This window comes from Crocuta crocuta, unplaced genomic scaffold (genome assembly GCF_008692635.1).
Source record: "Crocuta crocuta isolate KB4526 unplaced genomic scaffold, BGI_CrCroc_1.0 scaffold243, whole genome shotgun sequence".
Classification (NCBI taxonomy): Eukaryota; Metazoa; Chordata; class Mammalia; order Carnivora; family Hyaenidae; genus Crocuta; species Crocuta crocuta.
This window is the reverse complement of record NW_027529596.1, coordinates 6,534,996-6,606,350: the sequence shown is the minus strand read 5'-3', so window position 1 is coordinate 6,606,350 and position 71,355 is coordinate 6,534,996. Positions and strand designations below refer to the sequence as shown.

At 43.6% G+C, this 71,355-nt stretch overlaps 2 protein-coding genes across 3 annotated transcripts in view; one reads left to right on the top strand and one right to left on the bottom strand.

Moving 5' to 3' along the window:
- ADSS2 (adenylosuccinate synthase 2) overlaps nt 1-24,606 on the top strand; it is a 34,344-nt gene extending 9,738 nt beyond the window's left edge. Inside the window, exons 2-14 of one of the 2 annotated variants that reach the window (XR_013334576.1) lie at nt 2,765-2,867; nt 3,669-3,737; nt 4,462-4,512; nt 11,370-11,436; nt 11,694-11,801; nt 12,811-12,892; nt 15,036-15,162; nt 16,403-16,557; nt 18,055-18,179; nt 19,392-19,489; nt 22,214-22,363; nt 22,858-23,060; nt 23,473-23,534. Coding sequence is in view for 1 of the 2 variants with exons in the window: in XM_077761825.1 (XP_077617951.1) it covers nt 2,765-2,867; nt 3,669-3,737; nt 4,462-4,512; nt 11,370-11,436; nt 11,694-11,801; nt 12,811-12,892; nt 15,036-15,162; nt 16,403-16,557; nt 18,055-18,179; nt 19,392-19,489; nt 22,214-22,363; nt 23,473-23,525 (1,188 nt within the window). In the remaining variant the exon portion in view is untranslated. Of the gene's footprint in view, nt 1-2,764; nt 2,868-3,668; nt 3,738-4,461; nt 4,513-11,369; nt 11,437-11,693; nt 11,802-12,810; nt 12,893-15,035; nt 15,163-16,402; nt 16,558-18,054; nt 18,180-19,391; nt 19,490-22,213; nt 22,364-22,857; nt 23,061-23,472 lie in introns of both variants that reach the window. The other variant, XM_077761825.1, reaches the window with a different exon arrangement.
- A 5,043-nt stretch (nt 24,607-29,649) lies between these two features.
- SPMIP3 (sperm microtubule inner protein 3) lies at nt 29,650-60,853 on the bottom strand. The gene is made up of 5 exons (XM_077761757.1): nt 60,771-60,853; nt 52,421-52,489; nt 46,528-46,623; nt 39,439-39,611; nt 29,650-31,038 (listed from the first exon to the last, which is right to left on the bottom strand). The coding sequence occupies exons 2-5, from the start codon at nt 52,474-52,476 to the stop codon at nt 30,947-30,949; spliced, it is 417 nt and encodes a 138-aa protein (XP_077617883.1). The 5' UTR covers nt 52,477-52,489; nt 60,771-60,853; the 3' UTR covers nt 29,650-30,946.
- Nucleotides 60,854-71,355: the final 10,502 nt, after the last annotated feature.

The window sequence follows — 71,355 nt, the reverse complement described above, 5'->3', positions numbered from 1 at the left end:
GGAAGAACGTAACGAATTACACCAGTCTGTCCCCCAAGCTTCATCTCTCACAACCCGTGACAGACAATCCGCTTTATTAGGTTACTGCCACCGTCACAGCCTATCTGGGTAAAATATTATCTACGAGAGTAGGGTTTGGTTACACAGTAAGAACGTGAGTGGGCAGCACCGAGTTAATAATTGTTTCACTGAATGATTCTATTAGTGCATCTGTAAAAGTAGTTTTGTGTAAATCAGGAGACTGACCTTAGAGGTTTACTTCAAAAATTGTGGTGTAGTTTTTGTATCTTAGGCAAATGGTGGACTGAAAAAATAACCGATTTTGCAGAAGTAATAACGCTTTACTGGTTTTGTTGTCATAAAGTCACTCATACTTTATAACAGTTGCAGACAATTTATTAGATTTAGCGGTTTATAACAATTCAGAATTAATAACAACTGAGTGTCTTCATAGCATCTCCAGAAATTTTAATGAGCTTTGTATTCCACAAAGATTTCTCCTGAAAGTTTGGGGGAGGTTTCCTAAATCGTAAAAAGTCACGATCAAAAAAGCTAATGTTGGCATGAGGGATGGGAGTGGAAGAAAAGCTATAAACACCAAGTAAGAATTGTCCTGGGAGTTATTTTTATTTTAGGACTCTATCAGAATTGGTGGCAAACTCGCAGAAGTGTGAAGTCATGATAAAGTATGCACCAGGAAGTGTTACTGTGACATTGTCTCTGAGGACAAGAGGTTGGAAACACCCCGGACGCCTCTCATGGGAAACGAATTATGCATGTGACCCTATAAAAAGCTGTACAGTAGGACCTTGAAGAGAATGAGGTGGTTCAGTTTGCAAGGTATGGAATGCGTGCTCAGATTTGCTAAGTAAAAACAAGCTGCCCAAGAGTATACAGTTCGCTGCCATTTGGATGTGTGCAATAAAACAGTATACAGACACCTGTTTGCTTATGCAAATTACCTCCGGAGGTTACACCAGAACCTGGTGGTGACAGTGACGGGTAAGGAGGGGCTGGTGGGCGCATCCTTCAGAGCCTCTTATCATATGCAGATGTTTCTTATTACAATAGTGAAGAAATACACACGTGTCCCCTCGGTGTATTGAGCGAGGGAAGTGTTGCAAGTCACTCTTCCTGCTTCTGTCTGTCCCCATGTCCTGCTCCCGGCCTGTTGTCTTCCAGACTGAAGGCCCCCACTGTCCAGGCTTTTTCTGTATTGTTTTAAACCTACCTGACACAGGCAGATGCTAGTCTTAACGCAGGCAATTCTTGGTGTTTGTGGAGAACAGTATAAATAGGCATTTCCTTTTTTCTTTCTTTGCAAGACCTATTTTCTGGCAGGTTTTGTGAATTCGTGATTAGTGATGATTTGGTAAAAAGTAAATAACATTCATTTCGTCAAAAATAGCCTTGGGATAATGTTAAACTAGTCGTTCTCAGGACATAGAGTTTTGATTGGAATTTTTTTTTAGTGTCCAGCAAGGATGTTGTTAAAGTATCTATTTGTTGCAAATATATTCCCAGTTTGTTTACTTAAAACTTTTTGTTAATATTATGTAGAAGTTTAAACATATCAGTTGATTTGTGGGGTTTTTTTTTTAATGCTTTTTAAGCTTAGAAATTGGAAGAATTGGGCACCTGGGTGATTCAGTTGGTTCAGCATCCAACTGTTGATTTTGGCTCAGGTTGTGATCTGTTGGTTTGTGAGTTCAAGCCCCAGGTCAGGCTCTGTGCTGATGGTGCAGAGCTGGCTTGGGATTCTCTGTCTCTGTCTCCCTTTCTCAAGATAAATGAATAAACTTAAAAAAAAAAAAAGAAATAGAAAAATTATCTGGTCACTTAATAATCAGTCTCCTATGTACCTAATTTTTGTAATCTGACCTCATATTTTGCTTTGTGTTGACTATTTTAGGCACCTGCTTCACAGAGTGGAGATTTCACTGTGGGGTTATAGTGTGTTCCTCAGCTTTAAAGATTCCTTGACCCAGTGTATTACTTTCTCCAGATATGAGCGGATTCGGGGTTGTACTAAACGAACTCACAAGACGGACTTACACATTTAAGAACTGGAGGCTCAAGTTTCGGATTTTGTGTCTCTCCCCCCCTCTGACCCTCCCATGCTCACGCTGTCTCTCCCTCTCTCAGAAATAAATAAAACGTTAAAAAAAAAAAAAGAAAAAAGAACTGGAGGCTCCGGATAGCCAGTATTTGAAGGAGTTACTTGGAGATTTCCTAGCTGATAAGTCCCTGTAAGAATACAAATTTCAGGTCACAGAGCTGCCTGACACCATCTTAGTACAGTGGGAATTACATGAATGTTTATGCCAAGTTAGGGCAACTGGAATGATTACTCTTCTGATCTAGGGATTTTTCTGTGTTTGGATAAAATATCACAGATAATGAATTAGATCGCTGCGTATCCTCTATAGTGCCCAAACCAGAATAACTAATTGTTCCCTGTATCTTTTCTCACATTTTTCCTCTTTTAAGAGGGGGAGATGTCTTTCTACCTTCTAGAAACCTGAATTTACTAGTTTTCTAGATCCTGTCAGGAAAAACCACACCAGGGTACTGTGGTGGGGAAAGGGGATAGCTGAACTATTGTAAAGCCTCTAAAGAATAAGTGTTTGTGGCAAATGTGTACTTGGGTTTTCTTCAGTTATACTGACATTTTAAAAGAAATTACTAATTCACTTTGGAAGGGAGATGTATTATTTGTCATATTTATCGTCTGGGTCAATTGTCCCCTGTCTTATATTTTCAGGGAGGAAATAATGCCGGCCATACGGTTGTTGTAGATTCTGTGGAATATGATTTTCATCTTTTACCCAGTGGAATAATTAATCCAAATGTGACCGCATTCATTGGTGAGTGTATAAACTGAACTGTTTGGGGTTTTTTCCCTCAGTTGATAATGGTGTTCATTTTTCATTATCCAAGTTGATTTCATCTCTCACTGCTCAAATAATCACTGATCCTTTATTAATCTTGACCTTCGTACCTTCTGGAGTATACCTAACTTTGGCTATTTTACAACTCTGTCTTGTAGCACTAATACTTTTTGGAATAATTTGCATTTAACTGTGGTCATTGGCAACCTTAATTTGATAAAGTAGTATTAGATCATCAAATCAGCTTTCCAAACACTGATGCACAGTCAGAAACACAAGAGGTGTTCCATGGATTGATTCTGAACCCTTATAACAATGATGATGCAGTCTGAAGTTTTTTATCCTAGTCTTTTTATCTTTAAAAATGCTAATCACAACCCACTAAATTGATTTTACGGCCACCAAGAGGGTATGATTCCCCAATTTTAAAGACATCGATTTAGCGTCATAACCTGGCGCGGTTTGCCTAGACCGACCTAACCAGGTTCTTTCAAAACAAGTTTCACTTTGTTTCAAAGAGATTTCAAATTATATTGAATGTAATTTTAGTGTTGTGTATTCTGTGTGTATTTACATTACGCTCCTGTTAAAAACTTGGAATCATTTCTGTGGTAACTCCCTGATAAATCAGATAGTCTATTTGTTTAGTCCTTCATATATCTGCTGCTCCAAATGAGGATTATCATAGATGTCTGTATTTTAGTATCCTTATGTATATCTGTATTATAAGTACAGATATTTAAGGTTTTTTGTTTTTGTTTTTCTGCTTTCCTTTAGGAAATGGTGTGGTAATTCATCTACCCGGATTATTTGAGGAAGCAGAGAAAAATGTCCAAAAAGGAAAAGGTATGAATGACTGACCGCTTTGCCTGGTAACTGGTTTGTTTATTGTAAAGTTTGTTGGAAAATCTCATGCCGGACAACTTAACGTTTTGTCTTATACTTTAATTTTTTTTAATGTTTATTTTTGAGAGAGAGAGCGAGAGCGAGCGAGTGAGCATGAGAGGGGGAGGGGCAGAGAAACAGAGAGAGAATCTGAAGCAGGCTCCAGGCTCTGAACTGTCAGCACAGAGCCCGACTGGGGCTTGAACTCAAATGAAGATCATGACCTGAGCTGAAATCTGACACTTAACTGACTGAGCCACCCAGACACCCTTAATCCCAGTCTTTTGGGAAAGGGTGCCATTCCCCAGAGTAACGCCCTTTTCTTTTTTCTTTTCTTTTCTCCTGCTCTGCAACTAATTCCCCCTCCCCTGCTTCTAACAAAAACATTTCCCCACCATTTGCTTTTGGATTCTTAGAGAAGTATTTTATGTGGCTCTGAGTGACTTGAGTTTAAAGCGCTTTAGAGTTAAACATTCAGAAAGATAGAATTTGTGCGTAAGCTTATCTGTAATGAATGACAGATCAGAACATTCCTGTTAAGTATGTATCCTATACAGAAGACAAGATGTATAAGTGAGTACTTCCGTGAAAAAACACTTTGAAACATTGTATCTCTAAAGAAATTAAGGTTTAAAAATTATACAAAATGTTCAGTTAACTGTATCTTTTTTCTCCTTCCCTTTAGGTCTGGAAGGCTGGGAAAAAAGGCTTATCATATCTGACAGAGCTCATATTGGTAAGGGGCACATCAGGCATTTTCTTATAACTGCCTTATTCTCAGAAAGTTATCACATTTGGTAGCCTTTTTTTTTGTTAATTTTACTGAAAACTAAGTAGGATGGATTATAATAATTCGGCTCCAGCGACATGAAATGTTAGTAATTTTTTTTTCTCTTTTGATAAAGGACTAAGCTAAAATTTACCTACGTCTGAAGAAAGAATTAGCTAACCAAGTGAATAACATAAGCGGCATTTCATGAGACATTTCTAATTCTGTTATAAAATAAAGTGTTTTAGGGACACGTGGCTCACTCAGTTCGTTAAGCATCTCACTCTTGATCTCAGCTTAGGTCTTGATCTCCAGGTTGGAAGTTCAGGCCCCGCACTGGGTGTGAAGTCTACCGAAAATAATAACATAAAATAAACCATATCAAATATGAAGAGCATTTATTTGCACATTAATACTCCTGTAAAAGCAGGCCTTCTGTCCGGCAAAAATATTTAGAGTGACTCTTTGTGTGTAAAATGTACCAGTGTGGCTTTTTCAGTGGTTCAGACTTTAGTCAGTGTAGCCCCCTCATCCACTGTTAGAGCAAACTGGATTCTAAAATTCATTTCGACTAGCTGGCAGTAAGTTTGAAGTTTGTCTCCGCGTTACTGTTCTGCCTTTGAGGTGATAGAATTGTTAATTATCGGTAACTTGATTTTGAGACACTAACAGGGAAGCAACAGAACGGACTGATGCAAACTCTTAAATTGTATTTAAATACAAATGTCTCCCATAAGAGCAGCCCCATCAAGGTTCTTAAGTATCAGCCAAGTAAGGGAGCCTCCAAATTACCATCAGAGGCTTGAAGCCTATGGGTAACCTTACTAACCCAATAAAATGATATCTCTGAAGTAAACTGTGCTGGACTGACATACTTTGGGGGTTGAATTTGCTCGCTTCTTCTAGAAGCTTATTAGATCATTGACGTTAGACCTTTCTTTTCTAATAAAAGCATTTAAAGCTGTAAATGTGTCTCTAATACTACTTTAGCTACATTCTACAAATAGTGACATTTTGTACATTTATTCCCATTCAGTTGAAAATACTTTGTAACTTTTTGGTGATTTCTATTTTTGACCCATGAGTTATTGAGAAATACGTTTAAATTTGTAAATATTGGATGATTTTTCTGATTTCCCTTATTTATTCCTGACTTTGTTGTAGACAGAGAATATACTCAGTGTGTTGTGTTCTCAGTCATTTTAAATTTGTTGAGACTTGTTTTGTGGCCTAGCATAGGGCCCGTTTTGGTTAATGTTCCACATGTACTAAGAATATGTGTTCTGTTGAGAGTGGAGTGTTCTTTAAAAGTTTTTTTAATGTTTATACATTTTTGAGAGACAGACAGAGACAGAGAGTGAGCAGGGGAGGGTCAGAGAGAAAGGGAGACACAGAATCCGAAGCAGGCTCCTGGCTCCGTGCTGTCAGCACAGAGCCCGACGTGGGGCTCGAACTCACAAACTGTGAGATCATGACCTGAGCCGAAGTCGGATGCTCAACCGACTGAGCCCCCCAGGCGCCCCTGGAGTGTTCTTTAAGTGTCAGTTAAACAGTGTTCATGTCTTCTGTGTCCTCGCTGCTTCTGTCTACTTGCTGTCAGTCATGTAGGGGCACCTTGAAACCTCCAACAATAACTGGGTTTGTTGGTTTTCTTGTCAGCTCTTGTCAGTTTCTGCTTTGTGTGCTTCAAAGCTCAGGTGGACGGTGTGTCTACTTAAATTTACATTTTTGGTGAATTAACTTTCATTGTGATGAAATGTCCGCATGTATATTGATACTCACAGGCATGCACTGTGGTAATATTCCTCAGTGAGAGAGCCAGCAGACCTTTCTTAAGATCGGCGTTTGCATGACGTACCTTTTTCGATCTAATCACCCTTAACATGTATATTTTTATATTTGCAGGGCATTTATTATAGACAAAATATAGGGTCTTGCTTTTTATTCATTGTGGCAATGCTGCTTTTAATTGGAGTTTTTAGATCATTTATTTTTATTTTTATTTATTTTTTAATTTTTTTAATTTTTTTTTTTTTAATTTATTTCTGAGAGAGAGAGAGAGACAGCATGAGCAGGGGAGGGTCAGACAGAGAGAGACACAGAATCTGAAACAGGCTCCAGGCTCTGAGCTGTCAGCACAGAGCCTGACGCGGGGCTCAAACCCATGAACCGCAAGATCAAGACCTGAGCCGAAGTCCGACACTTAACCAACTGAGCCACCCAGGCGCCCCTAGATCATTTATTTTCAAATACAGTTAATTAACATTATGGTTGAATTTATATCTGCTTTTTGTTTTCTATTTGTTCCTTCCATTGTCTTTTTTCCCTCATTTCCTGATTCTTTTTGATTTAATATTTTAAATATTATCTGCGCTATTTATTGATTGATTAATTATACCTCCTGTTTTGTGAATTTTGGTAGTTGCTCTGGAATTTATAATATGCAGCTTTAAATCATCATTATCCGCCTTAACATGATACCACATTTAACCCAAGACTTGTACAAGGCAATGTTTATATGCCCCTTCTCCAGTCCTTTGTGTTATTACTGCCCTACGTTTCATGTTTTCGTTGTTAGAAGCGCTACAATGCATTCTTAAATTTTTGCTTTAAACAGCTAATTTTTTTTTAAGGAAATGTTTAAGTGAGTCCGTTGTTGGCCAGTTTTTTACATTAGCATACTTAGGCATTCAGGGAACCACTACAGTATAATTGCACTCTGTCACATTGAAACTCCTAAGAAAATTTATAATGTAAGAGGTGCTTATTGATGGAAAGAGACCTGAGAAATGGCTCAGACTTTACATTTCTTGAAACATTTGAAATCCAGGTTGTTTGGTGTCTGTGCTTTGATTCAGCGACTATCTGTTGAGTGGCTGCCGTGTGCCAGGCGTAGTGGTGGGCACTGAGGTGTGGCAGGTAGGGCAGACAGATGGCAGACAAGGCACATATGGAATAAACGCCCCATGGCATGTAGTGATGCGTTCTGAGGAGAGAAGGGAGCCGGGGGTCGCGTCTGGCAGTTTGGAGAAGGTGGGTAGCGATTTATAATTTCCGATAAAGTGGCTTGTCACTGCCAAGATGACGTTCGTGTCGTCTCCCGAGGGAGGTGACCAATGAATAAGTTCTAGAGACCTCCTGTATGACGCTGAGGCTGTAGGCAGCAGTGTTAATCTTGTGACTTAAACATCTCTTAAGAGGGTAGATCTCATAGTAAGTGGCCACAATGAAAAAAACCCAAAACACAACTTAGAGGAAAGAAGAGCCGAGAAAATAGAGGAGAAGCAAGCAAAGTGGGTGTGATGGATACTGAGGCTCACGTGGACACATTAATATGGTGTAACATTAATCGTGTTTATAACACTTAACTATAATAATAAAAGATGGTGTTAATAAAACTTATCTAGTGAGAATGCATAATTATCTTTTATTTTAAAAATTGGACTGAGTCCCCAAGGCAGCATTTTTTGTTTTCAGTATGTAGGCTATAGACGTTGGAAGAGATGTTCACAGCAACCTCACACAAAGACTGTTCTTTCAAAAACAGTATTAGTGGGGGTATTAAAGCTCCGTGCCACAACGAAGCCTTAGGAAAGTAATTATTCTGATTTCACTAATAGCTCCCCGGGGCCTAGGAAAATCTAAGAAAACATTAGCTCAGTGGCAAGGTACTAAATCCAATTTCTGAAAAATATGGTTTGCCTGCTTTCCATCAGCCATTTATTTGTGGTTTGCAAGTTGCCTCTGTAACTAATTTGGGCATAGAACATACAGCAAATATTTAAATGCAAAATGTTTTTTTATTCAAAAGAAATAGCTTCCTCCAACATCTCGCTTTTTTGCAAAGTCTGAGTTTTAATGAAACCACTGCTAAAGAACTCTTCTGGCCCCTAAAGTAAATTAGAATGGTTATTGGCCGTACATGGTAATAAACTAATCCCTAATAGTGTATGATAGCTATTATTAGATGTAAGTAATCATTTTAACCTACCACACACTACAGCAAAATGCACAGAAATTGTACGCATATTTTACCCCTCTAATCACCGTCTACCTTGTTAAACAAAGCCTTTCTAGTGCCCTGAGAAGCTACTCTGCTAGCCAAGCATGTAAAAGACCCGTACACTGATCTTGATGAAAGAAATTAAAGCAGACATGAATAACTGGATTGGAAGAATCCATATTGTGAAAATGTCTGTCCTCCCCAAAGCACTCGACAGATTCGGTGCAGTCCCCGTCATATTTTTCACAGAAATAGAACAAACAGTCCAAAACACCTGTGGAAGTACAAGAACCAGAACCGTCAAAGCAGTTCTGAGAAGGAAACACCCCAAGCCTCACAAACTTCAAAGACCCCTTGGTAGTTGCTGGGGGCAGGCGGCTGGGCGGTGTGCCAGATTGGCGAGGGTGGTCAGAGTTACACACCTCCAGTTACAAACGTAAATCATGGAGCTGTAACGTGCAGACGGTGGCTGTAGTTGATTCTGCTGTGTGGCACGTTTGAAAGTTGCTAAGATCTTAGAAGTTCTCATCACAAAAGACATGTGGCTCTTTATGGTGAAGGATGTTAACTGTGGCAGACATTTCGTGATACATACAAATATCGAATCTTTATGTTGTACACCTGAAAGGCATGTTCGAGGTTAGTATATTCCAGTTAAACAAAATTACTCTAATGGCCTTTCCTAGTGCTTATCTACTCCCTCTCACCAAGGGTAACTACTGTTCCCTCACTGTAGAGTGGCTTTGTGTCGTTTGAATTTCATGTAAATTACACATTTATCTAATCTGTTGCGTCTGCTTCCACTCAACAGTGTGCCCGTGAGATTCATCCTTATTGTTAAATGAAGCAATATTTTATACTTTTTTTCATGGCTGAATAGTATCCCTTTGTATGAATATGCCACAATTTATCCATTGTACATTAATGAAACTTTGACTCATTTTCAGTATTGAGTTACTACAAATAATATTGCCCAGAACATTCCCATAGAGACCTTTGGGTGTGCAGGATGCCGGTGTAGTTTAAGGATGCCGTTGCTACCGGGTTCTGTGGCACTAAAACAGATGGTGATCTACGGGATAATTTTATATCACCCAATAACAATGTAGTTTCTGTATTGTAATCACCTAGTGTAAGAAGTGTCAAAACGCCCATTCGAGACCACTAGGGAAATCTGTTAACCACACACAGCTGGGTTGAGGACTGCCTTGATAATGTTGTAGCCTCTCGGAAGAGGAAATTAGGGCAGAAGAAGGTTGTGGGGTCTCAAGTTAATCAGAGGGGAGGTTAAATTAAGGTCAGGTTTCCTAGAATTTTTCTAGTTTCAACATCTGTAATTACAATAGTAGACTTCTTTTTTAAAATTTTTTAAATGGTTATTCATTTTTGAGAGAGACACACACAGAGAGCATGAGTGGGGGAGGAGCAGAGAGAGAGACACAGAATTCAAAGCAGGCTCCAGGCTCTGAACTGTCAGCACAGAGCCTGATGTGAAGCTCGAACTCTTGAACTGTGAGATCATGACCTGAGCTGAAGTCAGACACTCAACTGACTGAGCCACTCAGGCTCCCCAGTAGTAGCTTTCTGATACTGCCAAATAGTTCTTTTACCCAAGCCACCATTGCTTCTAGGAAGCTTACATCGATCTTTCTGTGTAAAATGTATACATTTCAACTTACTTATTTGGAAGCAATAACATTAGGGAAAGGAAGCCATCGTTTCATGTATGGAAAGTAATTAAACTGCACGCTGCAAGCAGGTGAATTTTATGGTGTGTAAATTATATTCCTGCCCGGCTTTTTAGAAACAAAAGCCTTGGTTAAAAGTTCTAAGACAAAATTCTAGGCCTGCCTGTTCCATCAATTAGCTGTTTATTCAGTCGGTAAATATTTGAGAACTTGTAGACACAGGAAACCAGCTGGTGAGCTGACACGGTCCTGAGACTCCTAAAGCCCTGGTGGGAAGGCGCGCGGGTGTGAGTGTGCACGCAGGCGTGGAGGGGACACATTCACACACCAGCGTCCGCCAGTTGCCATCAACGTAAAGGAATGCCCGTGCGACCCAAAGGCAGAAAGGGACCAGAGCACACGGCTCCAGAAGAGAGGCCACCTAACAGAGTTCTGTCTTTTTCTTTTGAGCAACAGAAAGCCATTGAGTTTTTCAAGGCTTCAAGTTTTTCAAGGTAGTTACATCATATTTGTGTCTTGGAAAGATGGTTTTGCTGCCTTAAGAGTTACGAGTTAGAGACATTCTGAATTTCCAAGAGTGGAAATACGCACACTCATTAGGAGGCCACAGTTGTGAGAGCCGATTGGCGTTTGGGACTGGTGAGGGAGGGGAGCTGTCAGAATAACGCACAGATGCCTGGAGGGTAGAACTTGAAGAAGAGAGGGTGTCCTAGAAGATGGGGCTTCGTGGAATTGTATGGCAGGCTCCAAAGTTACCCTCTTACTGACCAGTTTTATTTATTTTTATTTATTTANGGGGCTCAAACCCACGAACCTTGAGATCATGACCTGAGCCGAAGCTGGACGCCCAACCGACTGAGCCACCCAGGTGCCCCCTGACCAGTTTTAAATAGTACAGTTTGCAATTATTAATAGGAATGAACGATTGGTCATATTTTCGTATTAGTATACCTGTTGGCGCTGAAACTTAACTCCCACCATTACTGCTGCTTTTTAAAATGCATCCATTTGATTCGTCATGATGAAATTAGGCCAAAGGGATTTATAACTTAAGTCATTTAAAATGCACTATGTTTTGCTCCTCCCATGTGATCTCTGTTTCAACAACTGTGATTTGGTGTTTCTTTCGTCAGTATTTGATTTTCATCAAGCGGCTGATGGTATCCAGGAACAGCAGAGACAAGAGCAAGCGGGAAAAAAGTATGTGTTTCTGTTTTTGGTGCAGGTTAAGCAAGCAGACCCCGACCCTTATGTTTAACTTCTGGGCCAGAGGTTTAAGAAAGACCATTAGCATATCTGTTTAGATTTCAGAGAAAATCCATAGGAACGTGACAGTAAACTTAGGGAAAATAGCATACACAGGAAATAGTCGAAGTAACTTCATTCTTTGCAATGATCCGACCGCAAGAAGTGCATCTTTCTTGTCTAACTCAAAGCTCGTTTGGATTTATTTTAAGCTTGGGCACCACAAAAAAGGGCATCGGCCCAGTTTATTCTTCCAAAGCTGCTCGGAGTGGACTGCGGATGTGTGATCTTGTTTCTGACTTTGAGGGATTCTCTGAGAGGTAACTAACTTGCGTTTCCGAATAGAAAGAGCAAATGTGATTTTGGGAATTGGTCCTATCCAGGATGCAAATTGGTAAAATCAGAAGTCTGGTTGCATAGTGGTGGTTGGCTCTTTTGTTTTGTTTGGAATATTAAAGTTATTTTTTATTACTTTATTTCAAATTAACTTCATGAAAAGTAGCACCTTGGTGATATCGTAGCAGTACCCCAACGAGACAAAGCCAGAATTACACATAGGGGCTGGGGTTTGGTACAGTTTGCTAAGAAATGGATTCCGGGGGGTGTGGTGGTACTGTGGCCGGGTTACCATCCCCTGGAGTCTTGACCCCTCAGGTTTTCAGTTCCAGAGGGAGACTCCCCCAGCCTAGACATGATTAGGCTCTTAGGTACTGGTGAACAATTGTGTACCAAGCTCACCTTAAAAAATAGGAATTGCCTCATGGATGCTCATGCACTAGCAAAATCTCCATGAGAAACCTCATAATCATCAAAGCTGTATGGTGACTTGGCAACAGGGAGTTAATTGCTTGTGTTTAATAAGAGGTAGCATCCTAGATCCAGCGGCTGTATCCATTTTCAGGCCATGGTTTGTCTGTGCCGACAGGGCACCGCTACTGAAAATAAATACTAGAGATCAGTTGCTAAATTCTGCCTCTGTCTCTTTAAAATGCATTGTGTAGCCTGTCCCCTTTTGTTTCTCACACAGTGTAATCTAATTTATACTAATATAAATTACACAGATGTAAGATCTTAGTCCGTCCCCTTCCCTCCCCACACATCACCCTAATTATATGATTGGTATTCCTGAATTGAATAAAAAATATCTTGAGTGTATCACTTACTCATATGACTGATCTCCTGTTTAGATTTTATATCTTAGAATGTAGCTTCAGTTTGGGATTGATTTGTTGCAAAAACCACTTATCTACAGAAACCATTTGAGTCAAGTGATAGTATTCAGACTATTTTTAAACAGAGCTAACGTCTCGATTTATCCGTATTTCTTAGGTTCAAAGTTCTGGCTAACCAGTACAAATCTATATACCCCACTTTGGAAATCGACATCGAAGGGGAATTACAAAAACTCAAGGTAATGCTTTCTGGCCTCTTTAATGTCCTTTTAAAAAGTCGTTTGCCAGACCGACCTCTAAGATGGTCCATTCTTTCGGGCATTGTGTTAGGAATTGCAAACATAAGAATGAAGAGTGTACAGTCTCTAATTCCCTTTATGGAAGTCACACTGTGGTTGGGAAGATGTACATTAAATAATTTGTAATATAATCAGTGCCACACAGAAACGCATCACATACTGGAAATAAGAACTTTTTACGTCTAAAAGCATATGGGCCTACCGGAAAGGTCAGGGCCTGTTTGAGGCACCTCGCGTGAAGTGGCTGGAATGGAATAGTGAGGGAGGGAGCAGGAGCCCACAGGTCTTCTGTCGGTCTTCTGTCCAGCGGTAGCAAGTTTCGCTCTTATCCTGGAGTTAAGGAAGAGCTATTGAGTAATTCTGAGCAGAGAAAAGACTCGATTTGGATTATGTAAAAAAATCCCTCCTAGCAGTGTGGAACAGAGAGCGACCGTGGGACAGCAGGGGATGCTGACTCGTAAAGCTGGCCAGCACCTTCTGGAAGGAGGCCCCAGGGGGCCAGTCTCTTTAGCACCAGACTCTTCCGAGACCAAGGTGACTGGCAAAGGTTGGGCCCACGTTTGGCAGCTGTTAGGTGTCGGGGGGCCTGAGTTAGTAGAAGAACCTCCTATCCTCTCCACCTTCTATTCCTCCCTGATCTTTGGTGAGTTTCAAGCTGCTTCACATGTGTCTGATTGTTACTCCTCTTCCCTAAATCTGTGTGAACATCAACTGCAGAACTGAATAGGAATTTACAAACCTCCTATGTTACTCTAGAATGATTGTAGACTTTAGGCCTGTCTCCTCACTAAATTCCTTAAAAAAAAAAAAAAAAGACCTCCAAGGAAGAGTCTGAATGTTGAGTATTTAGATTTCAGTATACTGGTCATTGCTCAGGATATGCTGCCATCTTTTTTTTTTTTTTTCATTCTGTCATACAGCAAATTGATTGCCAGCAACTTGGAAACATTTATGTGAGAAGTATGGTTATGGCTTTTGACATGTTTCATGTGAATGTGAAGTAGTGATTAATAATGAACAGAATTGGGTAAGAAGATTCTTAATCGGTGAACCAGTTATCACCCACCATTTATCAGTGGGTGTAACATACCCTGCTGAGTTCATGAGTGGACCTTGGATTTCCATACTAGTCTGGCTAAATATTGAAACACAGTTGAAACTAGAGGTTTGCTTGCTTGTTTGTTTTTGAGAGAGGGAGAGAGGGTGTGTGCACATGTGCATTCATGCGAGGGTGGGGGGCAGAGAGAGAGGGAGAGAATCTTAAGCAGACTCCCTTTCTAGCTCGGAGCACGACTGTGAGATCATGACCTGAACCAAAATCAATAGTCAGACGCTTACTTGACTGAGCCACCTACGTGCCCCGAAACTAGGTTTTATTGTATTTATACTTTAGACCTTGGGGGAACTCTTGTTTATATTACATTTTTAATTGAATTTGAAAATTAAGCAGTATTATTAATTCTTTTAATATGTTTTGTGAACATTTTACAGTGCTCACGTGTAAAATAGTATTCGATATTACCCACTAGAAATACTGCTGAGCTATTGCTATAATGGAATACAATGGCAAAAGAGTGTTAACAGTCAGATATCAATATTTGCATGCCTGGCAATGACACGTGTGACCCGCACCAACATTTTGACAATCACCCTGATGCAAGTTTCAAAACTTGTGGTTACAAATGGATTATAAATGGGGCTTTTTCAAGACTTCACAGAATACAGAAGCACAATGTAATGTACTCAGTACTTTTATTTTCCTGAAAGCTGGTTGATGAAGAACGAGTCTTGGCCATGAGGAACATTGGCATCATACCTTGCAGTAAGGTTAATGTGGAACCTCTGAACTTGACTGTTTCTCTACTTCCCTTGAGTTAGGGTCTCCTTTCTGGTTCTGGAGAACCAGGACAAGAGACCAGAGCTAGCCCCGATGTCCAGTAGACTGAGTACTGTCGCCCTCCCTCCTATTTTGCGTTAGTTAAGTCTTCACGGTCATAGAGTCTTACAGGTAAATCTTACTGGTACTGATCATATTGTACACTTTTTATTCCACACTGGAATTGATTTTTGTCTTTGCCTATAGGGTTATATGGAAAGGATTAAACCAATGGTGAGAGACGGAGTTTATTTCCTCTATGAGGCACTCCATGGGCCACCGAAGAAAATCTTGGTAGAAGGTGCGAATGCAGCCCTACTAGATATTGATTTTGGTGAGTGAGCTAGGACTCATGGGAGCTCAACCGAGCCCTGAAGTTCTTACGGTATAAATAGTTAACATTCGCCTTACAGGATTTTAAAGCCCAGCTTGTATATTCAGTAATGATGGGAGTTCGTCATCTGCTACTCATCTGTCCTTTGAAAGGAATACTGTGGAAAATACACGTGTTAAGTTTTGTAGTTTGTGCGAAAAATGAAATCAGTCTTTGGGCCAGTGGGTCTGGGATTCTGTAAACCGATTTTCATTGTTTGGTTCATGCTCCATTTGAGGATGAGAGGAAGCCTATGGAAAGCTCTTTACTTTTAATTCAGCCTTTCTTTAAATATAAGAACTAATAGACACTGTCCTCAAACACTCTGAGGCCTGTGGAAATCTGTTTAACTCCTTAAGTGTGAGATTCTGAACGGATTAGGGCATTTCTTCCGTCTTGGAAAAGTGAGCAAGTTAGTACCTTCCAGCTCCTGCCCCATTAGGTTGTTGGCTCTCCGTGTGAGCCTCATTTCTCAGCATAAGTCTGAGTGTTCTCGGTTCTTACTGACCTTTCTTGGCTTTTGACTCGCAAGTAACCCAGTTAAAGAAAAAGTGTATTTCTATTACGGTAGATCATGTATTTTTGACTCCATAATATCCCTGTGCAATCTGGAAGGCAGAGTGTCCGATGAGCTCAGTGAGTAGTTTAAGTGCTCACAGGATTTTTGGGGCTGGAGGAGTATACCTCTCTTAGTGTCCCTTGTCACTGTGGGGACTCTTCCCTGAACAGAGAGCAGAGGGTAGGATACTGAAGACCACAGGCTTCTTCATGTGCTGCTGTCGCTCTAGGTTGCTGCTGTGTCTTAAAAATCTGTATCAAGGGAATAAAACAAATTTGTTCTCGAACTAACAGGAGAGTGTTAGAAGTACATAGATTGTAAGTCCACTTAGTGGACGAGCACCCAGGTTTTGGCATCGCATCATTTAGCAGTCCTCAAGGTACCCACCGGGCAGAGCTGGGTGAGCACGCCCACGCAGCCTCTCCAGGTCCCGCGCTGCGGGGCCAGCTCTGACCGCCTGTGCGGTTACCTCATCACGGACAAAAAGGATCAAGAGTAGGACGATGAGGTTTTGAGGGGACAGTCCCAGTCAGGTCTGTCTGCTACCTAGAATGTACTCAAATGCGGATTTTTCCTAGTAATTCTGTTTCCGAGTAATGTATGTCCACGTGTGTATAGTTTAATGTTTGTTTCTCTTTGTAGGTACTTATCCTTTCGTGACCTCTTCAAACTGTACGGTCGGAGGTGTCTGTACTGGGCTGGGGATGCCCCCTCAAAATGTCGGAGAAGTGTATGGGGTCGTGAAAGCCTACACGACTCGAGTTGGCATTGGTGCCTTCCCTACAGAGCAGGACAATGTAAGCCTGGTTTTCAGTTGATCTAATTCCGAAAGTTTTTTCTTTTTTTCTTTTTTTAATGTTTATTTTTTTTGAGAGAGAAAGAAACATGAAAAACAGTTTCTACACATGAGGAAACTGAGGCATGGAATGGGGGAGGGGCACAGAGTGAGGAGACACAGAATCTGAAGCAGGCTCCAGGCTCCGAGCTGTCAACACAGAGCCTGATGCAGGGCTCAAACTCACAAGCCATGAGTTCATGACCTGAGCTGAAGTCGGATGCTTAACCGACTGAGCCACGCAGGTGCTCCTGAAAAACTTCTGGGGGTGCTTGGTTGGCTCAGGTGGTTGAGTGTCCAACTCTTGATTTTGACTCAGTTTGTGGTCCCAGAGTCGTGGGATTGAGCCCCGCGTCAGGCTCTGCCCTGAGTGTGGAACCTGCTTGGGATTCATTCTCTCTCTCTCTCTCTCTCTTTCTCTCTCCCTCCTTCTCCTCCCCCTTCCCCCTTCTGCTTTTTTCCTTAACAAATTCTTACCTTCCCATGCACTTCACTGAAGTGGCGGCAGATTGGCAACACAAGAGAAGCGTTAGAGGGCACTTACAGGTACGCATAGGTGCAAGTTCATGAGGGAGATCGAGGTGCTGGCGGAGAAGGAGGTGGTTAATAACAGCTGCCTTGCACCAAGCGCCTATTAGGAGCCAGGGCTGAGGAGAGTGACCTCCGGACCTGGGCTAATCCTTGCTAATACTCAGTGGTGGTGATGGCAGGCCAGGCGCTGTTGAAGGGTTATATACTTGGGAGCTCTGTGGACCTCACGACAGCTCAGGGAGCTGGGACGTGTCGCCATCCCCTTCTCCACATGAAGAAACTGAGGCACGGAGAGCTGCCATAACTTTCAGGTAGATGGATGGAGCTGGGATTTGAACCTGACAGAGCAGCAGCCTAAAAAAAACACATGGTTGTATCGATGTCAGAATACGAGAGGTAATGAAATGATGACTTTAATCAGGAAGGTGTAAAGTAGGAAATAGATCACGGGCGAAGGGTTAGGGTTGTAGACCATGGCTGCGGCTTGGAGCTTTGAGCATTGCTGTCGATCTGTGAAAGGGCGTTGTGCTGTCAGTAACTCCTTGCTGGCTGAGAGTTTGTGTTCCGGTTTTCAGGAAGATGACGGAACTACAGTTCTTGGAACAATTCGCTTAACTTGTCTATTTTAATAAATACTTAAGCTTTGTTTTTCATATGTGGCATTTATTATTTTTATATGTTGATCTAAATTTTGAGAAGTTATCTAACATCATAAAAATGACTGGTTTTAGAGACATGGTTAAAAATGAAGTCAAAGGTGGATTGCTTCCAAATGATGCCTTACGTAATATCCATCATCTGAGTGGAATTCTATCTTCCGCTTAGTTGTATGTTCATCTCTAGGAGACTTTGGCTTGTTATATGATCTTAGATATAATTCTACTAGATTTACAGCATTGGTTTTATAGTCCTGTTTCCTGCTTCCCAGGAAATTGGAGAATTACTACAAACGAGAGGTCGGGAGTTTGGGGTAACCACTGGAAGGAAAAGAAGGTGTGGCTGGCTGGACCTCGTTTTGCTCAAATATGCTCATATGATTAATGGATTTACCGCGTGAGTATTCTTAGAAATGTTGATTTCAGGAACTACAGGAGGGCTCGTGACCACAGGTTAGGTTTTGTGGAGTGCAACCTTGAGGAGTAGTATCCTGATAGTAGGATCACTCGTTAGCCTCCAAAGGCAGTTGTAGCTCAAGGTACAGGTGGGCCAAAATCCAGGGAAACGGTACCCAAGGGAAAGGACCCCACTCTGTCTTCCTTGACGTCCAGGGTTGGGGAAAGGAATCCTGACCCTCCACATGACTGTGAGTGTAGAGGGAAGTAAGATCGCTAGATAGGTAGGTGCATGGCACACTTTGCTTGTATGGATGGGAGGCTGCATAACCGATTCAGTGCACGGGCTTGATGGGTGTCTAACTCAGGGTTTCAGATCTCAGGGTCATGCACTGTGCTGTGACTTTTGGGCAGGTTAATCTTTCTGTGCCTTTTTCACATCTGCGTCTTGCAAGTATCTTGAAAATTAAGCAGGACATATAGTGAGAGCATATAGCATGCTGCCTGGCTCCCTGAAAATGCTCAGTAGAAGTTGCTATAATATATGTACATAAATATGTAAATAACCGTATTCACATCTGTATTAACTTGGCTTAACTTGTAGCAAATAGTGAAATAAAGGATAAAAAGATAATGTGTGGGTGAGAATCTCAAACCTATTTTATCTAAGTCCATAGATTTCCCCTTAAGGCTATTTCCCAGTCAGTTTATTGGGAGATTGGTGTTTGGGGAAGAGGCCCTCGATGCGGTTCCCTCAGTCTGCTCTGACAGTTTCTGAGCAGAGGGGCAGAGGTGACGTGACGGTGACCAGAGGGACAGAGAGGAGGGCCTGCGGTGGATGTGTACATGTCCTTGTATCTTGTCATCCACTGTGTGGGAGCAGCGAATCCTGCTGGGTCCCATGGAATGTGCCCTTGACCCCAGGCCGCTGCCCCTCACCTCTGTGCTGATCCCTCATACGAAAGCGAAGCAAGATGGTCAGTCAGGGAGAACGGAACTAGTAGAGCTCCTCGTAATTGTTCAGTTAATCATTTTTCTATGGTGAGCATGCATGCTTCATGTGTGGCACACTTTAGAATATCCTCCCAACCAGTGTTCAGACCTGCTTTGGAAGGCTTAGCTCGGTATGAATTCTCCTTTACTTTGTCACCATGTTAGATGTTAGGGCCTCGAAGAGTCTGCGGTTTTTAACGTTGCCTTCCCTTCCACTTAGGTTGGCACTTACCAAATTGGATATCTTGGACATGTTTACGGAAATCAAAGTTGGAGTTGCTTACAAGCTAGATGGTGAAATCATACCTCATTTCCCAGGTATGTTTTTCGGTCTGCGGTGCAAAGAACGTTATTAGGGGAATGTGTTAGAGCATCTCATAAAGCCCTTCCGTGCGGTTGATGATACATGGCCCCAGGGGTGCCGTGTTCCGTGTGAATCGCGCAGGAACAGTCACTTGGCCCCGGCATTGGTTTTGTAGCTGCCACGTGTTTGGGTTCTGGGTCTCAGAAAGCGTGTGTTCAGACTCAGGAGAGAAGAAACGAGGCAGCTCTGCGGCCCCTGAATCTCACCTTCCCTATTTTGAAAGTAACTCCTGTGTAGGCGTTCCTCTCCTGGAGAAATGTCAGGCAGGAGAAGGGAGGCAGGCTCTGAGCACACTCGCCCACCCTGCCCTCCACACCACGCGAGTGCCTTTCCCTAGTGTCCTGTGTCAGGAGTGGGTGGTTGTAAAGAGGCTTCCTACATGAGGCAATGTGTCTTTGAGCATCTCTGTAGCTGCAGGGTTTCTTCAGTTACTCAGGAAGTTCAGTAAATGTTACCAACGTCCAGAAACAGGAACCAACTATTCATTTGTTTAGTCATCCTGGAAGGGCGAGACCGCCAAACAAAGGACTGTCAGCAGCTTAATGAAGCTTGGTAGGTTGATAGGTTTGTGACTTGCTAACGACACCAGTCCCTGGGAGCTGCAAGTTCTCAGGAACCCCTTAAAGCCGTTACCTGTTAGTGTGACACCTGGGCTGTCTCCACTCTGCTTTCTCTTGACTGGTTTTAGCTTGATTGTGGCTCACTTTTACTACTTTCTTTCTTTAGTTTTTTTTTTTTTAAGTCTATTATTTGTTTTTGAGAGACAGAGAGTGAGTGGGGGAGGGGCAGAGAGAGAGGGAGACAAGAGAATCCGAAGTGGGCTCCACACTGTCAGCACAGAGCCTGATGCGGGGCTCGAACCCACGAACCGTGAGATCATGACCTGGGCCGGTGTTGGACATGTAACGGACTGGCCACCCAGGCGCCCCATGGATCACTACTTCTGTGACTAGTGACTTCTGGGTGAACGCGCTTCTGTTGTGGTGACTCCGATTCCACTGTCTTCCCCTGAAGAGTATTGGTTTTTGTTTTAGGGGACAGTTGAATTACTGGCTGATCATCTTGAACTTGTATGAGCTTGGTTTTCCACTGTGTTTGTACAGTTTTGTGAAGAACCCAAGGTGCTTCCCAAACCTCTAACCTGGTGTGAGTCCATCTACAAAATGCGTTTCTCTGTGGATCTTGGCAGAGCTGGGTGTAAGGCTTTGTTGTCGAGGGTCTGCAGTCAGGTGTTCTCTGGTGCATCACTTTTAGTTTTCTTCTAATGTTTATTTGAGAGAGAGAGAGAGAGAGAGAGAGCGTGCGCGCACAAGTGGGGGAGGGACAGAGAGAGAGGGAGACACAGAATCTGAAGCAGCTCCAGGCTCTGAGCTGTCAGCACAGAGCCTAATGTGGGGCTCGAACCCACGAACTGTGAGATTTTGATGCGAGCTGAAGTCGGACGCTTAACTGACTGAGCCACCCAGGCGCCCCTGGAGCAACGTTTTTTAAAAGAAGCAGCATGTCTGCTATCTCAGCTGCCACCAGGAGAGTCACTGGGGTGGAGTGAGCTCTCCAGTCTGGCAGTGCTGGTGCTCCAACGTGCCCTGTCCCTTCCCTCCCGTCAGCACGTGTCCTCTAGGATCTCTCCCTCTCAACTGGGCCACCTGCTGTCCATAAGCCTCCAGGGGCCTCTTCCTTAGCATGTAAGCTTGAACGTTAGCCATGGGACTTGTACAGAGCTTTCTGAGGGCTGGGAGCTCTCTGCGTAGCTCCTTCCTTTCTCGCACTTGGCCGTGATTCAGGCTGCTTCAGCATCCCTGAAATCTGGCATCTGCCTTCTCAGTCAGTGGGACTATTGTTCTCCTCTGACTCGTGTCCCAACCCTCAGTCGTCAGGACGTTGTCCCTGGGCAGAGAGTGGAGTCATTCTCAGGATTTGCTCATGAGTTTCCTCTTTCTCAGAAGCTGCAGTTTTGTGCTGCCTGTTGTTCACGTTGACTGGTTGTGGGGTACGGGGCGCTGCAGGGGGTGGCCCCCTTCAGAGGAGGGCGCTCTCTGAGAAGATTCCAAACCTGACCCTCAGCCGGGCGGGGAGGGGGGGGAAGGGGTCAGCGGGAAAACTGGCCAGTACACCACAGCAGCCAACGTACTATCTCTCGTCGAAGAAGCTATTCTTATCTTCATCCACTTTTAGTTTCTATCAGGAGATACAGAGAAAATGGTCAGGCGAGATCATGCAGGGAATTACCAGCCAAGCTTCTGTGCAGTCACAAAAATAGTAGATTTCCCCGATGAGAACGAGTCTGTGAGGCTCCTTTCTGGGAGATTGCTGCCTTTATGCCCGTCTGCAACGTCTGACCCACAGTGGGGAATTCTGAAAAGCTCTAAAAATAGAAAGTTTGACAACCAAAGTCAGACCTGACTTGGGTTGATACTAGAGCCAATAATCTATCTGCTTGGAGTGAATAATCCTGCTGCAGCAGGACTGTTTGATTATAAAAATATTGCCTCAGATGTAAATGCAGTGTCTGACCTTCCCAAACTCTGAAAAAAACCCACATTTTTTTTGTATATTTCAAAGCACAGCTGGCTCCAAGGATTTTGAGAAGAGATCAGGAGCCTATGACATAGCAGAAACGTATTTAGCGGTAGACAAGGTTGTACCATGAGAAAATGTACATCCTCTTTAACTTTCAGCAAACCAAGAAGTCTTAAATAAAGTCGAAGTTCAATACAAGACTCTCCCAGGTTGGAACACGGACATATCAAATGCAAGGACGTTTAAAGAACTACCTGTTAATGCACAAAATTATGTTCGATTTATTGAAGATGAGCTTCAGATCCCAGGTAAACATAAACACCTTATGAACAGCCGTCTCTACTTTTCTCTGCTTCTAACTTGACTGTATCTTTGAGATAGGATAAGAGAAAAGATCTGTGTTCCTCTGCAGCGTGCCTATGATTTGTATAAATGCCCAGGAAGATACCAAATAATCTTATTTCTTAGAATATATATAATCACCTTTCTTTAATCCTTCAGACAGCAGGTTATGTCATGCCCTTTTGACCCCGTCTTAATTCTCTGCGCTGGTTTTTGCGCTGTTACAGTCATGCCCGTTGGGAACAAATCCTTTTGTATCTTCACCTCCACCGAAACTGGTCTGTGGTCTTCCATTCCGGGCAAAAGCACCCTTGGGAGTTGGGGGGTTGTCTCTTGAATAATTAGGAAATAACAGGTACAGAAAATAGGAAACCCAATTTGAAAAGGTATAAAAGAAGAGGAAAGAATAAAACTGTAAGGCTTTAACACATTGCTTTCTTTGTTCTTCTGTTCATCTCAGATAGTCTGGTTTTCCACATTGCTAGCTGCCCTGACCAGCCCCATGTCTGATTAAGCCGGCATGTTTGCTGTGGCTCTCAGTCAGCATTGTTTTGAAATACACACAATGGTGACATTAACAATGACTTGTGTAAAATACCATAAAGGTGTGGTACGACGTTGAGAGATTCCTGTGGACCGGTACAGGCTGTGCAAGTTAAAATGGTACTTGCTTCCAGATACTTCTACATTTCGGAGATATAAAAGTTACACTGATACTTGAGTAACCCCCTAACATCCTGTATTTATCAGATGCTTATCTAGTTATTAGGGATTTGATCAAGAGTTCTTTCGGTCTCTGCTGGTTCGCGCCAGTACCTTTCTAACCTAATTATTAGGCATTGAGAACTTGGAAATAACCTGCAGTTAAACCTGGAACAGCTAAGGCTCACACCTGTGCTGGATGCTGACGGCACATTCAGTTTAGAAATCAGCACGGTCTGCTGTCAGCCACGGACCGCAGAAGGCACCTGGCAAGGCTAAATAGTGACACCGAGAAAAGGGGGGATCTTTTCATCCCAAGGATTGAACATTATAAACAAACTAACATTCTTCTTCTACTTTTTCCCCATCCCAGTTAAATGGATCGGTGTAGGTAAATCCAGAGAATCTATGATTCAGCTCTTCTAAGGATCTCCGCCGACACAAGAAGCACTCCTTCAAAGGGAGGGGGGAGAGGACTTTAACTGTTTCATTTCTGACCTGCAAATGTCAAGAATAAAGACATTGGAGTGAGATTCAACCCCTACAGGGTTTCCAGGCATCGCAGGCGGCTGGCTGGTGTGGAGAGGAACCTGGGCGCGGTCCAGCGTCCGCCGCCTCGGCTGGCAGAGTTGCCGAGTCACGTTTTCCTCCCGCTCACGGTGCCATGTTTTCCTTGTGTTTAGTCCTAGTATGACCCACGTCGTTCGAAATCTACGAGAATTCCTTCCCGTGTAGTTTCTCTTCATTATTGTCACTGTGCATTGTTAGGTTTTACCTCTGTTAAATGGTAAGAACAATTAATGCAGTTTTGCACAAATATTTTTTACATTCTGGTCATCCAACGTGTCGTTGTAATCTTTGCTGTTAGAAAACGATGATGAAAACAAGGGTTCTGTAAACTTTTGTAACGCTATAAACTCTGTTTACCTTGTGGACTGTTGAGTTTCCACTGAGACCATTGCAAATTCGAGCTTTGGCGGGGAGGGAGGGGGGGCTGTATCTGTGTGTCCTTTGATTTGTACAGAACACAAAACTTATTTCTCTCTGTAAATTATTTAACACATTGGACATTGAATTAAAATGGAGAAAGGCGGTCCCTTAAGACAACAACCTTAATGTTAAAAAAAATAATCATTAAAAGATCATTGTGCTAGTTGGTGGATATTTTTCTTTAATTTCAGGCATTAACTCTGAAATGTATAGCCATCGCTTTTTATCTTCCCATTATTTTTAAATCTAGTGGATTGATTTTTCAACATCGTGCCTGCCGGTTTGCCTACAAAATCATCTATAAGTGTCCAAATGAATTCAAATTGTTGGTCATGATTTTGATCATGCCTTTATTTTTTCCTTCTTGGGAGAAAAAGCGGTGTTGTTTTGACAATTAGGCTTCACGTAGTGTGTTGTAGATTATCCTTTGAACTATTTTAAATGTTTAAATTAGGTGCCACTTAAATTTATTTTATTATACCATCAATAGCTGATTAAAATGAACCAAATATTTCTAGTATGGTTTGTGTATTGTGTTTTTGTTCTGGTAAGAGAAGTATTAGCAATACTTACATAAGAAGAAGCAGCTTTCTCCCTGGAGAATGTAGGGATGGGGTGGGGAGAACCTTAGAAAGGAGTGTTCATCTCTTTTGTCTTCATTAGACATATTTTCATTGATAACTTAGTTCAGAAACTTCTACAAGAGAGGCAGCCTCGGTGGCTTCAGTAAACCAAAAGGACCTTACAGGTGATCTTACAAGCCCATTACTGATCAATAATGGCCTTTATGTGAAAATAACATATTTTATATATAATAAATAATTCTTATTTTTTCCAGTGGAAATTGAATGGGCTTTTATTTCTCCTTTATCTTCCTACTGAATGTCAAATTGGGTTGAGTTGAAATTAGGTTTTTAAGTCCATATTCTACATCCTCAATAATTTTAAGTCCACATTACTGAAACGTAATTTTAGCAATGGTCCAGAGTCAGTGATGTGAAGAGTTATTTGGTGGATGACTTATTTGCCAAAGAGATTACTTAAAAAATAAATAAATAAACTTAAAAAAAAAAGACAAAACAAAAACTGTCATGATGTGCCTGGCTGGCTGAGTCAGAAGAGCATGTGACCCTTGATCCTGGGTCATGAGTCTGAGCCCCATGTTGGGTGTAGAGTTTACCAAAAAAATAAATTAATGAATTTAAAAAAACCAAACTCATTCTCTGAAGCAATGATTTTTTTTTTTTTTTTACCAAAAAAGTATGAATCTCTTACAGATGTTGAGAGACACTGACTCCTTTTTGACTAGGTTGAGTGATTCCTCTCTGTGAGCTGTTTGCTAATTAAACTGGTTAAGATAGGGGTTCTGCTCATAGATGTATTTCAGTCTTTGAAATCCCAGGTAACTATACTGCAGTAATAAATCCTCACTGAACAAGTGTATATGCTGGAATCTGCCGGGTGTTGGGTATTTTGTCATGGGCCAGCATGTCAAACATACTTGTGGGTGCTGTGTGCTGCATGGGAAATGCTGTGAAATGGAACTTAATGCAAGTCTGGAAAGGGTCAGAGAAGTCCTTTAGCAGAAATAGCATTCAAACGGACCGAGAGGATGAGTAGTCAGAGGGACGTGCAAAGGCCCGGAGGCTGCAGACACTTGGGAAGGTTGGAGGAACAGAATGAGTGAGGGGCCGGTAAGGTCGATGAGGTTGGCAAGAAGTCGGAGAAGGACACGCCACAAAACCAGACTATGTTCCCGCTAAAAGGAAGGGACTGGGCCAGAACGGAGTAGACATGCTGAAGGGGGCAGACTGGGGAAACAGAAAAACTAAAACAGGAACATGCGCTCCCAGACCTTAAAGTCAGCAGAAGGGAACCCGGTGGCAGAATAAGACGTTTCCATGGGGAGACGGCCTATTTAGCGTATGCTTTTTATATATTAATTGACCGATCTAACTGAATGTCCTCACAGATGAGCATATAAATTTAACGCCATTCTGGTCAGAATTGTCAGGGGGTTGTCTGGACAAAATTGCATTGAAGCTTGGGTGGAAAAATGAATGTGCAAGAATTGCCAAGATGTTTTTGAGAAAAGAATGTGTTGAGAGGTATGGCCCCACCCGGTGGTTAACGACATTATAAAGCTACTACGGTCGAAGTCGTGGGAATGAACAAAAACAGAAGGGAAGCCAACTGGACGTTTCAGAAGTAGACGTGACATACATGCACGTGGGAGCTTGACACAGGCTAAAAATGCCATTTCATGTCATTGGGAAAAGAACACATTAAGAAAATGACAGCAAGGAGGGGTTGTGGGGGGTGATGGGCTTAATGGGCAAGGGGCATTAAGGAAGACTTGTTTGGGGGCGCCTGGGTGGCTCTGTCGGTTAAGCATCCGGTTTCAACTCAGGTCATGATCTCATGGTTCATGGGTTCGAGGCCCGTGTCGGGCTCTGTGCTGACAGCTAGCTCAGAGCCTGGAGCCTGCTTCAGATTCTGTCTCCCTCTCTCTCTGACTCTCCCTCTCTCTCTCTCTCAAAAATAAACATTAAAAGTTTTTTTAAAAAAAGATGATTTGTTGGGATGAGCACTGGGTATTATATGTAGGGGAATGAATCACTGGATTCTACTCCTGAAATCATTATTGCGCTAGATTGGGTATAAATTAAAAAATAAATAAGTAAAAGTTTAAAAAACTGACAGCAAATAGCATCTCAAAATAGGAACTTCAGATTGAATAAAATTCAAATTAAAAAATTTTTAATTAATGAAAGTCATAAAGGAAAATAACTTCAGGAGAGCCTTCTAAAGAGAAGTAGGGGGGCGCCTGGGTGGCTTAGTCGGTTAAGCGTCCGACTTTCGCTTAGGTCATGATCCCGCGGTTCGTGGGTTCGAGCCCCGCGTCGGGCTCTGTGCTGACTGCCAGCTCAGAGCCTGGAGCCTGTTTCAGTCTGTGACTCCCTCTCTCTCTGACCCTCCCCTGCTCACGCTGTCTCTCTCTCTCTCCTAGAAATAAATAAAACATTAAAAATTTAAAAAAAAATAAAGAGAAGTAGGAAACTGGTAAACCTTAAGGAAATACAGATTTGACCAAAGTAAAATTTTTTTAAATGCTTATGAACAAAGCTCATTTAAAAAACAAACAGCTCTGGGTTAACAAAAAGCAAACTGGGAAAAAAGATTTCAATACATATCCTTGATATACAAAGAGCTACCACTAGTAAGAATGTGACGGCTAATGAAAGATGGGCAAAGTAATATGTGCCATTCAATCCACAGAAAAATAAATGTAAACAGCCCCAAACATGAGAAGGCATTCACCTTCGCCTGCTGACAGGAAGACATAAGTTAACACAATGCGATACCAGTTCTCATTTCTCAGTGTCGAATACACAAAATCAGTGCTATGGTGTTTTCATGTACTGCCCGCAGGGGGACGTTACTGCAATATGGGGGAATCAATTTGTAATTTCTGATATAATATGTACTTGAAAATGCTTTGACTCATCATCAATCTCATCCCTCCATAAGCAGCCCTATGTTGCATGTAATTATAAAATTGGGGACACATGAATGTCCATTCATGGCATACCACGGTCTTCTATGACACCTTTAAAAACATCTAGTTAGGGGCACCTGGGTGTCTCAGTCGGTTAAGCGCCCGACTTCGGCTCAGGTCATGATCTCGCGGTTTGTGGGTTTGAGCCCTGCGTCGGGCTCTGTGCTGACAGCTCAGAGCCTGGAATCTGCTTTGGATTCTGTGTCTCCCTCTCTCTCTGCACCTCCCCCGCTCATGCTCTGTTTCTTTCTGTCTCAATAATAAATAAACACAAAAAATTTTTTTAAAAATCTAGTTAGATCGAGATGTATTGATTAGAAGATGACCATGACACACTGATGTGAGCACAGCAAGTTTCCTACTTTGTGACCCCGTTTGGAAAGAGTGGGGAAGGGAAGAAGAAAATTGAAAACCATAAATATTTGTTGATCTAAAGCGAGGTCACAGTATGTGTGGGTATATATCAACTTATTAGCATTAGTCACTAGGAGAGGACTTTGAGGTTTCTCTGATGCATCTTTGTATTATTTAAATTTTTAAAAGGGTATGCTTTTAACAAATCATAACAGATTTTAACAAATCATAACAAATTTTAACTGGGTGACCCAGACGCCCTGAGGTATAACTTGTAGACCATAAAATTCACCTGTTTTAGGAATGCAATTTGGTGATTTAGGGCCACCTGGGTGGCTCAGTCAGTTAAGCATCTGACTTTTGATTTAGGTTCAGGTCATGATCTCACAGTTTGTGAGTTCAAGCCCCACATCGGGCTCTGCTGACAGCTCAAGAGCCTGGATCCTGTTTCGGATTCTGTGTCTCCCTCTCTGTCTGACCCTCCCCTGCTCATGCTGTCTCTCTCTCTCTCTCTCTCAGAAATAGTATTAATTAAAAAGAAAACATTAAAAATAAATAAAGAAGTATTTTGCCTCACTCAAGGTCATGTTTGCTGTCTAGAGGTCACTCAACTTTAGATGCAAAGATACAAATCGGTTGAAAGTGGACGAATGGAAAAAGATATTCTGATAATCACAAAACAGACTAGGTCAAAAACTATTACAAGAGACAAAGGGCTTTATGTATTTTGATAATGATATTTTTTTTAAATGTTTTTTATTTATTTCTAGGAGAGAGAGAGAGAGAGAGACAGCGTAAGCAGGGGAGGGTCAGAGAGAGAGGGAGTCACAGACTGAAACAGGCTCCAGGCTCTGAGCTGGCAGTCAGCACAGAGCCCGACGCGGGGCTCGAACCCACGAACCGTGAGATCATGACCTAAGCGAAAGTCGGACGCTTAACCGACTAAGCCACCCAGGCGCCCCATAAGGGCTTTATGTATTGATAAAAGGGCCAAGTCATCAAAGGGTGTAATAATTATAAATATATAGTCACCAAACAACAGAGCCCCCAAATATATGAAACAAATGTTGATGGATTTGAGGGGAGAAATAGTTCTACAATAATTGTTGGGAGATTTCAATACCCCACTTTCAACAATTCATGGAACATTTAGATGGAAGATTGGTGAGGAGATTGAAAACTGAATCAACACTGTAAACCAGCCAGATTTAGACATTTATGGAACCCTTCACCCCAAAATAGTAGAACACACGTTCTTTTCACGTGCACGTGGGACAATCTCCAGGACAGACCCCATGTTCGGTCACAAAACCAGTCTCAGACCGAAAAATACTGAAATCGGACAAAGTGTCTTTGATCACAACGGCGTGACGCTAGAAATCAATAACAGAAAGAAAACTGGAAAATTCACGGTGGACATTTAAGAACACTTGCTCAAAGGAGAACTCACAGAGGAAATGAGGAAACGCAAAGAGGAGCGAAAATGTGAAGCAAACATGGGCAGAGTTCCGCAGGAAATGGGTAACAGTGAAAAGTCTCACATCAACACCTTAACTTTACACCTTAAGGAGCCAAAACAAAGTGAACTCAACCCAAAGCCAGTAAAAGGAAGGAAATAAGGGGTAGAGTGAAGAGAAACAAAATCAGTGAAACCAAAAGTTGGTTATTTTTATTTTCTGTGGTTTCCTATGCTTGGCCACAGCCGAGACCCTTGCATCTGAGCGGCTTCCTGGTCCTCAGCTCTGTGAAAACGCTTCCTTGTTGATTTCCTCTAATTTTCTCTGTTCTGTCACTAGGATGCTTGTTAGCTTGCTAGCTAGGTGGACCCCCTGATTGATTAGGTCTGTGTCTCTTCTTTATTTAGTCTTTCTTTCGCCTTTCCGTTCCATGTAGAGTTTTTCAGAGTTTTCTTCCAGTACTGTCCAATGTTTAATTTTTAGCAATCACGCTTTTAATTTCTAAGAGCTTTGGAAAGATTGCTTTTTCATGCATGTGGATGTAATTATTTGGACGCATCCCTTGTCGGATGACAATGTTACTTTGTTGGCTGGTTTTCGATTCCTTGGTATTGCCTTTGGGGTCACTTCTCTTTATTTTGGTCTTAGTCTTCCATGTTTCTTTATTTTTCCAACTCTCTGGTGATCCTCGGTTGGCTCTTCACATCTACGACTAAGGCCGTGGAAAACTACCTAAAAATTGTGTTCTGCGGGGGGACGTCTGTTCACTTTGGGGTGTTGCATAGGGAACCACTGGTATTCGAGGGAGGTGGGTATGGGGGCTGCTAGGGGCCAGGATGTAGGATTCTTTTCTTTGGAATCATTCATTTCTGTAGGAGAGACCCTCTAGCTTTTTACCTGGGGAACTGACGCCCAGTTGTTAAGATAGGGGTATTAACTCATTAACTCTCTGCGTACAGACTTTCAGTTCATCTCTTTTTTTTTTTTTTTTTTTTTTACCTCCCATAACTCACTACAGCCCTAAGCCATATCTGCGTTTCTGCATCCAGAGCACTTTAGGGTCTGTGGTGGCTAGCAGTCTACCTTTCCGGCTACTTCCCAGATTGTTGTTTTTTTTTTTCTTCTAATAGTGAGTAATGCAGTTATTGAGCCGGTTATATTCTGACCTGGCCCCCCGCATTAAGCCTTTGGCTTAAATGTAAGGTGGTTCGCTGGCACCAGCACCAAGTCTGGTGGTGGAACTGAGGTGGCAGCTGATGACAGGCTCACTTATACTTGACTCGTGATTCCCTGCGCTGCGCTGATCACCTTGGTCTGGAGAGACTTGGCAGCAGGTGAATGTTTCAGATTGTAGGCGTCTGGATACATACACACTTCAGTTGAAAGTAGTCCTGTTATCTTTATTTTAATCTAAAAGAGTCACGTAAGAACTCCAAATGCTGTTTTGTTCAAATGCCATGGTGATTTTAAATTTAAAAGGTTTTCTTTCAAAACTGCCTCTCTTCACAACAGTCGAGCTCTGGCAGAGAATTGAGTGGCCTAGGGTTCGATGAAACTGTGGCTAATTTCCTGTTCCAACCTGGAATTTAAAACAAATCAATGATTTATTTTAAGACCATTCACTCCTGAATTTTAAAATAGTGTCAACAACAATTAAAAAAATTTTTTTAATGTTTATTCATTTTTGAGACAGAGAGAGAGAGAGAGACGGAATCTGAAACAGGCCCCAGGTTCTGAGTTGTCAGAGCATAGAGCCCGACGCGGGGCCCAAACCCACAAACCATGAGATCACGACCTGAGCTGAAGTCAGACGCTCAACCAACTGAGCCACCCAGGTGCCCCAAAAAGCATCAACAACGATTGTCAGCAATAATAAAAGAATTTAGGGAATTGAAGGGAAAGGAATATATCTAAAAGATGTGGAAGAGAAGGACTCAGTCAAAAAGTTATTTCTGCATTTCATCTGAGATCAAGAGGCATCTCATTGAATTATGCCCACATGTAAATAAAATTAAATCAGTCATATACATTTGCATTTTGACACCCTAATTTTAGACCCCAAAACCCGTTAAGCCTTACACTGTAAACGGGCCACTCTGTATGTTTGTATCAAACTTCCGTTGGTACCATCCCTCAATGCACACCCACCGGGGTTCTCTTGTACTTTATAACCTCTTGTCCACAATCACTAACAGTCTGCCTGTCTAGACCTGAGGGTTCACGGAGGGCCTGAGGTTAAGTGCATCAATCACGGCATCCACCCTGGATGAACCAAAGAGCAGGGTGTTACAGCCATAGCATCATAACACCGCTGTAGTACGTATAGTGCCGTGTAGCAATCCTCAGGGGCCCACTGACGGCGTCACCCTCTCAAAGAGATTCATGAACTTGCCCAAGTTTATGGGATGGTGAGGGGACTTGGCCCAGGAATATCTGGCCCCCAAGTCCCTCAACTCTTCACTGCTCCATTCCACCTTCCACAGTACTTCGACAGCATTGAAAGATACCAACCTTTCTTGGCATTAAGAATGGATAACATTTCATTGAACCTGGGAGTATGACTTGAAGTGCCATCCCTGTAGGATTCTTTAAATCTAATTTATAGTGCGTACCTGTCTGTCCTAAGTAACTATTCGACCTCCCAAGGCTCATGGGGTTAAAATTCCAACTCTGACCTTCTTCAGGGTTACAATATGTGTAAGCAGTTTAGAGGCGTGAAGAATCCCTCGCCAGCCATAGAGCTGAATGACACGCTCATTTAACTGGATCGCTTCGACAATAAATGTTCCGAGAACACACAGCACACGTTTGGGGATTCCTTCCGCCATTGCACTAAGTGAATCTACCTGGCCGCGGACAGCCGATGCTCTCAAGCCCGAGATACGCTGTGCAGATTTTGGGGTGGGGACTGCTGTGGAAAGGACACGTGAACTGATTTAGGGTATTTCCTTGCCCTTCAAAAAAGTGAGACTCTTCCTCGTGTGGGTTTGTAGGGGTGACTTCTTCCAAAGCCGTCATTGAAACATGAAATGGGTAAGAGAGAACTCCGCAGAAAATTTAACCAATTTGCGGAATCCCATTTATTCCAACTACTGGAATAATTTCGTATCATTTAATATTATCACTTTGAACAATTTAAGCGATTTCCAAGGATAACTTTGAGTATACACAATAACTTCTTGATGCACTGGTTTTAGAACTTAATCCCAGGATAAAATACAATTCCATTGTGTTAGGGTTTCTTTTTTATTTACAAACATTTATTATGGCCCGTGTTTATTCTTTGATCAATAATATAACAGCTAACATTTTTTTGAAGGCTCGTTAACATTACATACAAGCAAATGCTAAATTCCCTATAGGATATCTCTGTTCTGTTAGGTAGATACTATTATTATCCTTTTTACAGATGAGGAATCTGAAGGTCAGAGAGTCTAAGGGTCACACTGCTATGAAGACCAGATATTTTATTTTCGAAGAATGAGTTCTTTTAATTATTCGGTGCCAGGGTGAGCAATACATGGGCAACTTTTGTCCGAGGGGCTGTCTCATACTCCCAGGCATAAGTTCTCTGAGGATGGAGTCTGTATATCTTACACTGTCTTGTACATAGTGCTTAATCAATGTTTCCTAAGTAAATAAATGAACCTCTATGTGCTGAGAATTTGTTACTGAGGAAGAGAAGAACTTCTTCTTCTTCTTTTTTTAAATTTTAAACATTTATTTATTTTTGACACAGAGAGAGACAGAGCGTGAGCAGGGAAAGGGTAGTGAGACCGGGAGACACAGAATCTGAAGCTGGCTCCAGGCTCCGAGCTGTCAGTACAGAGCCTGACGCGGAGCTCAAACCCATGAACCGTGAGATCATGACCTGAGCCGAAGTCAGACACTTAACCGACTGAGCCACCCAGGCACCCCCAGGAGGAAGTTCTTGAGCTGTGATCTATCATGATCTATATTTAATCTGTTTTTCAACAATTCCCAAAGAAATAAGAACTTAATAGTGAAATAAATGCACATCAGTGCTAATCTAGACATATACCCAGCCCTTAAAATCTGATCACAAAGACAGGTCAAATGGTTAAGATAAAAAACAACAACTAAATATAAACCACTTAATATCGATCTTATTCTCTGAGAAGCCCTTCCCCCAAAGAATCCTTCAAGGAGCAGTTTCTTGATTTCAGCAAACCCTCGATTCAGCGCCTGCTGCGTTCTCTCTCAGTGCTCAGATCTGTGACCTCTCTCTGTTAGGTCTCTTGCAGACCTGCCTGGCACCTGCTGGATTGTTGTTTACAAAATAATCGCCACCTAAGTGTCTCACCAATCGATCTGATTCTCTTTACTGCTACCAGCTATCATCACCTGCCTAAACCACTGGTTCCTAAACTTGGCCTTGTGGTGGACTAATTGGTGGGGCAGGGGTTAAATTACTGATGCCTGGGACTGCCCCACCCCACCCCCGCACCAGGAGATCCTAATTTAGTTGGAATGGATATATCCTGGGCATCTGGCTTGCTAAAAGTGAGGTCACTGAGGGTAAGATCCTTTAGCGTAACCACTGTTGGGGGTAGTGGGGGGGGGGCATGGCAGGGGGGACAGTCCTGACTCAGCATATTCAATCTCTGCCCCGCCCGACTCCCCACGCAGCCCCCCTTTCCTTCGCCAGAGAGCGATCTTTCCATGATGCACTTTTAATCATGGTATCTCCACCCTCCTTAAAACTTTTTAGTGGTTTCCCATTAATCTCAGGCTAGAGGTGCCAGAGCCGAAGATGCCCTGTGAGCTCTCTCCTTGTTCCTGTCTTTACATCTCTAGCTACATCCTGCTCCACCTTTCCTGATTTTGGTGTTTTGCACCTTATTTTCTTTTTTTAGTTTCTCAAATATGTTGTGTTCCTACCCAGGGCCTTTGCACACTCTGTGCTCGCTGTGAAGCTCTTCCCCTACTCCTTGCTTAGTGAACTTTTAGCTCATCATTTCCTCAGGGAATCCTTTTTCTGACCCACTAAGCGCTCCTAGAGCACCACCTGAATTCTGCTTAATCGCATTTATGGCAGGTGAAACGTTACGCTAATTTCTATCCCCGTTCTCCACCGAGGCTTCCTGAACGTAGAAACTTTGTGTCTGTTTTTGCCTGACATGGTATCGCCAAAACCTTTCGCACTGCCTGGCATACAAGTAGGCTCTCAAATCATTTACTGAGAGAATACAGATGACTGAATGAAAATGCTCTCAACAGCAAGTCACCAAGTCCAACTGATGTCACCTCCAAAATATCTCTGGAATCCATTCATTCCTTTTCATCTTCCCTACTGGTCCGAGCCACCATCATCTCTGTTCGAAACTAGGCCATAGCTTCCTCCCTGGTGGGCATGCCCTACCCCTTGTCCCTCTCCAAGCAGGGTCTTAACAGCAACCAGAGTGATCCTTTAAAAATGCAAATGATTGGTCCCTCCCTGTGTCCTCCCTCTGTTTTGAGACTGGAATCCAGGCACCCAACCACAGGCACCCTTGCTGACCACACACCAGCTACCCTGGATTCTTTCCTGTGCCTCAAACGAGCCTAGGCCTTTCCGCTTTCAGGCTTTGGGACCTGCTGTTTGCCCCTTCCTCCTGAAATGCTCTTTATGTGACTCATTCCTGTGTTTCAGAGCTCAGCTAAAATCGCATAGAGGTTTTCCCTGACTGTGCTATTAAAAGGGACCTCCCTTGGCTATACTTAACCCCTGCCTATTTCCCTGGAAGCACCGGTACAGTCTATAATGTTTGGGGTTTTTAAAATTAATTTCTGAGAGAGAGAGAGAGAGAGCGAGCGAGCAGGGGACGGTCAGAGAGAGAGGGAGACCCAGAATCCGAAACAGGCTCCAGGCTCTGAGCTAGCTGTCAGCACAGAGCCCGATGCGGGGCTCGAACCCACGAACCGTGAGATCATGACCTGAGCTGAAGTCGGACGCTTAACCACCTGAGCCACCCAGGCGCCCCCAGTCTTTAATGTTTAAAAAATGTACTGGGTCGTGCTCTATATGCCCCCAAGAATGTCACCTCCATGAGAGCAGGTGTCAGTCCTGTCTGCTCTGTCGATCCTGGTCACTGGACCCCCTGCAGACAGCAAGCACAGTGGCTGGTTCATAAAGGGTGTCCCGTCAATGAGTGAGCTTGGTTGCCAGTTTCCACGATGGACCCCAGTGATTCTCACCCCCTGGGACTTGTGTCTTACATAATCCCCTGGCACACTGTCTCGGTAGGATCATTCAGAAGTGACAGTGAGTGGCTTCTGCCCCTGGGTCATCAAAGGCATTGCAGTCTCCCCCTTCATCTCAGGTTGCCCATTCTAGGTAGGGGAAGCTAACTGCCATGCCTTCGGGACATTTGGCACTTGTGGGAGGGCACCCACTTGGAAAGGCAAGGCCGTCACCAGCCAGTGTGTGAGTGACGAGCATGTGAATGGGCCACCTCGGAGGCGGACCTTCCAGCCCCAGTCAAGCCTTCAGATGATACAGCGCTCACTGACATCTGACTGATTCCTTGAGAGAGACCCTGAGTCAGAATTGCCCACCCTAACGGTGAAAATCATGACCCTTTATCTTATAAGCCACTAGGTTTTGGAACAAGACGATTTTCCATGATAGATAACTGATGTGCACTCAATCAGTGGCTCAGAGAATGGAGCAGTGAATATTTCGACATAAATCATCTCTTGAATTGGTCAGGCTTCCAACTCTGTTCCGTGTCGACTGCTGCCTGCTGCACTTTCCAGCATCTTCTTTTCAGTTGCCTACACATCCAAGCTTGACACCTCTTTGGCTGAAAGCCCTCATTTTCATCTGAGGCACCAACAATCCTGCGGCGGAAGCAGACAGCTGTGCAACGAGCTTTAATTTCTCATGAGTTTCTCGGGAATTCTCTCTTGATGCTTCCTTTCTCACTCCAAATGCTACGCCACCTGAATCTTCTTCCCATTCCCTGCAAAGCCTCCTGGGTTCAATTCAGGAGCAAGGGTTGGGAGCCTGACCTATGTGGAGGGCCTGGATCGACGACCCACCAGCTGCTGGAGTAAGTTTCTTAAAAGCCTGCAAGGCTGGGTTTTCTCTTCTGCTACTTGGAGGAAATAATAATAACTACTTCCCGGGGGCTAGGACTCACTGCAAGCACAAGTGTACACATGTGCGTGTGTGTCACTTACCACAGTTCTGGGCACATGACAGGCATTTTAAATCCTAACAGCTACGCTAAACTACAGACTTCAGAGAAGTCAAGTTCAGAGAAGCTGAGCGTCTTGGTCAATGCTGAAGAGCTAGAGCGTGTGGGCCCCCAGCCCCCCGAGGCCTGAGTTCTGCCAGTCTCAGATGTCTCCCACTAACCCCACCTGCCTGGCCCGGGGGGGTCAGTGTCCTGGCTGGAGTCCTCCCTGCTCCCCCCTCCCACGAGCCTCATCACCCCCGCTCCCACCACATCCTGGCTGCGCGTCCCTGCCCACGGCATGCCCCGTTCCCTCTCTGCCTCGGACCTCATCCATCAGGGCCCGGCATGTTCTAGACCCCACCTCCCAGCTCCCGCTCAGCAAGGTGCTTCTTAATCCTTCTCTGATGGGCTGATTGTTGCTTCACCTTCCCGATTGGACTGGGAACTCGCCGTGGCTGAGGTCAGAGCCTGGGCGTGGCGCTCACCTCCTCCCGTGGCACCCGGCACAGTGCTAGGGACACAGTATATGCTAAATCTTGAATTGCGTTGCTAACTAAACACTCCCTTCGTTCTGTAGGGTGGGAAAGAATTAAGAATTGTCGTTTGGGGGCGTCTGGGTGGCTCAGTTGGTTAAGTGTCTGACTTCGGTTCAGGTCATGATCTTACAGCTAGTGAGTTCCAGCCCTGTGTTGGGCTCTGTGCTGACAGCTCAGAGCCGGGATCCTGCTTTGGATTCTGTGTCTCCCTCTCTCTCTGCCCCTCCTCTGCTCACACTCTGTGTATGTCTCTCTCTCAAAAATAAATAAAAACATTAAAAGAAATTTTTAAAAGAATCATTGTCTAAAGCAAGCAGGGGAGAAAACCTTTTGTGTCTTTCTAACCAGATTCCCTGATGGCAGAGGGATTGTAAAGAAGGTCCTGTTTACTACCACTATGGTGACCCCAGGCCCACCTGGACTCCCCCCTGCGAAGGAAGCAGACTTCAGACTCGGACGTTCTCGAAAGGGCAAGCCGCTTAGCTGGCTCTCCTCCTGACCACCTCTTCTCTCCAGCTACCCAGCTCTTGGGGGTTTCCGTGTCCCCCAAGTCTCATCCGCANGGGCTCATCTCAGCCCCCAGCCTCCCTCTCCCCTCATCTCCCACCCCTCTCAGCCTCCACCCGTCTCTCACCTCCCAGAACCCAGCTTTGTACCCCCGGAACCTCTTACACCAGATGCCCCCTGCCCACATGCAGCCCGTCGGCTTCATCTACTGCCCCCTCTCCGCGGCTCCACCGTCGGAGGCGGATTGCCTGGTCCCGTGCGCCGCCCACCCTCCCGGCCGCTGTTGTCCGCGGTTCCCCTGGGACCTGAGCCCCCTCCGTGGCCACTCTTCTCAGGGGAGAACAGGAGGAAGGGCAGACCCTCCTCACCCCCAGCCACTCCCTCCACCAGCCTCCTGCTGGTTTCTTTCTCAAGCAACGAGAAAGTGACTCACTTTAAAGAAAACTGTTAAATAAACAGTAGTGCAGGTGACACCCGGCCGTGACAGGGGCCATATGGGTTATGGGTCAAGCACAGAGCTTGGCCTGTGCCTGAATTCTCTCTCTCAAAGGGCCTGGATCTGAACTCCGCCTCTCCTGCCTCCTGCATGGTGACCTGGGGCTGGGTCATTAACTGTCTCTGCAACTTGATCCCCGCTTCTTGGAAAATGGGGTAAGTGATAGCACTTACCTGAGAGTGCTGTTATGAGGACAAAATATGTGCCTGCCGCAGGGTTAGAGCCCCAGAAATAGTGGGGTTTAGTCACATACAAAGCCTGTCAATACAGCAACTCCTTCCACTCGCTACAGTTCAAGGCATCCATGATGACAGGAATATAAGTAGTGTCTACACTGGCATTCATGTGTATACTTGCCCCCCATCATTTCTGGGGGAGGGCTTGGCCCTTCATACCCACGCATGTTGCAATGAAGAGGGATCTTAGAATTTTTGAAACATGCCTCCAAATGTCAAATTGTCATAAAGCCATTTAAAATGGGAGGCTAAGGGGGCGTCGAGGTAGTTCAGGTGGTTAAACGTCCGGCTTCAGCTCAGGTCATGATCTCATGGTTCGTGGGTTCAAGCCCCATGTCGGGCTCTGTGCTGTCAGTGTGGGCCTGCTTCAGATCCTCTGTCCACCCCCCTCCCCCACTCATGCCCTTTCTCTCAAAAATAAACAAAACATTTAAAAAAGCAAAATGGGAGAAGAAGACAGAAAAAAATTTCCTCAACAATATATTTAGGCACAATAAGGAATTTGTTGAGTGACAGGGGCTCAGTGAGAAGCAGTCACACTTGAGCCTGCTTCTTAGCAAGGATATTTGTGCGTTTCTTTTCTTTTCTTAAATCTATTTATTTATTTTGAGACAGAGAGAGTATACACATGCACAAGTGGGAGAGGGGCAGAGAGAAGGAGAATCCCAAGCAGGCTTTGTACCATCAGCGCAGAGCCCCGAACTCACAAACCATTGATCATGACCTGAGCCAAAGTCAGACACTTAACCGACTGAGCCACCCAGATGCCCTGACATTTTTGCATTTTTATCCTTGAATTTTATAGGGAGCTGGAAAACGAGGAGAGGCGGAAACAGCCCTTGGGCCAGCCTCTAAATTCTTTTTCCTGTACCTACACACACACACACACACACACACACACACACATTGTCCCCCAAGCTGACTGGTCCCAGATACGTCCCTGACGGCTGCAAGCCTACGGAAGAGGCTCATCTGAGGAACGGTTGATCTCAGAGAGTAAGAGCAGTTGACCTGACTTACCGATATTGTAAAATGGCAGAGAATAGTCCCTTTGGTAGGTAGTTTCTTTATACCATGGTTCAGCGGGCCTTGAATGTCTTCGAAAACAAATGTATTGAATAAGAGTTTGTTGGTCTAATTGCGGCTGATACTGGCTTTTTCTCTTGGGTGGAATTGTCAAGTCTATGAGAGGTCTAGAAGAAAACAGAAACAGCTTGCTGAGCACCCAGTAGAAGAAAAGCAGTCCAGTGTTCTCATCGGCTGAGATCCATTCTCAGGAAGTGGCTCGGAGGCTACAAAGATACTATTGGCAAGACTCCTTGGTGCCAAGGCGAGCACAGCAGGGTTTTCAGCAGGTGGCTCAAGGATCCCAGTCCCTTGTTCCCCTGTGTTATAGCATCCCTCCTCCTCCCCAACCACGGGTTACAGAAGGCGACCTGCATCAAAACCTCCACCGGGTCTGCTCGGGTGTGGCTACTTCCTGTACTGTACTTCCTGTACCCTGGTTACTTCCTTTACTGTACTTCCTGTACTCTGGCTACTTCCTGTACTGTACTTCCTGTACTCTGGCTACTTCCTGTACCGTACTTCCTGTCTGTGCCTACCTCTGGTACTCCACATTTCCCCAGTGCCCTTTCCCACTGTAATTTTTTTTCCCTATGGATGTTTGGTTCCCTCCAGGACCAACACTGTCTTCTGACCAGACTAACCACCGCGGTGCAAACTGGTGTTGGATGAACCTGAGATCAGTTATAATCTTCCTGTCCCTCCACTCAGATAAGCCCCCTCTGAAGGTAAAAGTAAAGAAGAGTCAAAATATAATGGTGAAATATCTTCACACGTGTGCGGACTCCCATGTGAGTTACACTCCCAGTGAGTTACACTCACTGGTGCAACTTGTTTGAGAACACTTTGGCGATAAGTATTAGTATCTTTAAAATGGGCATACACTTTGTCACAGCAACTCCAGGGGTGTCGACAAAGAGTTAGCTCTAAGAGTGTGCACCAAAGTGTTTTATGATAATAAAAGAATGGAAACAATCTTCATATGAAAAAAAGGGGGGGATGATTAAAAAAATGATACAGACGTATACAAGAATACCATACCACCATTAAAAGTGATGTTGTAGAATTATAAATTTTGAGGTGGGAGACATTCCACAATAAATACTTAAGTTTAAACAAAGGTTTTGGTTGAATTGAACACTTTAAATGGATGAGTTGTATGGTATGTGAATTATCTCAAGAAAACTGTTACACAAAACAAGGTTTCAATCAAGAAGATAATAGCAAACTGAATCCAACAACACATTAAAAAGATCATACACCATGACCAAGTGGGATTTACTCTAGGGCTACAAGGATGGCTCGACATCTACAGATCAATCAACATAATATGCCACATTAACAAATTGAAGGAGGGGCGTCTGGGGGGCTCTGTCAGTTGGGCGTCCGACTTTGGCTCAGGTCTTGGTCTCATGGCTCATGGGTTTCAGCCTCACATCGGGCTCTGTGTTGACAGTGCAGAGCCCACTCTGGATCCTGTCTCCCCGTCTCTCTCTGCCCCCCTTGCCTCTCAAAAATAAATAAAACATTACAAAAATTGAAGGATAAAAATCATATAGTAATCTCAATAGATGTAGGTAAGAATCTGACAAAATTCAACATCCATTCATGATAATGTGGTTATAAAGGGAACATATTTCAGCATAATAAAGGTCATATATGACAAGCCCACAGCTAATATCATATTCCAAGGTAAAAAGCTGTAGGCTTTTTCTCTAAGATCAGGAGTAAGACAAGCATGCCCACTCTCACCACTTTTATTCAACATATATTGGAAGTCCCACCCAGAACAATTAGGCAAGGAAGAGAAATCAAAGGCATCCAGATAAGAAAGTAAGCAGTAAAACTGTCTTTATTTGCAGATAGCATGGTCAATATATAGAAAACCATAAAGACGCCACCAAAATAAATGTTAGAACTAATAAAGGAGTTCAGTGAAGTTGCAGGATACAAAATCATTACACAAAGATGTATTGCATTTCTATATACTAATAACGAACTATTGGACAGAGAAATTAAGACAACAATCCTATTTATAATTGTATCAAAACAATAAATAGGAATAATTTTAACCAATGAGGTTAAAGACCTGTACACTGAAAACTGTAAGACACTGATGAAAGAAATGGAAGAAAACACAAATAAATGGGAAGATATTTTGTGTTCATGGATTGGAAGAATTAATATTGTTAAAATGTCTATAGCATCCAAAGCCATCTACACATTTAATGCAATCCCTATCAAAATTCCAAAGGTGGGGGTGTGTGGGGGTGGTTCAGTCTGGTGACAGTCTGACTCTTGATTTAGGCTCAGGTCCTGATCCTGGGGTCATAGGATTGAGCCCTGTGTCAAGCTTTGCACTGAGCATGGAGCCTGCTTGGGATCCATTCTCTCTCCCTCTGCCTCTTTCTCTCTTTGCTTTAGAAAATAAATAAATAAATAAATAAATAAATAACATTAAAATTCCAAAGGCATTTTTTCACAGAACTAGAACGAAGAATTCTAATATCCTAAAACTCCCACAAAAGAGTCCAAATATCTAAAGCAACCTTGAGAAAGAGAAACGACGTGGAGACATCATGCTTCCTGATTTCAAATTCTATTATAAAGCTCTGGTAATCAAAGTAGTATGACATTGTCATAAAAGAGACACATATCTCCACTGAACAGTATAGTGAGCACAGAAATAAACCCATATCTATGCGATCAATTAATTTATGGCAAAAAAAAACCCCTAACCCCCAAAATATGCAATGGGGAGAGGAGAGTCTCTTTAGCAAGTGGTGTTGGGGAAAATGCAACATGCAAAAGATGAAACTATTTTATACAGAAAAATCAACTCAAAATTGGTTAAAGACTTGAAGGTAAGACCTGAAGCCATAAAACTCCTAGAAGAAAACAGGAAGGAGTAAATTCCTTACAATCAGTCTTCTCAATGAGTTTTTGGACTTGACACCAAAAGGAAAGTGAACAAAAACAAAAATAAACGGGACTACATCAAACTAAAAAGCTTTTGCACAGCTAAGGAAAGAAGCAATATAAAAAGGCAGCCCGGGGGATAGGATAAATATTTGCCAATCATATATTTGATAAGAAGTTAATGCCCCAATTACATCAATAACTCATACAAGTCAATAGCAAAAAAAAAAAAATCTGATTAAAAAATGGGCAGAGAATTGGACTAGACATTTTTTCCTGGAGAAGATGATATACAGATGGCAAACAGTTTCATGAAGAGGGCTCCCCATCACTAATCATCAGGGAAATGCAAACTGAAACCACAATGCGCTATCACCTCACACCTATTAGAATGGTTAGTATCAAAAAGGCACAAGATAAGAAGTGTTGGTGAGGAGGTGGAGAAGTGGGAACCTTCGCGCATTGTTGGTAGGAATGCAAACTGGTGCAGCCGCTGTGGGAAACAGTATAGAGGTTCCTCAAAAAATTAGAACTACCAGGAATTCCACTTCTGGGTATTTATCCAAAGAAAGTGAAATCCCTACCTCAAAGAGATATCTGCACCTCCACGTTCACTGTGGCATTATTTGCAATGGCCAAGACATAGAAATAATCTGTGTTCGTTGATGGATGAATGGATAGAGAAGATGTTGTATATATGTATATGTGTATGTATTCAGGCATCAAGCATAAAAGAAGGAAAACTTGCTATTTGTAACAACATGGCTAGACTTGGAGGGCATTGTGCTAAGTGAAATAAGTCAGATAAAAACAAGTACTGTATGATCTCATTTATATGTGGAATATAGAAAAATCAAAGCAGAGAAAAAGAGAACAGAGTGGTGGTTGCCAGAGGCAGAGTTGGAAGGATGGGGTAAATGGGTGAAGGGAGTCAAAATGTACAAACTTCTAGATAAATAAATTCTAGAAATGCAATGTACTGCATGGTGATTATAGATAATAATATTGTATTGTGTATTTAAAGGGTGCTAAGATAGTAGATCTTAAAAGTTCTCATCATGAGTAAAGAAATTTGCAACTATATGAAGTGATAGATAATAACTAAACTTATGTAGTAATCATCTCACACTATATACATATATTAAATCTTTATGATGTATACCTAAACTAATACAATATTATATGTCAACTGTGTCTCAGTAAACTGGAAAAAAAAGGGTTTCAAAATGTTATTCATCTTATTAAATCTTATTTTGTGTAGATCTGGAATATTCTGTGCATCACTCAAAGAATATTCTATCTCTGAGTGATGACATTATGGGTAATTTCAACTTTTTTATTAATGTTATCTGAACATTGTAAAAAAATGTGTATTTTAAAATTTTGTTTTACTTTATTTTTTTTAATGATCTCTACTCCCAACATGGGGCTCAAAGTCACAACCCAGAATTCAAGAGTCACATGTTCTACCAACTGAGCCAGTCAGGTGCCCCAAAATGTGTATTTTTAAGCTCTAAAATACATGAAGTGAGCAGCTCTAGATATGAAAAATTTCCAGTGTTGTGTGAGATGTAGGAACACCTAAACCCAATCATTTAGTAGTAGGATGTAATCTTAACCGACGGTATCACCATGATTAATCACACGTAAATGAGGCGACTGACAGTTCTTAATCATAATATATTGTGTTTCCGTATTTCAATAAAAACTTGATGATAATGTGCCTTCTTTAAAGCGTGGTTAGCAGAAATGGAGGAATTCTGCCTGAAAGTCAGAAAAAGCAAGAGCAGGAATGCGACCGTGTGGGTGCGGTACTGGGTGGGGGAAAGTACGGGTAGGCCCGTGGAGCTCTGCGGTGAATGGGCACAGAGAAGCACCAGAATCCCTGCCCATCTCTACTTGCTCTTGTTTCAGGTCTGAGAGGTTCTTGGGCCTGTAGAGGGGGCACCTTAAATGGTGGGCAGAAACCCTTCTTCCTGTACAAAAAAAGCACATCTTCCACTGTCAACCAAACATTATCAGTTGCCTGATGAACAGGTCAGTCTCTTGTGAGGTTGGGTTCTGTGTCTTCACGTCCGTCTCGTCACGTCTGTGCCATGGCTCTGGCTTCTGAACCAGGTCCTGGTGATTGCCCCTAGATCCACCCCTGCTCTGCCTTTGCCCTGGGTGTTTCCATGGAATCAGAATATTGTCCATTTTCAAGTAATACATCAGTGTCCTGAAGATAAGACTTTCATTCGAAGGATAGGATTCTAATACTGAAACCATTGCATTGGTAGAGGAGTGTTTCTGGGGAAGGTAAGCCATTAGACGCCCAGCAAGTCACACCACAACTACAAAAACTGAGGTTAGAACTGATTCCAAGAACCACATCGTTTCCTGTTTTTTGGAGGGTCAGGAGCTTGTCTTTTGTTTCTTCTCATTTTTAACTAGAAGCTCAATAGCCATTGACTGGCAACTTCACTAAGTTTTCCCCTTAGGCGGATCTGGGGCAGGCACTGGTCTTGGAAGAGTCAAGTAGAGTCAAGGTTCCCTTTGCCCGAGACATCCTGTGGGGAGGAGGACACACATTCAGGTACCGATGTTGGAGCTGGGGGTGTCGTCAGAGCCCACGAAGCACATGGGAAGAGTGCCCTGGCGGTGGGGCCAGCCCCAACAGGAGTTTAACATAATGTGTATTGGGGTCAGAACAAAGACCTTGGAACTGAGAATCAGAACGTGTGGATAGTTCCACGTCCCAGCTTTCACACTGACCAACTGTATCTCAGGCAAGACATGTCACCTCTGTGGTCCACCTCGTATTCATGTAACTGGATCGGAGTGACCTCTAACGCCACTTCCAGTTTGATCGTCCATTAAGTTAAGACACTGTGCATCTGCTTTATAGATGCCATGGCTCCCTTTTCTTTGCATGGAGGATAATCGAGTGTTGACTATATCAAAAGTGACTAAGAGATTTGTAATATATATTAGACGATGAACTTAGAATAATAGCCATCATAGTTTGAGTGCTTGTTATGTTCTGGAATTTTAGGTCAATTATTCACTTTAATTAATTAATTTTTAAAGTTTATTTATTTATTCGAGACTGATAGAGTATGAGTAGGGAAGAGGCAGAAAGAGAAGGAGATGGGGCACCCCAAGCAGGCTCCACACTGTCAGTGCAGAGCCTGATGTGGGGCTCGAACCCAAGAGTTGCGAGATCATGACCCTGGCCGAAACCAGGAGTCAGATGCTTAACTGACTGAGCCTCCCAGGTGCCCCGGTCAATTATTTTATTTAAAGGATAAGGCAACTGATTCCCAGAGAAGGATTTAAAATTGCCCAAGATCTGGAGCACCTGGGTGGCTCAGTCAGTTAAGCATCGGATTTTTTATTTTGGCTCAGGTCATAATCTCACAGTTCATTAGTTCGAACTGCTCATTGAGTCCTGCAGCGAGCCGTGCATCGAGCCCCACATCGGGCTCTGCTCTGGCAGACGAAGACTTCTTCTCTTCCTGCCTCCTGCACTCTCTAAATAAGTAAGTAAGTAAGTAAGTAAGTAAATAAATAAACAAAATTACCCAAGATCAGCCATTTCAAAATTACCCAAATTGCTGCTTTTAACTACGGTGATTTCTAGTCTCCCAAAACTGGAATATGACTTCCAAGTGACTCTTCTTTGTTTTTTCCTTTTCTTTTTGTTAAAATCACATTTGGAAAGGCAGAAACTATTTAGGCCAAATTCACACTTTTACTGAGAGGGAAACTGAGTCTCAGGAAGGGTAAGCTTTTCGAACGAGTTAAAACTCTACATCATGGTGTTTCTTACATTTCTTTGACGATTTAATAACATTCTATATTTATTGCTGATTATAAAAGTAATAGATGTTCTTTAGAGAAAATCTGGGAAACCAAGAAAAAGAAAAAAGAAAATACAAATACCAGTGATCTTAACCACTCCTAAAAAGCCCTTGTTAAGTTTGGTGTATTTCCTTCCAAGCTTTTTTCTTTAATCGATTAAATAACAATGATTATTATTGTTATTATTATGACTACAAATTGTCATTCCCCCCCCTTTTTTACATTTATCATTCTAACTGTAGTGAAATTTTTGAAAATTAAGATTTAGGAAGGTCTCCTCACCTGGGAAGTCTCTTCACACTAGAATCGAAGTGAACTCTTGCCAGCTGCCCGGGATAATATCCTTGGATGTCCTTTCCCTGATGAACGATGAATACACTAGTGGAGAAAGTAAGAGGGGGATTAAAAAAAAAAAAAGCAATTAGTTCTTTACAGCAGAATGCCAGCTGTGGTGTAATAAGACATACATGCGGTCTGTGCCCCTGGTTTCTGGCACAGAGCTCTGGAAATCTTTGGAATTTCTTGGTAGGGGTGTCTTCTGTTATCCGTTTTTCAGGATTTCCTTCTCAAGAGTCATAAGTCATTTGACGTGTCAGGTGTTAGGTTCAAACGATCAGAAAAAGAAATAGGAGCCTATCTGTTTCAGATTCTGTGTCTCCCTCTCTCTCTGACCCTTCCCTGCTCACGCTGTCTCTCTCTCTCTCAGAAATAAATAAAACATTTAAAAATTAAAAAAAAAAAAGAATTAGGAGGCTATCTAATTTAAAACCAGCGGAGGCAAATGTTGATCATTGTTGAAATGAAGGAGAATGGATACAGGGGGGCTCTTTATACTATTTTTTTTTCCACTTTTGGTCGGTTTACAAACTTTCACAAGTATTTTCGATTTTTTTAAAAGCTGTGATAATTAAGTGTATGGGGCAAGAAATGAATAAGCGCTGTGATGGCCAGAGCACAGACTGCTTGTGGGCTGGAGGAGGGAACTTAGCTTTGCCAAAGAGGGATGGGCTGTAAGAACATCCTGAAGCACAAATAGGAGGGAGAGGAAGAGCTTTTGGCATGTGAAGTTGAGCAGGGGTGGGGGGTGGGCATGTACAGCTAAACAGAGGTGAGGTGAGGCAAGTGTGCCGGGGTGTCCAGACCCTTCCTTTTGAAAGACGTCTTATTTTGGGGCACCTGGGTGCCTCAATCGGTTAAGCATCTGACTCTGGATTTCGGCTCAAGTCATGATCTCATGGTTTGTGGGCTCGAGCCCCATTTTGGGCTCTTTTCACTGACAGTGTGGAGCCTGCTTGGTATTCTCTCTCTCTCTCTCTCTCTCTCTTTCTCTCTCTCTCTTTCTCTCTCTCTCTCACAAAATAAACTCAAAAAAAGTTTTGAAAGACATCTTATTTTATAATCAATTGCTTTTCCTTTTAGATTATGGTCACTGCATTATTTTGCTATTTCAGAATTACATGTAGTTGGATTATGTTATGTGCAGATTTTATTTCAGAAGAGCAGTAGGAACATTGCAAAACATTTGTTATACATAAAGGGGGCACTGTGGGGGCGCCTGGGTGGCTCAGTCGGTTAAGCGTCCGACTTCGGCTCAGGTCATGATCTCACGGTTCATGGGTTCGAGCCCACATTGGGCTCTGTGCTGACAGCTCAGAGCCTGGAGCCTGCTTCTGATTCTGTCTCCCTTTCTCTGACCCTCCCCTGCTCATGTTGTCTCTCTCTTTCTCTCAGAAATAAAGAAAACATTAAACAATTTAAAAAAGGGGGGGCATTGTGTTCGAGAGGTTGGGAACCACTCAACTAGGGGGCAGGGAATCTTGGTAGCAGTTTTTAAGATTAATGACATAGTGCAATTTTTATTTTAGAAAGATCTTCTCCAGTGGCAGTATGGACAGTGAAGTTGAGGACAGTCTGACTAATGTACAGAGACTGGCCAGAAGGCAACTGTCATCATTTACATGGGACACAGAGAAACCTGAGCTATGTATTGGGGAAGGTGGCCAGAGAGGACAGGGGTAGTTTCTCTGTGGGAGAAACGGTTGAGGCTGAGAGGGAGATGTGTAAGACAGGGACAGGCTTGCCTGACGGCTTCACACATAAGCAAGAAGGCTGCCATTCCTCAGGAGAGGGAGGGGCCACAGGCAGGTGACCATCATGGGGACAGTTTGTGATATGTAGGTGTTTGGGGACCTTCCACAGGTTCTGAGCACTCAGTCGATGCTATCAGAGTTCAAGGGAAGAGTCACTAGAAATCAGTACATAGTTTTGCATGAAGTAGCTTGCCAAACATGTGTTAGGGGATAAATGGAAACCTGAACCATGTCCGCAGTCCAATCAGCACTTACTGAACGCATGCAACATGCCTGCACACTGTGGGTTCTTAGATACAGATAGAGGAGCTGACTTGTCCTCATAATGCTTTTTTTTTTTTTTTTAAGTTTACATATTTGGAGAGGTCCAGGAAGGGCAAAGAAAAAGAAAAAGGGAGAGAGGGAATCTCAGGCAGGCTCTGCGCTGTCAGCACAGAACCCGATGCGGGTCTTGATCCCACGAACTGTGAGATCATGACCTGAGCTGAAATCAAGAGTTGACGTTTAACCAACTGAGCCGTCCAGACGTCCTTTTGCTCTTTATGTGCTGAAATAGTGATCTGAATAAAGGGTCAGTGGCATCACAGTTGTGGGACTGATGTTCAAGATTTGGGCAAGCAAACAGACGGGGAAGAGATTTGAGGTGAGGGGAATTTTAGAAGCCAAGATGTGGCCAGAGTTGGGATCAAAGTGGAGTGTGGAGGGGCCAGTGAGGACCTCACTGTCTAACCAGTATGAAAAGCAAGTGCTGTGAACAGGGCGGTTCTGTCTGTCTGTCTATGCAAACAGGGCCTCCGGGAACTCTGAGTTTTCCAAAAAACCACAGGCTGTCTGGGCCTGCCCAGTGACTCAGATAATGTGACTGAGCCCCAAAGAGTAAATAACAGCAGGGATTAAGTCATAAGAAAAGAGGGGAACTGGCACACAATCATAGGGAACAAGTGACATTCTGAGGGCCTGGGACTTTCTCGGGCGCCCATCCCGTGGCTGAAGCACTACCTTGGGAAGATCCCTCTGGTGTCCTGTTACCGTCTGTGAAGAACCCAGCCAGGGTTCCGAACCCACGCTGGTGTCTCACAGCGGCTCTGCTGTTTTCAGCAGGCCGAGTTTTGACCATGGATTCTCTACTAGCATGCACATAACAAACACCTGCTGAATACAGGTGAGTGACCCAAGCGCTGCTCCATAGAAGCCGTCTGTAAAAGCTGTTTTGAGGATGGAGAAGCCCTTCTCCACCAGCACCAGGTCACATGTCCAGCTCTCAGTCCCTGGGGGGTCTCTCTTGGTAGGTTGTTGGCCCAGGAGCCGGGAGAGGGAGGGAAGTGTGTAAGCAGGTGCTGGAGGGAAGGGGGGCTGGGCGGAGAAGCGGAAAGCTTTGGGGAAAGAATGGCGAACTCTTTGGGGGGACTTCCCCAGCTCTGCACGTGGCCTGACTTCACCTCCCAGAGGAGAAACATCCCAATTAAGAGGTTAATGAGGGGCGATGCGTATGTAACCTGGCTGGTCAGTCAGGAGCTGGCGTCTCCTGGCGGGACTAGGTGCGAGAGCAGGGAAGCAGCGGGCTCTCCAGACATGGCCGCCGACCTGGGCCTGGGCTCTGCTCACACCCATCAGCTGCCTTGGCTTCCAAGATGCCTGAATGGGTTGTGGGAAGGCCTTTCCCTCTCCTTCTCCTCCAGACTCCAGCTTCGACCGACTCCCACAGGTTGTTTGCTAGCTCCTCAAAGTTTGGCTCTTTGAGGTGACATGTTCTGTGCAGACGAGAGCGCATGTAGCCCGAGCAGAAATCTGGGCTTAGCCGCAGACCAAATCCGATACACACAGGGGAGGTCGGGGCTGCTGGTCCCTCAAGAGCCTGGCCCCGTGGCCTGAGGTGGCCCTGCAGTCCTCTGTCACGTCTATGATGGGCCTCGGACTTTATGAGGCTTCTTTACACGGGTGACCTCATCTACATCCTAGTCACTTGCCAGGTAAACATTATGAACACGCTGTTACAGAACAGGGGACAGAGGCCCAGAGAGGTCAAGTGGGCCCTCCCAAGATCACCCGGCTGGAAAACGCTAGAGCCAAAGACCAAACCCGTCCTCTGAGCTCCATGTTGCATCCAGAGTCGTCTCTCTGTGTGCAGGATGGCTGGCTTCTGGAAGAGTTCAGGGCTATTTTTATATGAGCTCTGGGATTCTCTCATGGGCAGGCAGGAAGTTGAAGTCGTGCACCGAAGGAAGAGGAGAAGAAACAGACACAGCCATATTAGCTGGAAGCTGGCCTCAGTTCAAGGAAACGAGCCCTCTTTGCAGGCTCTGCGGTGTCTGCCGCATGCCAGGTGCCAGGGACACAGCGATGATCCGTATTCTCTCCTACCCAAGAGTTCACGGTCTGGGAGGGAAAACCACACTCAGGCACTAACTAATCATACACAATGAGTAAGTGCTGTGTCAGGGAGGAGCAGGCTCTGGGGAATGAGTCACTTAGGAAGGACACAAACTGGTTGGCACAGAGGATGGGAGACCGCCATGCCTGCTCTGCTATCTTCTAGACTCACTCTCCCCTCCAGGAAGAGGGGGGCGCCAGGTATCAGTAAAGTGGGGGAGGGCTGATCAGCCATCAGTAAACTGGGGGGCTCATTCCCCAGAATGGCTCTGAGTTGGGGCAGGGCCAGTTCGTGGAGAGCCATGTAGGCCGTGGCAGGGTTTAGATTTTATGCAAGATGTGGTGACTGCAAGGTTTAATGCAATGGAGGGCTTTGAACCAAGTTACATGTTATGAAGCCCTCTCTGGAGAATGGACGGCCATTGTTGTAGGTGAGTGGGGAGAGGCCACATTCCCGTTGGAGATACATCCTGGAGGCACAACTGAGGAACCTACTGATGGATTGGACCCCTTACTGTTGTAGATTCAGGACAGGTGTAGACAAGGGTCAGCCTCACGGTGAGTATGGTGGGGAGGCTGGGGCCCCAGCCCAGTTCAGGTGGTGTGCCTCCTCGGGGAGGCTCTGAAGGATGAGCACAGAGAACAGAATCCAGCCCCACCTTAGGACTTCATGGACCCATGTGCCTGCTGCACTGTATCACCCAAGCCCTCAAGCTCCCTATGAGCTGGCTTAGGCCAAGCCCGATGACCCTGCCTCTGTTCCATTGAATTCCTTAGCAGCAGCTAAGGGAGATTTGTTTCCATTTTGCCCAGAAGATGACCCACAGTGGGCAAGACAGATCTCAAACACATCAGAAAGGCCAACGGGTTGTGGGGAGGCAGGAATAAAGAAATACTGAAACCCATCCCTATTTCCCTCCAGTTCCTCACCACAGGGGCTTCTGGGAGGGAAGGGTAGACTCTGTCCTTTCTCTGAAAGACGACTCTAGAAACACAATATCCTTTCCCCATCCCTCCTTCAGTAATTTCTGGAAGCAAAAGGACTTATCTTTGGTGACTAAACATTGTCAAAAATAAGTAGATACTAAAATAAACATGGGGTTTACTCAAAACCACGAAGCCAAAGAGGCTGACCTCAAAGTGGCTTGCTGTGTGAGTGCCTTACCCATTGTCATAGCTTCTAAGCCTCTCTAGACCCCACAGCCAGTGGTAGAGGGAGGCTGGGTCTATGGATTATTATCCAATATCTCTCAGCAAGAGGACTTTAGCACAAAAAAACATGCCGAGGGCTTGTTAGTTTTGGGCTGTCTATGAACTTGGACGAAGAGTGAAAATCCTGTTTCAACTTCCCTTATGGCGGATGCAGGAAGTGGTTTGTCGGATCCTGAGCAGAACAAAGTGGCCCACGCTAAAATTCGGGCTGTGGTTCCTCATCCTTCTTGTTGAAGCCCTTCCCAAGCAAAAACCAATATCCTTCCAATCTTTTGGGAGTTTGGAGTTGCCTGTTTGCTTGGATTTTGCCATCAGCGTGGGATTTGTTTGTTTTGTTTCTTACAGCTTTCCCCAAACCTAAAGAAACGTCATTGGAACTCCTGGCAGCTGTTGCCCCTCAATCACAGAGTACCAGGTGAGCAAATCTACCCCCTACCCCCACCCCAGGTGTCCGTCTGCCTCACCGCAGCGCTGGATGGCATCTGCGTCTGGAAGAACATTACCTGGATGGGATCACTGGGCGGCGGTCAATAAATTCTCGAAGCCTGATGGCAGTCATGGTGGATGGGAGTCTAAAAAACATTACGGAGTAAAGATTTATATTGCAAATGTATACACACTATGTACTATACTGCATACAGTGTGTATACACGGTACACAGTCCACTTCCATGTGTGAGCTGCCCAGGGCCACCAAGCCTGTCTGGAAAGAAATAACAGTAAGAAAATTGAACAGTAGGGAGAATATCTACGGCTTCTTGTAGACCACTGAGGGAAGGAAAGNAGCATAAGCCAATACATACAGATAGGCTTTTCTTTAGAAACTACTGGGCACGCCTGGGTGGCTCAGTGAGTTGAGTGTCTGACTCTTGATTTCAGCTCATGTCCTGATTTCACGATTGTGGGATTGAGCCCTGGGTTGGGCTCTGTGCTGAGGAGCCGACTTAAGACTCCCTCTCTCCCTCTGCCCCTCTCCCCGGCTCATGTATGCTCTCTCTCCAAGAGAAAAGGGGGAGAGGGGCCAAGATGGCGGAGCAGCATGAAGTTCTCTGATTCTCTCCTCCCTGAAATGCAATTAGATCAGCAACAAACCATTTTGCACACCTAATCGATCGGAGGATTAACATAAGAATCTGCAATAACTGGAGCCACAGAACTCGGCAGGAATTCACCATAAAAGAAAAAGAAAGAAAGGAAAGAAACTACTGCGCCAGTTGGGTCCTTAGCGTCTGTTCTCACCCTTCTTAGGTGCCTTCCTACCGCACAAGCTCACGGGCTCGGCGTCACGTGTCCAGACTCCCTGGCACCCAGAGCTCTGGGTAGGATTTAGACTCCTCCAAATCAGACAGGCGGGACGGAGATCTGGAAGGCAGAAACGAGGCAGAGGCCATTTCCTGCTGCTTGTGAAGCCGCGGTGTGGTGAGTGTCTGTGGCAAACACAGGGGCTGGTCTCCAGCACTGGGCGTCCTGAAGCACGTGCATCGAAGGCAGTGACTGAGCCCGCGCTCTGGGGTTCAAACAGCATCCTGGGGAGTGTGGGGTGAGCACCGCAGCGGCAGTGTGAGTGGCTTTGGGAGTAGGATCTGGAAGCAGCTTCCTGAGTAGGGCACAGGTAGCTACCCCCATGTCGGGTCAGTTTTGTGGAGGTGTTCTAGATGCTTCCTGGAGGCCTTCCCCAGAGTCCACTTCTCACTGTCCTTCTGATGACTTCTTAAGTGCCTCATCATGACATCAAACTGTTTCTGTTTCCTAGGTGTAAACATATGATCTAGATAGTTTCTAGTCTAAAATTCGCATTGCAGCTGATTATCTCCTGGAGAGGGAGACTTGTGGCAGAAAACCGCTACGTGGAAATATTCACTTGAGGACAATGTCAATGATGGGGAGAGAAACAGAGTGCTTGGGAGACAAAAGTGGGAGAAAGCATTACTTTTTTACAGTTTACCTTTCGTGTACCTCATCAATTTTGTACTACGTGCTTATGCAACCCGGAAGGGGGCTTTCAGCAGAACTCCACCAGGCTGGTGCTCGGATCTCAGACTTCCAGCCTCCAGAACTGTGAGGAATCCATTTCTGATGTTTATAAACCACCCGGTCTATGGGAATTTGTTACAGGATCAAGAGTAGACTAAGGCACCTGTTCTGTATTTTGGTGATTACAGTACGTCTCTGGAAGTTAAGTGAGGCAATAATGTGTGTGTGTGTGTGTGTGTGTGTTTCTGTAACCCAAACAGCACCTTTGAGAAAAGAGAAATATGAGTTTCTACGTATGAGTGTGTGTTATGTGTCAGGTGACATGAATTAGCCTTCCAGAAACCTGCTATTTTATGGACAAAAACAAAAAAATGAAGTCCTGAGAAATAGGTTGTACAAGGTCACTGAGGAAACCAGGATGGGAATCCATTTTGTTCCAGAAACATTTGACTAACATGCTATCTTGCAACAACCACAGAGCGCCCAGACCATCAGCCAAAACAAAGGCAGGCCAGCCCCAAGGAAGCAGGAACCAGGAGGGAGATCGGTTGGAAAACAGCGTGTGGCGCCTCCTTCTTCCCTTTTCTAGTCAAGACTAGTCCACGGATCATCCACAGGCCAGCTAGCTGCGTCATTTCACCCCTGAATGTGTTTCCCAAGCAACGTGAACACTTTCAAGCAAGATTACATTCAAATAGTTTGGCTCTCCAGTGCAGTCTGTTCATTATGTAATCTGTGTTTTTCTTTTAGCGCTAGTGTGATTATTTAAAAGAAGACAATGAAGAAGAAAGAACAAAAGAGAAAATCTGAGTAAACACCACTGAGCTCTTGCTTGAACACGGAAAGCTTTGTGACTGCCAGGATTTTCCTTCACCCGCCGTGACATGCTGGAGAGAAGAATGGAAGATATTCGGGACATTTGTGCTTCACGAAGACAACACCATGTCTGCCTTTGAGGGTAGAGTGATTGCTCAGTGCCTAGGAACTCTGAATCAACACTGGAGGGAATAAACCAGTCCTGGGCTGCCATGCTTTGGCCACGCCACAAAAACATTTTTGGAGGAACACAGAACAACCCACATGGAGTCTGAGCTCCCAGAATTATCAGAAGACGTTGTCTGGCAATGATTGCAACCTGTCTTTCTGCATCTTTGGAGAACGGTTGCTACCACATATACGGGCTACAAAGGCACATCTTGTGTGATTACTTGTCATCCCTGGAACAAATAAGAGAATGTAGTTTGCAGTGAGATATGTCAGTTCGTTTTATTTTAGTCGACTGTAGAAAATAGATGCACATGCCAGATCTGAAGGAGATAGTTACGAACACATGTCAAGCTTGCTATCATTTCCATATGCACAGCCGACAATGTACAACACTGTTCTCGGCACCCTGGACAAGAGAACTTTCATCTCCTTTAAAATATAGACTTTTTATAAGTCGCTTGAATAGAAGAGTCTTCCGCAGAGGTGCTCCAAATAATATCCTTCCGGGGCAAAGGGGAATTCCAGCTGGTACATTTCATTCAATTTTGAATTAGCCTTAAGGAACCTTAAGTAGTTTTAAAATTCTAAACTGAAGACATAATTACGCTCAGAGTAAATAATGCTGTAAAGTAATATGAAAATTATCCACAAACTACTTTCATTTTTATATTTGGTATACATTATATATGTATATACTTAAATACTTGAAACCACGGCAGATCTCCTGTATTATATTCTTTGTTTTACACTGAATGAGGTATCATGAAAGTTTTTCCACATTGCTACAGAGTATTTATTTTTATTTTTTTACATTGAATTATTTTTGAAAGACAGACAGAGACAGAGCGCAAGTGGGAAGGGGCAGAGAGAGAGGGAGACACAACAGAATCTGAAGCAGGCTCCAGGCTCTGAGCTGTCAGAACAGAGCCCAACTTGGGGCTCAAACTCACAAACGGTGAGATCATGACCTGAGCCGAAGTCAGAAGCTTAATCGACTGAGCTACCCAGGCGCTCTGCTACAGAATATTCTTAATTCTAATATTTAAAGTTCCTTTGTGTTGTTTGGTGAGGTCCAACCATCACTTTATTTAAAATAGTACGCCTTTCCTCTCCCATGCCTGGACTCCTTCTCCATGATCTATGTTTTATTTTTCTCCAAAATGCTCATCACCATCTGCAATACTACAAGTTTACTTATGTATCTTATTTAGCTCTGTCTCCCCACTGGAAAGGAGTCTCCACGAGGGCAGGACAGTTTGTCTCTTATGCTCACAGCTGTATCCCTAGGGCCAGAGATCAAAATCGGCACATGGTGGACATTTCATTAATATCTATTGAGTAACTGAATGTGCCAGAATTTATGAAACCCAGTCTCCTACTACTGGACATTTTGATTGTGCTGAAGATAAGTCTATTTTGATTCGAGGGAATTTATTCCTTAGATACATTCCTAAGAATGAGATAAGATTTGGGCATCTTCATGGCTCTTATGTAGGAAAATTTTAACCACTTCCAATTAATTAACACTGGCCCACAAACCACTGCAGTTAGACTCCCAGGGCACAGAAATTAAAGTTTAATAATAGAATTTTTTATAATGCTGATGTTCAGAAAGTGAACTAAGGTACACGAATAAAAGACATACATTGCAGCAAATTCCCTCAATGTTAATATTCAATGTACTGACTTCAGGGACAAAGGTATAAGATTTATCTTGTCAATGTTTTTAGCAAGTTTTTGGTATTACAGAATATATTATGGATCAAATCAGAATTCTGTTAGATAGCAAAAGAGTAAAGAATCTGATAAAACCTGTCTATTTATGGCAAAATTTCTTATCCAATCATGAGGGAAGTTTTTCAGCCAGATAAGGAACATCTATAGAAATTTACAGCTAACATCGTACTTAATGGAGAAAGAGTGACTTTGTCCTAAAATCAGAAATAAAGCAAAGATGTCACTCTTACCACTCTTATTCGACATAGTGCCGGCACTCCTACACGGTATAATAAGGCCAGAGCAAGAGACATAAGGCATATGGATGCAAAAGAAGACAACTGTCCCTATTTACAAATGGTATAGTAGTCTGTGTAGAAAATCTCAAGGAGCCTGTGAATAAACTCTTAAAGTTTATTTATTTATTTCGAAAGAGAGAGAGTGCACATGAGCCGGAAGAGGGGCAGAGAGAGAGAATGGGAGAGAGAATCCCAAGCAGGCTCCATGCTCTGCACTGAGCCTGACACAGAGCTTGATCTTACCACTGTGAGATCATGACCTGAGCTGAAATCAAGAGTCGGATGCTGAGTCTGGATGACGGAGTCACCCAGGCATCCCAAAACTAACAACTTTTTAAAAAATGTTTATTTATTTTTGAGAGAGGGAGAGAGAGAGAGAGAGAGAGAGCGCGCGCGTGCACAAGTGGGGGAGGGGCAGAGAGAGAGGGAGACAACAGAATCTGAAGCAGGCTCCAGGCTCTGCGCTGTCAGCACAGAGCCTGACGCAGGGCTCGAACCCATGAACCGTGAGATCATGACCTGAGCTGAAGTTGGACGCTTAACTGACTGAGCCACTCAGGCACCCCAATAACTGTTTTAACAAGATTATAGGATACAAGGTCAACACACATAATTATATTTAAATACTTTAAATAAAGAATTGGAACCAAAAATTTGAAACACAACTATTTATGATAGCTCAAAAGAAAAAAGGAGAAACATTATGCACATATCTAACAAGACATGCACAGACTCTCTATGCTGAAGGCTACAAAACTGACGGAAGAAGTCAAAGATCTGAGAGACATACTATGTTCATGGTCTGGGAGACTCAACATAGTAAAGATGACAATCTTCCCAAATTGATCTGGTTTATCTGGTGAAACTACTCAGCAGTAGTTTTTGGAGAATATAGACAAGTTTCTTCTAAAGTTTATTTGGGAATGCAGGGAACTAAAATAGCCAAAGCAATTTTGAAAAAGAGCAGCCGCCCTCTGGGCGAAAAGGATGGGAAAGACCGCATCCTGAGCTAACGCTTGTTATCCACCAGACAGTTGTCATATATGCTATTCACGCGACACTCTCAGGAGTCCTTCATTATCCTGAATTTCTAGTAGATGCTAAATTTCATGTTGAAGGCCACACAGCCAGTAAACAAGCAAAAAAAGAAGAGCAAATCTGTCTGACTCCGAAGGCCTTCTGGTACAGTGCTACTCTCATTGATCCACTCAACAGATATTTATGGATCAACTACTTTTGCTTGGCACTGTGCCAGGCACTAGGGAGAAAGCATTTAGCAAGAGACACGTGGTTCTGCTCTCTTGTTACTGATCTGGTGGAAGAGATCAAGTCTGATATTAATCACAGTGTCGCTCAAATTGATATAAAATTGAAGCTTAGTAGCTGCTAAAACGGGATCCTTGACAAGTTACCTTTCAGGGAGTTGAGTGGCTGTGTCCCCACCCCCCACCCACATCCCTTTTCCAGAATTTTATTGTTTTTTAATGTTTATTTTTGAGAGAGACATAGCATGAATGGGAGAGGGGCAGAGAGAAAGACGCAGAATCCGAAGCAGGCTCCAGGCTCTGAGCTGTCAGCACAGAGCCTGATGTGGGGTTCGAACCCACAAACTGTGAGATCATGGCCGGAGCCAAAGTCGGACGCTAAAGCGATTAAGCCACGCAGGTGCCACGTGCCCCTCCCCCCCTTCAGAATTTTAAAGGAAAAGTCTCCAAGAACAGATGTCACATTTGCTTCAGAAAACCTGAATACGGGACACCTGGGTGGCTCAGTCGGTTAAGCATCCGACTTTGGCCTAGGTCATGATCTCACGGTTCGTGCGTTCGAGCCCCACTCGGGCTCTGTGCTGACAGCTCAGAGCCTGGAGCCTGCTTCAGATTCTGTGTCTCCCTCTCTCTCTGCCCCTCCCCTGCTCACACTCTCTCTCTCAGAAATAAATGAAACATTAAAAAAAAAAAAAAAAGAAAACCTGAACATTTTCCCTGATAGGAGGCATGTGATAAGCAACGGGCTTTCTGAGGTTTAAAATTTAAATTGACATCAATTTTTTATGGTAGAAAGGACTAAAAACAGTATTTGTTAAATTGAAGGTTCGATCTTCCCAGTATGATAGGGAGCGGAACCAGTAGTAATTGCCTGGTAAGTTTAATCAGCTTGTGAACCTCAAATAACTAGCAAGTTTTAGCATTGAATTCATCTGTCCAAAGAAGGAGCAAAGTTAAGATAGTAGTCAGGGTCCCAAGATTCTAATGTGATGTATCTATAATTTTGGGAAAATTCGAGAAACAGAGGGTGGCATTAAAATTGGCACATAAGCGGCAACAATTGGTTTTCTAGATGTACTTTATAACCCCAGAGCCCTGCCCACCCCCTCTTTCCTTGGAAGTGTGGAATCCGTATTCAAGGCATCGGGGGGTGTTGAATTTCTAAGGAAAGCCACTCCCTAGTGATCTGACAGTGCAGAGAAACCGTGGGGTGGGGGGCTTGCTCAGAACTGGTGTGACCCACCCTGGCTGGGTGTATGACAATGGCCTGGCGGACGGCAGGGTCGCTCTGTAGCGGGGGCTATTGCTACCACCTGCCTTAGAGCATGTGTGTTGTGAGAAGGCATTGAGAACGGGGCTTTCCATTACTGAATTACGTGGACAGTCCCCTGTTTCTTCTGTTTCACTAAGAAGCCAGTCTTCCCAGTTCCCAAAGTTTGGTTATCATCCCCTCCTCCCCCCTCCCCCCAGTCCTATTTGAATTCTACTGCCTCGATGCTTTTCCTTCCCTTCTTCCGAATCTAAGTTCCGCCCACTTAAGGCTTCCGGGCCTTAGTCAAGTTCTGTGTCATCTCCTTCAAGGCCTCTGTTCTGGGTTCCAAATGACCCACTGCCCATCTCTGGACTCCCAGAGCCCTTAGTTAATCCTATAATGCGTTTTGGTTCTAAGGCCTGTCTTCATTGCTTATTGGTTTCTGAATTCATCTATTCATTCTATCATTTAAGAAAACATTGAATGAGTGAAAAGTTTGTGCCAGGCCTTGGATAAGGCTCTAGAGATTCTTCAAAGAACAAGACGTGAGTTTCATACAAGGTCTGGCCTGTCGACCTGAAATGAAAGCTCCTAGATATCGGGACTATATTGCTTTGGCAGGTACTGTCCTCACTGTCTTTGTCCATCTCCTGCCTCACGACGTTTCCCCATCCAAGGAAGTGCTCTATGCATACTTTGGAATGAATGAATGAATGAATGAATGAATGAATCAGTCAGTCAACTCAACAAACTGTCAATCTAGTAAACAGTTTCTAATCTATGTTCTTTTTAAAATTTTAAAATTTTTATTTATTTGAGAGAGAGAGAAAGAGAGAGATAGACACAGAGAGAGAGAGAGAGAGAGAGAGAGAGAAAGCATTGGAGGAGCAGAGAGAGAGGAAGACACAGAATCTGAAGAAGGCCCCAGGGTCTGAGCAGAGAGAGAGGAAGACACAGAACCTGAAGAAGGCTCCAGGGTCTGAGCTATCAGCACAGAACCTGATGTGGGGCTCAAACTCACGAACCGTGAGATCATGACCTGAGCCGAACTGAGTCACCCAGGTGCCCCTTTAATATTTGTTCTATTTGTATTGCAGAGAGCCAGATGTCTTAACATGGGTACACCTCATTTCTAAGAAAAAAAATGTTGAGCTAAATCTACTCAAATAATTTAAAGCTGAGAGGTATGAATGTTCACGTTCCAAAAGAATTCTTGGCTTAACAGAACGGTTTGCCACAAAGTTTGCTTAATTGTGAGTGCTTGTCTCCAGAACATTCAAAATGCAATCAGCAATTTAGTACTGCAAGCATGAAGTGAGAGGAGAGAGAGGTTCAGGCAGTCATGACCGAACCGGTGTTACCTATTTGGGCTCCAGTGGGTAGAATCCTCTTTGTTCTTAAAAAACGTCTTCTGAGGACAGTGGTTATTTCAGCTGCCTCCTGGTGTTGGGTATACTGCAAAAACACACTGCAGAGATATAGGACTTGATCCTTTCGCATCACTCAAAAGGCTATTGTGATGCACTGTGGGACAGAAAGTTTTGCTAGGCGATGCCTGTCAGGTCGTGGCCTTCTAGAAAGGAGGGAGCCTTTGGTCTCTATGAGAGCCGAGCTGCACAAGAAAGAAAGGGTGGAAATCAGGGTAGATAAGAACACCGTGTGGACAAACAACCCAGACCATTTAATCGCTAGAACTTTCTTTTCTCCAAAGATTATTTCAAGGACAACATAAGGTTAAAGATCTGGGTGGCGCTGTATTGGTGAGTGATGCCCTTTGCAAGCTAGAATTGAAGAAGTAGGGCACACGAGGGACATGAGCCTGGATCTGCTTGGTTCAGCATTAAGTTAGGCTCCATCCTTCTCCTACTGAGGCCATCAAAGGAGGCTTTTAGTTGTTTACAGATACAGTTCAAACGAATCCATGGAGCATCACTGTAACACTACTATGTAGCACAGTCATAACCTCAGAAGAACAGAATGACAAATCTGCTCATTCGAACCAACCTTTACCCAAAACAAAACCGACATACACCACTAGCATTATCTGCAGGACTGGCCTGGATACAGGANAGAGGGTGAGCAGGGGAGAGCGACACAGAATCTGAAGCAGGCTCCAGGCTCCGAGCTGTCAGCACAGACCCCGACGTGGGACCTGAACTCATGAACCATGAGATCATGACCTCAGCTGAAGTCAGATGCTTAACCAAGTGAGCCACCCAGGCGCCCCAATTTCCATACAATTTTAGGTGGTACTTAGGAGAGACAAGGGGGTAGGCTGGGCCTCCCAATGGGAGCCTCACCCACATGGAACAGACACAATAGCAGTTTAATACCAAAGTCTTGGTGACACAGCACTTTGTTAAAAGTAGAATGGCGGGCGAAATTTAAAGAACAGAAACAACATACTGGAATTACACTAATAGAAATGATAAATGGTTCTCATTTGCTGGGTAAGCACCTTCTAATGCCAGGCACTGTGTTAGCTATTTGACACATAACACCTTAAATCCCAACCATGGCCACTGAAGGTAAATATCTCCGTTTGAAATGAAAGCTAACAGAGGCTAGGGAACTTGCCTGAAGTCACAACCAGACTATGATAAATCTAGGGTTTGAATCTAGCTCTATCTGACATTAAAGCCCAGATTGAATTACACTTTAATTAGAATACATAAATTAAAACAGTTTTAAAAAGTTTATTTATTTTGAGAGAGACAGAGACAGCGCAAGTGGGAGAGGGGACAGAGAGAATCCCAAGCAGGTTTCATGCTGTTAGCGCACAACCTGATGCAGGGTTCCCACAATCTGTGATCGATCCCACGAACTGTGAGATCCCACGAACTGTGAGATCATGACCTGAGCTGAAACCAAGAGTTGGTCACTTAACCGACACGTAACCAACTGAGCCACCCAGGCTCCCCTAAGATGCTATATTCATCATGAAGGAAAAAACAAACAAACATGTTATTCATGGAAATAAACCTGACAATACAAAAATGTACAGAGAAGAAAGTTAAAAATGAACATAAACCTCATGAGTCAGAAATTATCGTTGTCCTGGATATGTTAACATCAGTTTAGATGTCATTCTGAACATATAAACAGATTGACATTAAAAGTGAGATAGTTGACTTCCAGTGAAAATGGTGGAGTAGAAAGACCCTAAAGCTCACCTCGTCCCACAGACATGACTAGATAACACCCCATCAGTGTAAATAAGCTAGAAAAAGGCCAGAAGATTGGCAGAACAAAGTCCACAACTAACTGTAAAGAAAAGGTCAGGGGTGCCTGGGTGGCTCAGTCAGTTACGTGTCCAACTTAGGTCAGGTCATGATCTCACAGTCCATGGGTTTGAGCCCTGTGCTGGGCTCAGAGCTTGGAGCCTGCTTCAGATTCTGTGTCTCCCCCTCCCTCTGCCTCTCCCCCACATGCTCTGTCTCTCTCCATCTCTCAATAAACATGAAGAAGAAGAAGAAGAAGAAGGGGAGGAGGAGGAGGGTAGGAAGGGTGGAGTCCCAGGGCAGAGCTAAATGGACCATGGTCATGGTCTCAGAGAAGGAAGAGAAAGAGACTACCACACCCAGGAGCCCACATGGTGAAGACAAATCCCCATAGCATTTGGCTTTCAAAACTAGAAGGACCAAATTTCGAAAGTTCTGACATAAAGCCTAGAACTTTAAAAATCAGAGGACTCTGGTCTGAGATAGCCAAGAGGGTGACTCCCCACCCTTAAAGAGACAGCATGACAAGTAGTCCCCTGAGAGACAGCAGTTTGAAAAAGGCCTGGGCATATGGGAGGAAGAGTTATTTATTAATTGCAGAGCGATTCCACCTGCAGGAACCAGTGGAGCACCAGCATTTGCCACCTAACTTGTTTACACCGCATTCCATACCCTCCAGCGGGGCTTGTCTCAGTCCTGGCCCCACAGCTTCCCTCCCACAGAAAACTAATGCAAACCACACCAACACTGCTCCTCCTACCCTACCCACGCATTTTATGGAATCTTGGTCCCTGCAGCAGCAGCCTGTTACCTCCCATGGAGGACATGCACACCTTGCTAACACTGCACGCCTTGCCTGCATGCACTTTGCAGATGCAGCAGCTGGCCCCACCTTTGGCATCGGAGGCAGAGGCATGTTCCCTCTGGCAAAGGATGAGTGCTCCTTGTTAAAGGATTAGTGCCTCCCCCCACCCATGACTTTCAAGAGCCTACTTTCCTCACACACAGACACAGACAGAGAGAGTTAGACAAAATGAGGAGAAAGAGAAATATGTCCCAAATGAAAACAACAGGATAAAACTACAGCCAGACACCTTAGCAAAACTGAGATAAGTAATATTCCTGATAGAGAATTTACAGTAATGATCACAAAGATATTGGGCTGGAGACAAGAGTGGAGAACATCAGTGAGACCCTTAACAAGGAGATTAAAAAAACAACAACAACCCAGAAATGAAGAACAGAATAATTGAATTACAAATACAGCGGTGGAATAAGTAGAAGACGAGAAACAGTAGAACAAATCAGCAGCCAAGAGGACAGAGTAATGGAAAGTAATTAAGCTGAGCAGGTGAGAGAAAAAATAGTTATACAAAATGAGAACAGACTTAGAGAACTCAGCAATTCTACCTAGGGTAATAGCAGTCACATTATAGGGGTCCCAGAAGAAGAGAGAAAGGAGGGCAGAAAATATATTTGAAGAAACAATACCTAAAAACTTCCCTAACCTGGGGAAGGAAACAGAAATTCGGATCCAGGAGAATTCCGAGATCCCCAACAAAATCAACAAAAGGAGGTCTGCACCAAGACACGTAGTAATTAAAACAGCAAAAAGATAAAGATAGATAAAGAAAGAACGTTAAAAGCTGCAAGAGACAACAGTTACATGCAAGGGAAAATTAGGCTAGGTTTTTCAACAGAAACTTTGCAGGCCTGAAGGTAATGGAATGATAAGTTCAAAGTGCTGAGAGGGAAAACCTGCAGCCAAGGATACTCTATTCAGCAAGGCTATCATTCAGAATAGAAGGAGAGATGATGAGCTTCCCAGACAAACAAAAGATAAAGGAATTCATGACCACTAAACCAGTCTTACAATAAATATTATTAAAGGGGACTCTTTAAGTGGAAGGGAAAGGCCATAAGTAAGAGTAAGAAAAGTAGGAAGCACAAAAACAGTAAAAATAAGTGTATCTATAAAAATCAGTCAAGGGGCGCCTGGGTGGCTTAGTCGGTTAAGCGTCCAACTTTCGCTCAGGTCATGATCTCGCAGTTCGTGGGTTCGAGCCCCGCGTCGGGCTCTGTGCTGACTGCCAGCTCAGAGCCTGGAGCCTGTTTCGGAGCCTGTATCTCCCTCTCTCTCTGACCCTCCCCTGCTCAGGCTGTCTCTCTCTCTCTCTCTCCTAGAAATAAATAAAAAACATTAAAAAAAAATCAGTCAAGGGATTCACAAAATTAAAGGATGTAAAGTATAATACCATACACCTAAAATGGGTGGGGTGGCAGGGAGGAAACGTATGTGACCATCAACTTTAGTGATCATCAACTTAATATAGATTGCTATATGTAGAAGATGTAACATACAAACCTAAAGGTAACAACAAATAAAAAACCAATGATAGATATGCAAAGTATAAAGAGAAAGAAATCCAGGTATATTACTAAAAAGCCAGCAAATCATGAAAGAGAGCAAGAGAAGGATAGATCGGAGAAAAACTATAGAATCAATTACAAATCAAATAACAAAAGGGCAATAAATACATACCTATCAATAATTACTTTGTAAATGGACCCATACTCCAATTAAAAGCCATAGAGTGACGGAATGGGTAAAAAACAAGACCCATCTATATGCTGCCTATATGAGACTCATTTCAAACCTAAAGACACATGCAGATTGAAAGTGAGGGGATGGAGGGACACATGGGTGGCTCAGTCGGTTAAGCATCTGATTCTTGATTTTGGCTCAGGTCATGATCTCATAGGCTGTGCGATCAGGCCCCAGGTCAGCCTCTGTGCTGACAAAGCAGAGCCTGTTTGTCTCTCTCCCCCTCACTGCCCTTCCCCCACTCACACTTGCCCTCTCTCTCTCAAAATAAATAAAAGTGAGGGGATGGAAAAACATTTATCATGCAAATGTAAGTGAAAAGAAAGCGAGGGTAGCAATAGCTTTATGGGACAAAATCGACTTTAAAACGAAGACTAAAAGAGACGAGGAAGGACACTATATGATCATTAAGGGGGCAATCTTACAAGAAGACATAACAATTGTAAATAAGTATGCACCCAACATGAAAGCACCCAAATACATAAAACAGTTAATAATAAATATAAAGAAACTAATCAATAATAATAAAATAATAGTAGGGGATTTTCATGCCCCTCTTAAGTCAATGGACATATCATCACAACAGAATATCAACAAGGAAACTGGCTTTGAATGACACCCTGGACCAGATGGATTTAACAGATATAATCAGAACATTTCATCCCAATGCAGCTGAATACACCTTCTTTTCAAGTGCTCACGGACTGTTCTCCAGAATAGATCACATGTTAAACCACAAACCAAATCTCAACAAGTGCAAGAAGGTCAAAGTCATACCATGCATCTTTTCTGACCACAATGCTCTGAAACTAGAGAACAGCCACAAGGAGAAATCAGGAGAGAGCACAAATACATGGAGGTTAAACAATGTTACTAAACAATGAATGGGTCAACCAAGAAATCCAAGAAGAAATAAAAAAATACATGGAGACAAAGGAACACAAAAATCCAATGGTCCACAACCCCTGGGATGTGGCCAAAGCAGTTCCAAGAGCGAAGTTTATAGCAATGCAGGCCTACCTCAAGAAGTAAGAAAAATCTCAAATAAACAACCTAACCTTACACCTAAAGGATACAGAAAAAGAACAAACAAAACCCCAAGCCAGCAGGAGGAGGGAAATAATATAGAGTTAGATAACTTTATAAACCAAAATAATTCTGGAAAACTGGGATCATATATATATATATATAATATAAAAATATAATTTAAGTAAATTTAAAACATTTAACTAAAGAATCAAACCAAAAATTATGATGAGTGATCTACACAGTATAAGAAGCCGTGTGGATTATCAGTCATCATAAAGTCCATAAGAGGACTGCTTGTGCATGAAGATGCTCATTGAAAGAAATATCTTCAAACTCATGCCAAGTTCATTGACCTGTAATGTATAGTTCTCTATTCTCTTCAGCTTTAAAATTTCCTCTATTTCCCCCTGGATTTTGTGAATATCAAATTAATGCTTCTGTTTAGAAGAGTATTAGTGGGATCATCCTGTAAAATGTGGTCATAACACTCTTAATCTATCATTTCACCATGTCATATGGTCATTTAACTCTTTCAAAAGGCAAAAATTTCAAGGTCATCCTGACCACTCTCCAGGGAAGCAATCATTACATTTCTCACAATACTCAAATCTTATCTTCAAATTTAGAAGCATATTCATTAAGTAACTCTTCCTCAGATCCACTGTTAGCTCACTGTTTGGGGGCATCTTCTTTCCATTTAACCTCATGGTTCTCTCCTCCTGGTGACATCAGAGAGCTCTGAGACCTTCTTCAGCTGCACAGAATATCTAAAAATTCTTTAAAAACATTTTTTAAATGTTTATTCATTTTTGAGAGACAGACCATGAGCAGGGGAGGGGCAGAGAGAGAGGGAGACACAGAATCCAAAGTAAGCTCTGGGGTCTGAGCTATCAACACAGAGTCCGATGTGGGGCTTGAACCCATGAACCATGAGATCATGACCTGAGCTGAAGTCAGACGCTCAACCGACTGAGCCACCCAAGTGTCCCTAAATATTCTTCTAAAATAATACATTTCTCATAATTCAGGTTGCACAAAAAAACATAGTTATGAACATTAGAATAATCTGAAATCCTTCAATCCAGGAGCTCTACTGTTAATATTTGATCCCATTAAATATATCACCGGTATTACTGGTGCAGGACGCCACAGTATACTAAGATTCCCGTGAGGGTTGGCACAAGAGAGATCTTGACTTTGAGTGACCCACACTTTATTTTAGGACAGAGCAGCTGTGCTGAGAATTCCTCACCTACTTTCCTGAAACATCACCTTTCCTTGCTACCTTTAAACACACAGCCAGCTCTACAGGGCAGGTTCCCCAGCCAATCCTCTGGTCTCTTTGCTAACTTCCTCTACATCTCTGGTCTAAAGGTGTCTTTCAGACAAATGAGCTCTTTAGCCACAAAAAACGTGATCATCCCTGGGGTGAAGATGCGGTGTCCTACCCAGATTCTCTCCTTCAGAATTAAGGCGTTTCCATATCTGTTTAGAATGTGTGTTGCCTCTTATAACTCACAGTTCAGTCCTTCTCCAAGAACTGCCCTTGGCCAAAGGAAACTGTCTCCCATGCTTTATGTTCCCACCTCCAGGTAGTACACCATGAATGACTGGTCAGCAGGAGGACACAGAGGCCCAGTCCCCTGGCCTCGGTTTGGGCGACTCTGAAGGGCTGTCCCAGTTCCCGTGGCCCGTCTGGAATCAACTAGCTGAAGCTGAACTGCTGTGTCTGAGTTCATTTTCTCCCTCTACCTAATCCTGGTCCCTTTGCTTCATGAGAGAGAGAGTTCCTGAGATTATTTCCCAATAAATCACCTCCATGAAACTCTCCATCTTGGAGTCCATTTCCTGGTGAATCTGATTTAAAAGAGTTGGCCCAAGAAAGCCGACTCTGAACTGAAATGTTCAATTCCGTCACCCACTGGCAGCCTCTGGGGCAGGACCTCACCTCTGGCGCTAAGTGAAGCAAGGGTAGCCCCTGGCCTTCTGTAGTGGAGCGATTGTTAAGTGTTCCTTTATGGTCCAAAAAGGATAGGCTATGAGTAGGACAGAATGTTCTGGCAGGTGCAGTTTCCCAGGCATCTGAGAGGTCGGAGGAAGAAGTAATTATGAGAGCAATGAAATTGGATGGCTCTCAGTGAGTACCTCCATATTCTGCAGTAAGACAGTGAACTTCTCAGGGTGATTAATCATTAATCAGGCAAAATCTGAAAGCAGAGGACTCTCTTTGCAGTGTACAGAGAGACTGATTTGCTCTAGTGGGAGGGCAGAGGCAGGTAAGAGTCGGGCATAGTTCTGAAATATAAGGGTAGGAGAGCCTCAGAGAACAGTCCCAAAACTTTGCTGTGCCATCATCAAGGCCATGGTTGCAAAGGAGTGGTGACCTGGTGACCTAAGATTTGGGATGACAAAAAGGAGTCATCGCACTTGAGGACCTTGAAAACTCAGACTTGTGTGAATTCTCTGGGTCTGCAGAGGTCGTCTATTCCTCTCCGTTAGGGGTGTTTTTCCTCCTTTGCTTGATTGCTTGGAGAAAATACAGATGTCACCTCTTGCCTTCAGAGCCTCTCCTCTTCTCCCCTCTGGCCACGAGGCGAATGAGACCAAGTTACAACATCACATGTGGGCAAGTGCGGAATCTGTTAAGAGAGGAAAGACACAGAGTCAAAAGACTATAACCTAAACTCTAATCATAAGGAAAGATTAGAGAAGCTTATGTATTCTACAAAATGACTGGCTTGAACTCTTTAAAATGATGAGATCCAGAAAGACAAAGAAAGGTTGAGAAAGTCTTCCAGATTAAGAGAGTAAAGACATACAGCACATAGCAGCGGTATGGCAGTGTCATAGCCCAGGTTGTAAAGGGCTCTTTCCTGGAGCCAGACTGCACCTCTTGGACCCCCATTCAGGACTGAGGTGCTAGTTCCCGGCTGAAAGTATTGCCTTCTAACAGCCGGTATTTCAGTTCCTCCCCAAAGAATTTCCTTCAACTAAAAATAGTAACCTCTGTCAAGACTATGTACCCTTCCTGGGGCAGCCCACAACTGACCAGGGGTTAATACGGGGGTACAAAGATCTAGCCTCCTGGCCCCAGTTTGGGGCATCTCTGAAGTTCCATCCTAACCTTGGAGCTCGACATTGGCTGGGTCCTCTGCGGCAAGTGACTTACCACTCAGCCTAGCCACTTGTCAGATCCCGTAAATGTTCGCCATGAGCACCCTGCCACAGACCTCCCGGTTGAAATTTCCGCCTTAGAGAGTGCCACCCAGGAAGCTCTGTCTAAGAGACTCCCCTAAAGCCAAAAGTCCTCTCCCTTTAAAAGAACCACAACGCCTGCCTTCTTCTGCCTCCAGGCAAACGCTGGGGAAGTGAGGCAGGCATGGTGATTAGAGAGACCGCTCCAGTAAAAGAAGGCTTCAAAGAAGATGCAGGACAAAGAAAGCGTGTCTTCACGGGGACTCAGAAATTATCCTCAACTTTTTGGTGTCCTGAAATCTTATCTAAAAATTTCGAAATTTCCGCACTCATCATCAGGGAAACGCAGATCAAAAGCACAATGAAGTATCTTCTCACACCTGTCCGAAGGGCTCATATCGAAGAGACGAGAAACAGCAAGTGCTGGTGAGGAGGTGGGAAAAGGAAGCTCTCTTACACTGTTGGTGGGAATGCAAACTGGTATAGCCACTGTGGAAAACAGGATGGAGGATCCTTAAAAAATTAAAAAGCAAAAGAGCTACTCTACAATTACTCCAGTAATTCTACTACTGGGTATTTACCCAGAGGAAATGAAGACACCGATTAGAAAAGAAACACACACCATTGTGTTTACTGCAACAGTTTTACACGAGCCAAGATATGGAGCAGCCCAAGTGTCATCGACAGATGAATGGATAAAGATGTGGCGTGTATATACAATGGAATATTACTCAGCTAATGAGATCTTGCCATTTGCAACAACATGGATGGACCTAGAGGGTTTAATGCCAAGTGAAATAAGTCAGACAAAGACAGACACCATATGATCTCACTCCTATGTGGAAACTTAAAAAAACACAACAAACAAACAAAAAAGCAGAATCAGGCCTATAAACACAAAGAACAAACTAATTGCTGCCATGGGGGAGAGGGGTGAATGGATGGGCAAAATGGGTGAAGGAGAGTGGGAGATATAGGCTTCCAGTTATGGAATGAATGAGTCACAAGTATAAAAAGTACAGCATAGGGAAAATAGCCAATAATATTGTAATAACGTATTGACACTTACTGTGCTTAGTGTAGGCTAAGGTATGGAATTGTCCAATCACTATGTAGTACACTTGAAACTAAGGTAACATTGTATATCAGCTATACCTCAATTAAAAAAATTAATGTTTATTTACTTTTGAGAGAGAGAGAGAGAGAGAGAGTGAGTAGCGGAGGGGCAGGAAGAGAGAGACACACAGAATCCAAAGCAGGCTCCAGGCTGTCAGCACAGAGCCCTATGCGGGGCTTGAACCCACGGACTGTGAGATCATGACCTGAGACAAAATCAGATGCTCAACTGACTGAGCCACCCAGGCATCCCACCATCCCTCAATTTTAAAAAAATAACAACATTGAAGTAAAAATCTCTCTTTATCAGACACATGGTACATAAACGTTTAGCAGAAGCTACCAGGTGCTTCCTACCATGCTGGCCCTCGGAGAATGAAGAAACCCAAGGTTTATGGTCAGACAGAGGCCAGGACTGCGGCTCTGCCATTCCACTCACACCCTGGCTGGAAAGCAGGGCAGTAAAACCTACTGCATGACTATTATAGGAGATAGAGCCTGTGGCAGCCCTTTGTTAGTTTGCAAAGGTTAATTATAATTACATAGGTCAGTACAGGCCTCCAGAACTAGAGGCAGTAGGCACATCACTCTGACTCATTGACATAAATCTGTCCTGTAAGACAATTGAACATCGGACACTTTCTCCATTTTATTTAGAAAAAATGTCAAACGTACAGAAAAGTTGAAAGAAGAATGCAATGAACATCCATGTACCTTTCACCTTCTTTTGTCGGTTTTCATATGTTGCCATGTTATCTGTATTTTTTTCTTTTTTAATGT

What these genes read in the sequence shown, in the direction of transcription:
- SPMIP3 (XM_077761757.1), bottom strand. Translation starts at nt 52,476, where the DNA reads ATGACTGCCATCAGGCTTCGAGAATTTATTGACCGCCGCCCAGTGATC. An exon ending in CGCCCAGTGATCCCATCCAG is followed by an intron (nt 46,624 to 52,420) that starts GTAATGTTCTTC and finishes TTTCTCCACTAG; the next exon opens with TGTATTCATCGTTCATCAGG. An exon ending in TCTGCCATTTTACAATATCG is followed by an intron (nt 31,039 to 39,438) that starts GTAAGTCAGGTC and finishes TTTAAATTCCAG; the next exon opens with GTTGGAACAGGAAATTAGCC.